Source organism: Chelonia mydas, chromosome 5, assembly GCF_015237465.2.
Source record: "Chelonia mydas isolate rCheMyd1 chromosome 5, rCheMyd1.pri.v2, whole genome shotgun sequence".
NCBI lineage: Eukaryota > Metazoa > Chordata > Testudines > Cheloniidae > Chelonia > Chelonia mydas.
In genome coordinates this window covers 82,709,299-82,781,387 of record NC_051245.2, presented here as the reverse complement: position 1 = coordinate 82,781,387, position 72,089 = coordinate 82,709,299, and the positions used below count along the sequence as shown (strand labels likewise).

Sequence of the window (72,089 nt, the reverse complement as noted above, 5' to 3'; positions counted from 1 at the left end):
GAGCCAAATGCCGCATTTGGCATTTAGCTCCAACTTTAACTTCTTCCCTCCTATCATGCCGATATTAGACATATACAATAACCCAAATCAAACATAAGACCTGATTGTGGCTAGCCCTTCCGTGAATGTGCAGGGATGATATAAGAAGATTTCTTCCTGTGTTTCTGGGGAATGCAAGCCCTGCTTCTTCATAGTGTGAGGCAAGGAGAAGATGATACTACATCTGTACCATTCTGCACTAGCAGCAGAGTTGAGGCATGCACAGGAGAACACCTGCTGCACATTTTCAATGGAGCTCCAGCCCTGGAGTGTGCTTCCCAGGAGTAATTCTGACTGAGTAAGCCAGGTGTCTACCTGCAGCTTGGTCTCTCTACATCCTGCCCAGTGTGCCTGCGCCTGGAAAAGCTGTTAGTTGCCAATGCACAGTCATGTTTTGAGTGTGCTAGCTTCTAAAATTGCATCCGACACTCCCGTTCTTTCAAGTAGAGACTTTACTAGGAAAAAAATGCTAGACACATGAAAAAAAAAAAGCCAGACTAGGGTAGTCCTAAATAGACTTTTGATGGTTCAGAAACAAAATTATTTGTGTTTGAAGGGTGCTGCCTTTTAATCTGGTTTATTTTCTTGGGGCACACAAATCCAAATTTTTGTTTTGATTTTAATTAGTTTTTCTTTATAACTGCATCTTCAAAGCACTTCACCAGCTATAGCCAGCTAACCCTCACACCCTGACAAGAAGTGGGATTAGCCCTGCTTTTATTTTACAGAGAGAGAGACTGTGACAAAGAGGTGAAGTGACTTGCCCAAGGCCAATGCCCAATCCTGCAATCACTTGATGCATGCATGCAACTTTGTTCACAAGGAAGTCCATGGGATGAATCAGCTGATGAAAGTACACACATGCAGGTGTGTTTGCAGGGCTGGGATCAGAAGGCTGTTGTTTCTGATTTTGAGTCCCATGCTTATTTTCTATACCATGCTGCCTATAACTACTTTTCCTTGCTAACATGACCGTCTTTGTTTATTGTGCATGACGCATCTCTTTTAAATGAAAGGGGGAAGATGAATGGGATCCGTCTTATGACATTAAGGAGCCTGTAGTGAAGTCTTTTAATCTTGGCAGAAAATGCCCTGTACATCACATCTGTAAATGCTAAAGCAATTTAATTTTGCAGCCATATCAAGAGATCAGAGCAGCTGTTGTCTCACAAGAAACTTAATTACAGTATTTCACTCTGGGACCTAACAAGTAACCTTAAACTACCTTTATCTTTTGTTTTTCTTTTTGAGTTTGGAAAAATCAGCACCTCACTTGGTGTAAATTGCCATCGCTTCAGTGAAGTTAATGGAGCTATATTAATTTCCACCTTTTGAGAATTTGGCCCGTTATTTGATGAGCTACAGAGAAGCCCATGTAGCTGCTCAAAGAACTATTTGTCCTACTTTGGTCAGGTCTCAACTAGAGAAGGTTTGCTGGTACAGCTATTCTAGCAAATCCTCCTAGTGAAGACGCAGCTTATACCGACAAAAACATGCATTTGGCAGTAAAGCTTATGTGAGGGGTACTCAATAGGCAGATTGTGGGCCGAATCCAGACTGTCAGATGCCTTCGAACAGACCCTGCTGAAATCCTTTAATTTACTTATTATCATTATCATTATTGGTTTTTTAAATTATTTTCTTCTCTGGAGTCTGGACCTTGACTATACCTTGACCAAGAAATTTGGACCTTAACAAAAAAGAATTGACTACCAATGGCTTAAACCGATTCCACAAGCAAAATAAACTATTTTGATAAAAAATGAACTTTTATGCTGGTGAAACTGCATTTACATTAGGGCTTTTACTATGTAGAAATGTCATAAAAATCACACTCCTAGCTAACAATGCTATACCAGCAAAAGTTTCTAGTGAAGACCTGGCCTTCATCTCTCTCTCCCTCTCTCTAGCTGTGTGAAGCAGATTATCACATATCACAGCAAAGCTGGTCAGTTCCTAGCTTCAGCGGCTGTCAGATTTCTTCACCGTTACTGGATCCAGTTGACACTAGATAGTCAATTAATTACACTTAACTGGTGTAATGACAACCATAGTCATTGTCCCACCTGCTGCAGAATAAATTTTATGTTTCAGATGTATCAGGTCAAAATGTTTTTTCATACAGTATATGTAAATGATGGTATATGGAGCATTGCTGTACTGCACATGCCTCAGCAATCCTGACTGAAGTAATAGAGTGGTGAGAGAGAAGATGTCACCTTAAAACAAAAAGGACATGCCAAGACAGGGCAACTTATTTGACATTTTCAGCACTGGCATACAAAATTATATATGAAACCTGCCTTAAGCAAGGGGAATTTAGTGTTCATGGAAAGTGCCACATTGGCTGCCCCAGAGACCAAATTCCTCTGCTTATACACAGGTACAGACTATGGCAGCATGGGCAGTGTAGGCTTCCCCCGTCCTCTGACGTAATTCAATCATATTCTGCAAAGTCTTCCTTAGAGCAGGGAAATGGCTAGAGTGGATATCATTTCTCTGAGACGAAACTCAGACACGCGTGTTGGAACAATGTGTATAGTGGGAGTGCTGAAAGCCATTGAACCAAACTGTAAACCCTGTATATGATGGAAACCACTTCAAGCCAAGGGGTGCGGCAGCACCCCCAGCACCCCTTGTTCCAGCACCTATTCAGTCAGATGAATTCATTTCTGAGGAACAACCAGTGGCCTGTTAAATTAATCCTTCCCCAGAAATGAAATTATATAGGGCACACTCAGTCTACTTCTGCTTGAACTTAACATTCATTTGGTATTGGCTATCTATTGTATTTGGTTTCTCTGTAACACAGTTGTAGGAGCATTTATGAAGAAACCTTTGCTTTAGACCAGGTCAGGGCCATTACTTTTACTAACATTTGGCTCATGCGGTCCAGCACATTTTCTTTTAGTGTTCAGTTGATTTTCAGTGGGCAAGAGTAGACCTGTTCATTATGAAGAGCCCTACAATAACTAAGGAATGGCTTCTTAAAAGGCACTGCCAGATATCATTTGCTCTGACCCTGCTTGGGGTATCAGGTTCAAGTATCTTCTTTCCATCTTCATTGCTCTCCTATCCTGAAGATAGAAGTTAATAAAGAATTCTACCCCTGTTATAAAATTATAGAGGTGGTTAATACACACCCATACACACATATAGAAAGGATCTCATTCTTTATTAAATTCAGTAGTTTTGTAGAGTAATCTTTGTGGAACTCTATTGTTTGTATCCCTGGTAAATTCAATAGGCCTGTTCCTTAAGAGTATTTGCATTCCCAGTGCAAAGGCTTCACTCAAATTTGCTGTATCTCTGTCCCTTTTGTCTCCTTTATTTCTTCTCAGCTGTGTGCTTTCTTGTATACTACCCCATATTCCTAGATTAGCCTCCTAAAACATCACCTCTTCCATGAAATATTCCAGCTCTAACTGCTATTTCCCACCCTGTGCATGTTCTGTCTTGTTTGTTCTCTCTGTTTTGTCATGTGCTTTTAGGCTTAATTCTGAAAGGTGCTGAGTTATCCTAAAGGTGCTCTCTCTCTATCCATCCTAGGGTTTTCTACTGGTGCCTTTCACCATAGTATCTGAGTGCCTTCTATGTAAAACTGATTGACTGGCAATTCCAAAGTGCCTAATGGCTTTCATGAAGTCTCTGGCTCTTCTCCCTTTTTGGATCATAGAAAGTTCTACTTGGGAGGTAGGCTTTTTTGGCAGGGGGAGTGGGGAGGAGAGGGAAGGGGATGGTTACTGTTAATGTTATGGTACAAAAATGTTACTGAACAGAAAGGTCTTCTGAAAGTTCATTTCGCAGCCAGCTTCCCTCAGCTGAGAATACTTTGTTCCCAGCTCTCACATACTTCTTCTGGGCTTTTTGATCTACTTTGTTCCAGAGAAGCACAACTGTCTTGGCAACTGTGTCCTTAATTCTCACTGAAGTTAGTGGAAACTGAAGAGCCTCAGCTCCTGGCAGGACTGAGCTCTTCATTTATAAATCTTTAGGGGAAGAAGCCAAGGCCTGTTATATTTCTGGCATTGGCCTGTGATAAATGTAACACTGTGGCTTAGATTGTGTCTGTGGGACCCAGCCTGTAGTAAAGGCCAATGTGTTGCTGCTGCACTCCAGGAGCGGCACAGGGAGGGAATGGTAGCACCTGCTGCCTCCTTGCTCCTAGGACCAGAGGAGGAAACACCTGGCATGGAGATGGAATTTGTCAGCAGTAAATCACAGCTTTCAATATGCTGACTTAGCTGCACTGGCCTGTGCATTATGGGGCAGAGCCAATGCTCTAACCATTTCTCCTCAGCCAACCTACTGGTGTGGGGAAGTCAACAGGCATGCAGTGTCCTTTACTCCTACATATCTGAACATAAGGTGTGGGTAGCCCACCCAGGGAGGTAAGATGGTGGTAGGGGAATGTTTTATACCCCCTAATCCCTTATGTGGGTACACAGTTCACTGCATAATGTAGCCCTTATGGTATATCTACACTGCAGCTAGGAGGGTGCTTCTCAGTTTGAGGAGACAGACATGTGCTAGCTCTGTGTGAGCTAGTGCACTAAAAATAGCTGTTTAGCTGGAGGTAGCATGTGTGGCAGCTTGGGATAGCCATCTGCATATAAACCTGCCCAGGCTCCCTGGATACGTACTTGGGAGGCTAGCCCAGAATGCTGTCTATGCTGCCCCTGGGTATATTGCTATGTTTAATATGCTAGCTGAGAAGCAGAGCTAGTTCCTGTCTGTCTGCCTGCATTGCAAAGCCGGCTCCCAGCTGCAGTGTGCATATGCCCTTAGAGAAAGAAATGTAACTTTCCAATATAATCTGAAACAAACTGTACACCTAAACAGCAGCTCAGAGTAGAACAGCACAGATGGTCTCTGCCCTATGGATCTGAGTTTACCTATTACATCTTCAACCATTACAACTTGCCCTTTGTCACAGAAACCTGCTATCTGACAGAAGGCATATGACATTGCACAGGAAACCCTGAGATAGAGGTAGGAAATGCTTTGCTGATAAGCAAACATGTTACTCCTACATGGTGTAACACACTGACTGGCTTGCTTCTGAGAATGGAATGTTCCACCTCTGGAGTTTGCCAGCGGAGTAGGAGTTTCTCATTTGTGTCAGTTAAATCAGAATGCAATGGCAATATTCAAGAATAGGAAGAAAATACAGAGGATAGGTACGTCATAAAGTGCTACTGAGATGATGAATATTCTTTTTATAACACAATAAGGTGAAATGTCAATCTCTGGGAGTTTTAACCACATCACCAGCATTATCAATATTTCCTATGACCATACTGCCATCCAACAAGGCTGACTTGTGAGGATGAACCTGCCATCCATGGTCTCTCTGACTTTGATAGTACCCTCAGCAATCTTTGTGGTATGTGCACCACACAATGAAATCATAGCAGTCCTATCTGCATTAATTAATATTGCTAGAGAACATTTTCCTTGTATCCTGGGCTGAATATATCAATCAAATCCATTTCCCACAGAAGATTACAGGGGTTTCTTTTGTTCAGTGGAATAGGGAGGATCCTTGCAGATATCTTTCTACCAGTTTTTAAATGTCACAAGTGTGAGGAATGTTGTGGAAATGCACAGCCTGGCAAAATTCACTTTATGTGGTTAAACAAAGTGCCTTTCTCAGGATTGAGGATTAGATTGTACAATCCTTCAGGTACAGACTGTGTCTCATATGGTACAGAGTGCATCGCTGGTGTAACAAAATAATAATCATAATAATCAATCAATCAATGGAGTTATATCAGCATAAAATTGGAGTCGTGTAGTATTGAATCAGGCCCCATGTGTTCAGGGTCTAACTCAGCCTTGAACTTTACAGTATTTGTGTTTCACTTAGGAGAGACTGTGAGGAAAGGATCAAAGGGGAGGTGGGGATTAAAACATCCAATTTAAAAAATAGGGAGAGAAAAGGAACAGAGAGCAGACAGGGTAAAATATCCTAATGAAAAAAACCAAACCTATATACAGTAAAGAGACCCTATACAGGATACAGACTTGTGCCAGTCAAGCTTTTCAGGAAGGTGGTTCTTTCATCCCTTATATAAAGCACAAGTTTCCCTGTAACTAGATTTTTTTTTTAAAATCACCCTTCAGCAAAATCATGGCAATGGGTGTAAATGACAGGAGGAAAATGTCTCCAATTTTGGTTTAGTTTTGTAAAACCTGCAAACCCAAACAATAGTTTGTGAGGCTTGCAAAAACTTCAAATTCTGTGAGGTTTGTCCTCCCTATTATAAATCCCTTTACAGAAAGATTATTAAAGGATTAATGATTATTTACTCTGTACTCTGCCACCTCATCCTTCTATTACCCTTAGAAATAAATGTGCTGTGTTTTAGGAGCACATCATTTAGTCATGATCAAGACGTATCTCTGCAATATTTTACCCAATGGTATATTGTGATATAATTTTGGCGTGACCTCATTTTGTTCCCATGATAATCCAAACTCCTTTTGACTGATTTTGTTTCAGAAAAAATTGAAGTCAAATGAAACAATTTAATAGATATGTTAAAATATATTTTGGAATGTATGCTTGTTTTTGCTGTGTCATTGTCATCCAGTCACCCCATCCATACAGTTAAAAGTAAATTCTACTTCCTCTGTGTTTCTTCTGTTAGAAATAAAGGAGGTGAACAAGTGTTCCTCTTTCAAGGGTAAAGCCAAGGAAGAAACTCCCAATAAAATGGATCATTATCTCCCATGCGGACTGAAATACGACAACTTCCTATTCCCGTATTGAATTAAATATTTCCACAAGGATTGAACTTCTTAAGAGTCCTTAATGGGCATAGAGTAATGCTTTTTTGATTTTTTTTTCATTTTGCAGACAGTTTTTTAAGAGACAGACCCCACTTCAGCACCCAATCAGCTCTATATGGTTTGGTTCTCAAAATATGTCACTGTGCAGACCACCCAATAAAGGTATTCTGGCTCACTGATGTTCCATGGGCAGAGGTTGAGAAACACTGACACAGAGCGTCCCAAAGTACCATCCAAGTGGTACTCAGTACACATCACTTGTTTGTTATTTAGTAAGAGATAGTTATTTCTGTATTAATAAGCCTGGGGGTCCAATCAACCTGATCTAGTGAAGAGGAAAAGTTAACTTATCTTTATCAGCAGTCAAAATAATACAGAGTCAAAGCTAGATATACATAGAAACTGAACAATTGTTTTCAGGTTTCAAACAGATAGGAGAAATCATGTTGCTCTATTTTTTAAAAAAAACCATGATTTAATTTGTTTGTCGGTAGCTACATAGTTAATTTTTTTAAAAAAATGTAATTAATGTGTTAGACCAGTCTCCGGTAGGGGGCCTTATTCATAACTGGTTAAAAGCTTTTGACTGAAACCATAATAAGCTACAAAACATTTTTCTGAATTCTATTGTAGCATTTTTCTTGGTATTTTTCCTATAATTTTTCCCCTGTGCAAAAAGTTATTCAAGGAAATCTCCTTCATGTTATTCACTATTAATATGAAGAGATGGCTTCTTGAGCAGAGACCAACTCTCACCATATTTCAGCCATGTGGGAATTCTACCTCTTTCAAGGAGGCTTTGATGATGGCGCCATCCAGAAGGATAATGCCTCTCCCCTAGGTTTTACACACCATGTTGGATATAGATTCTCCATATAGCACATTTTGCTAATGCACAGGACCTTTTAACCATTGAGCGAAGAGATATAGACAAGACCAACAAGGATCAAGACTGAGCTCATGCCTTTTAACTCTAAAATATCCTCCTAACAGAGATACATAATGGTCAATATTCATCATGGTAAAAGCTAATACTAGAGCATATAATCATCTATCTATCTATCTATCCACCATAGTATCAGACTTCCAGCCATGTAAATCCAATAGAAAAATCCCTGGTGGATTTCATGGAGTCTCTGGCACTTCTTGTTGTTTTTTGTTAGTGCTCACAAAAGGAGGTAAAAAGTGTAGTGGCAGATAAAATTCATTGTTGAGAAACACTAAGTAATGGACATTGAAAGGAATAATATGAAATACTCATACACATTGCAAATTAACTGTAACCACTCGGGAAAAAGACCTGGAGTTATTGAAAACAGCTCAGTGAAAATCTCTGCTCAATGTGCAGTTGTGGTAAAAAAAAAAACAAAAAACAAAATGTTAGCATGTGTATAAACAGGAGGAAAGGAAAAAAGCATGAGTTGGAGAAAAACTGAGGCCAAAAAGAAATTTTTAAAAGGTAGCAGTTCCTGTTGTAAGTGATTGCAGTGTACACAACCCACTTAAAGGAGAGGTTTTATAGACTGGAAAAGGCTTTGGAGGAAACATTTTTTAAAAAGTTTGTTTTCATTCTAGCTTCCAAGCAGTAACCACATCCTCTGTCTTTCTCCCCAGCTGCTTTACTTCAACTGACTGACCAGTGCAGTTCCTATGGATAACATTAATATGCAAGAGTGAGAAGCCTGTCACAGAGTGATGAGGAAGCACTTCCTACTGACCTTTCTCTTTGTGTGTTTTAGTAATTTATGGTTTTTGAAGTTTGTTCAGCTGTTAGCTTTGGGGCTGTGTGCCACCTTTTAGTTCAAAATATATCTAAAACAGGGCAGAACAAAACAGGGGAGCTGTATTTCACTGCCAACAGTCAACACTCTGTTTCTCCCTCACACATGTACACATCATTATTTGTGTAAATTTAAAAAATATCCCTTCTGAGCTGGATTGTATGCGTCCCTGGATTGGCAGTGGAGGAACATGCAAGAAGCTCCCCATCACCTCCCCTCAACCATATCCCTGTGCCCTGGCAACTGCTCACTTCTGCTCCCCCAGTGGGAGTAAGGTGATGAGGAGGAGGCGTGGCCATGACCTTGCTCCCTGTCTACAGAGCAGGTCCATTATGGGGAGCTAATGGCTGGTGCAAATTCCTTTGTGGACAGGGATCTGTGCTGGGAAAGAATGTGCCTGCCTGAGGCAGAATCTCCCTAGCTCTATTCCAGGGTGGTGCAGCTCCATAGCACCCCATATTCAGGGCCAGTAGCTAAGAACCCTATATAGATTTATGTTTTCTTCTAGAGCCAGAACTCCTAGGGCCAGTGCATACCTCCTGTAGTCCCCACAATGGTAATTTACCACAGAAACATGCCCCAATACCCCTGTGCAGGAAAAGCTGCTGCCCTTTCCCACCGCTGCAACCTGGCTCTCAGCATCCCAGCAGGGTTTAGGCTAACAGAAGCCAGCTTCATTACATTGCCTTCCTTTCTGTGTCCCAGATTTAGTCTGGAAATCATCAGGAGATGATAAGGCACTGTAGCTGGATGGATAACACCATCTTCCCCCACCTCTTGCTCCACCCACCAGGAACAGAATTATTCACCCAGTCATGGCAGACCTTTCACTAGCATTATGCAAAAAAAAAAAAAGTTCCTGATTTGTTTTCTGTAGACAGTGTTGGTTTTAGTGTTGCTGAAGCAAATTATGAGTGAAACAGCTTGTGGTTTTCATAACTTTTTTTTCTGTTTCCTTGATTGGTTTTTCTCTTTACTTCATTGTAAAAAGGTATTAATTCCCATCGCTCTTACCGCCCTCTTTGCATATGTCTGCACTACTGCTGAAAGTGAGTCTCCCAGCCTGGATTGACAGATTTATGTAGCCAAGGCTCCCACTAGCATGCTAAAAATAGCTGTGTAGACCTTGCTGCTTGGAATGGAGCTGAGGCTCTCAAGCCTGGGGGGTGGGTGAGTTGGAGAGCATGAGCTCCAGCATGAGTCTCAATCTCAAGGCAACATCTAGGCAGCAATTTTTATTACACTAGCGCGAGCCCTGCTAGCACAAGTCTGTGGACTCAGCCTGGGAGACTTGCTTCCAGATGCAGTGTAGACATACTCGTTGGCCCTGATACTCCTCTTATACCACTTTTATATTGAGGTAAATATACAGGAATTATTCATGAATTGAGCTAGTGTAAGTGAGAGAAGAACTAGGCTCTTAGGGTAGATTATAAAGCACATTTACGCTGCAAAGAAAAATGCATTGCACTGAGTCTCAGAGCCTGGGTTAATTGGGGCTCCTGGGGCTCATGCTGCAGGGCTAAAAATAACAGTGTAGATGATTGGGCTCAGGGTGGAGCCTGGGCTCTGAGACCCTTTCCCCTCACCAGGTTTCAAAGCCTGGGCTCCAGCCTTAGCCTGAATATCTATACTGCTATTTTTAGCCCCGCAGCCTGAGCCCTGAGAGCCTGAGTCAATTGACCCAGGCTCTGAGACTTGGTGCCAAGGGTCTTTTAGTGCAGTGTAGACACACCTGAATATTGCTGACACTGGTTCATCTCCTCTGGTGTTAGCAACCTTGGGGGCCCTTGTATAGACAGGCTACCAGTATTTTTAAAACTGTGTCAAGTGTACCTTCTCACAGCAGATCTATTGTATATCATGTCAAAAATACTAGCAGCCCATCTACACAAGGGCTTCCAACATTGCTAGCACCAGAGGGGCTATGTGGTTTGGAAATATTTAATTATTTGCCTTAATATAGGGCGTTGTTCAAAACGCACTGAAGTTGATGGAAGGATTCTGACAAAACTCTTATGAAACATTGTGACCATCTTGACCCCAAGGATCTAATACTGTGGTGCTATAGCAGTGGGTAGTCCCGAGAGTACTGTGTCTGATGTAAAAGGCAGTCTGATCACATGTGATACACGGGTATTTGCAAAACATAAATGCTTTTCAAACAAATGTGGTGTGAGAACTGACCCACCCCGATTTCAAGTTTTTGAAAAAAGAAAAAAAAGTTATTTCATTTTATGAAATTTTGGAAATTAATATAAACTCTCAAAGTTCTTTCATACAGAAAAACAGACTGTAAATACAAATCTACAGTGTGGCATTGTTTCCATTATAAAATCTTTGAATGCAAAGTGAAATCTTAGTTAAAAATGCAGATCTTAAGTGAGCTTTACCAATTGACAAGGCCCTACAAACTTTTGCTTCCCAGCTGAGTCACCTTCATCTCTTTTTTTTTATGCAGCAACTTCCTGCCCTCAAACTCTGCTAAAGTTATTTTGCAAAGCTGTCAAATCTTCTGAATAATCTCCCCACATGAGAGGGGAATTTATTCTTGTGGTTATTCAGTAGATATTCTGCCTGTTTTGGTTAAGCACCTCTGTAAGTTTTTTCTTTTAAGTTTGAGGCTTTTTCATGAGGTAGGTTAGAAAAATGTAACACTTTGCTTTTAACTTCATTTCTCTGGTCTGCGATAAAAGGAAATCTGAAATCTTTTCTAACTAGTTTTCTTGCAACTAAGAGGAGGGATTGTTTGAGGAAAAAAACCATCAAAGCCAAGAGGAAGTTAACTCAAGTGTATCATGGCAGATTTTCTTAAATGCTGTGCTACCAGTTGGAAATAATGTTCAGTTTCCCCATGGCTTCCTTAAAAATAAATAAAATGAAACTATTTAGTCGTGAAAAGGTTTGTCATGTAGTTAAACTGAGGTTTAAGTTAAAAGCTGAAGAAATCAGAATGGGTTCAGGAGTCAAATGAGCTGCAGATGCTCAGATTTGTTCGCTAATTATCCTCCAAAAAGCAACGGAGTGTGCAATACCTTGGAAAGAAAACCTGGAACAAATATACAAAATGTCATAGAGCCCCACAGAAATTGCTATGTTGCCATCTTGATTTGTTTACTGTGCTTGCAGTTTCTGCTAACGTATATTTGCATTTTTGTACACCGAAGAGATTTATTCCAGTTTCTTTAATACTGAGATGTGCTATTTAGTACACAGCATTATTTACAAAGCAAAGGCTTTAGCAAGGGCGCTCAAACTTTGATCGAGTTCAGGCCACATTTTCCCCTCTTAAACTGTTGTGCAACATTGCTGTGTGTTGATTAGAGATGGCTGAATTATTCCTTGCAAATTTAGCTTTTTTTTTTTTTCATTTCAAAATCACTCACAAGCTAGTGATCATTTCTGCAAGTATTTTATTTCTTTGTAAATTATATGAACACATGTAAACCTGTGGATTATTTGAGAAATGTTGTGTTTGAGTATTCCTGCTAGGTGTTTGGTTATACACATTTCTGCTCCTGGATGGAATGACTGACATTTTTTAAGCAGGAAGATAATGAATAGTGAGTAATGGATATCTATTGTGAATTATCACACAAATAATCATTCAACCTGAAATTAGTGACAATTTTAGATTTTCTCCTTCTAGAACTCTCAAACATCCACTAATATGTCCCCCCTCAGGTCAGAGTAAGCTAAACTTGCTGCATATTTGGGAATCACTTCCACAGTGTTAGTGACCTGTTTCCTTTTCCTGACTTGAAGTATAGTGCATTTAAGAGGTAGGAGATTAGTCCCTATACTCTATGGCCCCAATTCTTCATTCTGGCTGAGGAGCAGTTGGTGCAAATCTGGGGACAGTGAAGATGGCTTGAAGCCACCTATATGTCCCTTTCTGATCGCAGGGTTATCGTGACACTAGTCCTGTGCCTTGCAACAATTTAGAGCAACCTAAAAGCTGCACTAATTTATGCCATCTGACTATAGCCCCAATGGACTGTTATGGCAGCTGGGGATTAGCTGAGCACAAGGACAGCCTGGCTGTCCCCCTTTTCTCGGGTCTCCTGCCTCATGCCACATTCAGGAAAGGACAATATTGGAGCCAGAACAACAGCTCTACACTACTGGAGGATTCCTCTTTGCAGGGGGCTCCTGCAGAAGCAAGTTAAGCTAAATTCAGGGCCGCTTTGTGCCTATGGAACAGTACAAAAGGGCTTCGACTTACTGGCAAATCAGGCTCTCACTCTCTCTTCCTACCTTAATAGTGCATGTTTAGTCTTTAATTAATGTCCGTAAAGTGCTGTGAGATCCTAGTGAAAAGGTGCTAAACAAGTCTACAGTATGGTCAGATTGCACCTTTCCAACACAGGAGCATGGCGTGCTGGGTTCTGCAGTCTCCCAGACTGAACGTTTACATTTGTGATGCGGGCAGCCATAGGCCTCATTGTAGAAGTCCGCAGCCCATGTTTTCGTTACGCAGGATCTAGAGTGGCAAAGACAGTCTGCAACCACGGCTGAAATAGCCTGAGTTATTACAGGTGTAGAATGAAGCTCAATGGTACGATTGCATGAAGCATCTGCATGCAGTCTGTCTGGCTCCTAATAATGCTGTTAATCCCTTTCTTTTCATGAGCTCTATACTTAATTACATTCTTTAGAATAGTTTTACAGGGGTTTTAAACTGGAGAAAGATGTAGCTTTTCTTCACCTGCATAGTGCCATTCAGTTCAGGACTCAAACACTCACACTGAGCTTCAGAACAATGAATTATGCTTATAGATGGCAGATAGATAGCAGCAGCAGCTTTTAGTTGGGTCAGATCAGTAAGCAGCAGGGCAAATATGATAGATGCCTCTAAAGGAAAGCAGCTGCAAGAGAAAATGAACACGGGACATTTTTCAACTATTAGAAGAATGTCAGTGAGATGAAGCACTTGTTTTTCAGCTAATTTGTATAAAGGACATTTTTGGCATCCATCCAGTTCCAGCCGTTTGCTGCATAAGCTAGTGGCTCCATGCTGCTTGCTGGCAGCTAGCCCTGGTCGTGAAATTTGACTTGGCTACTTTGATTCTGTGTGCAGGGGCAAGTGAGGTGGGACTTCTTGATTTTATACATCAGTAAACATGGTTTAGCCAACAGAAAAAACCATTGCTTTGCACTGGAAAATGAAAGGAAGTCTGGTCTAGCCGCTGCTGCCCTGGGGAATTGTGTATTTGCAGATCAAAAGCAAAAAGGAATTTCCCTCCCCAACCTGTATACAGTAAGCAGAGTCATAATAAACTCCTTCTTGGTGACTTGTGTTACTAAACCACTCAAATGAGGTGTTTGTAAAAATGAATGGTGTTTCCCAACATTTTCAAAGGAAGGACATTTTAAGATTAGGACTGTGCTTAACTCACCAAACTACTGTTGAGAGCACAAAGCATAATATAATGTTATCTATCATATACTGTAGTTCTATACAGGGTCTGATTCAACCACCTTTACTTACAAGTCACACCTTACTCTTCCAGTAGATACACTTAAATCAATGGGGATAGTTTATATCTAGTCCAGGGGAGAATTGTGAGATTTAAATCATTAATTGATTGGGAGCACTTGGAGATCTTTGGGTGAAAGACTTTGGGGGCCTGATTCTGCCAGTCTTACTCATGTTGGTTTGTACCTTATTGACTCAGTCATTTCAGAGGATAAATTGTACCTCTTTCTTTTGTTCTTTTTTATGGTAGTTTATAAAACGGGTCACATTCTACTCTTGATAACATCTATGCAGCTCCATTTACTTAAGTGGTGTGCAAGTTAGAGCAGATGTTGACTTAGACCAAAACTCTCTCATGCAAATTTATAATAATTAGCATATTTTCTTCCACAGAACCACTGTCTATTGCAAAAATATGTATTTAAATATATTTTCTGCTAAAATGTATAGATCTGGGTTCTCTGTTCTCCTGAGTTCCTTCTTGGTGCAGCAAAGGATATGGAGGGGGGCTGGGGAGGGACTTCAAGGAGTGTGTTACTGATCCCTGATTCTCTGTCAGCTGTGGGCTGTATGCAGATTAGAGTGGTCTGCTCTAACATGCAGCAGCTGACAATGGTGCCCCGGGAAGATATCTGACTGCAGAATGCTCTGGCTATGCCTCCTCCCTGTTCCTAATATATACCCTGTGCCACAGGCTGTGAGGAGGGTGCATAGGAACCAGCTCTATGCCTGCAGGGATTTTCTCCCATGCTGGGAGAAATCCCCAGCAAGGGAGATGGGGAGGGATTCTGTCCCCTTTGTGCCACCAGAGCAAGGGGATGGAATGTGAGTGAATCTGTCCCATACAGTGTGTCCAGAGAGTCATAGGGCTTGATCCGTCAGTCCTTACTCATGTGAGTAAATGGTAGCACTGACATGGGTAGATCTGCAGGACCAGGCCCTTCAGCTGTGGACAATGACAACAGCATGATATAACTTCTCCTTTGGAGGATGCACAGATGCGCCTGTCAAATTTGCTTCTTTGTATGTGTTCTAAGGCTTTCGAGCCAAAATTTTCAAATTTGGATGCTTACACTGAAGCACCTAAATCCATATTTAGGCATCAAAATAAAAGTGGCCTGATTTTCAGAGGTGTTGAGGTTTAGTTGCTTCTATTATTTATGCAATGGGGTATAGTGGCTCTCTAAGAATAGAGGGGGCCAGAAGACTCCATTTCAGGGAGTTGGATTGAATGAAGGCCCAGGAAATGTCCTGGTAGCAGAAGACAGAAAGTGGCCCTGGGCAATTAGGAATTGGATGGGGGAAAACCCCAGGACACAGTTCCTTTAAGGGCCCAGGATCAGGAGCCCTAGAGTATAGAGTGGGGCAGGTCTCCCCTCTCTTCCAGTCAATCAGGAGGAGCGCTCTGAAAGAGGGCATTATAAAAACTGCCTTTTCTTTCATAACAGGGCAGGCCCTGAAGGAGAAGGCAGTCAAGGCCACAGTTCTGGCTATAAAGGGGCTTTAGATGGAGCACACTGGGAGAGAGGAAGTGCTCTATATCTGGAAGACCCAGGGCTGAGTATGAACTTCTGTTTTATGGTGATGGGCTTTATTTTGTGGACTGTGAGGATTGTTTGAACCTTTTGTTGTTAAGGATTCTGAGGTCTATCTGTATCTTATCTATTGTTAAACCAGCCCCAGGGAGGACACGGGGGGGGGGGGGGGTATGCTGTTAAGCATAAGAGAAACTGTGGTGTGCTTAAGGAGCCCTTAAGAAGGAGCTAACAGAGGTAGGGTGCCTGCAAAGCTACCCCTGTCCATGAGCATGTGCTCAGTAAGCAGCCACCTGGGTACAGGATACAGTAGGAATTGTTGGTGCTCAGCGCTACTGAAAGATATGAGAAGTGCTTTTAGCAATCCTTTGGGACATAGATGGAGGGAGAACTAGGCAAACAAAAAGATGAAACTTTGATTGGAAAAAGATTGGAACCCCTTAGTTCCACTGGTGAGTAGTTACTCACATAAGTACTGTCACTGAAATCAATGAGGCCTTCATTCAGAAAAACACTTTTAGGCCAGCTTAGTGCAACACTATTCAGAAAAATGCTTGAGGGCATGTTTAAGTGCTTTCCTGAATAGGGATGCATGTAACTGTAACTGCTCACTAATAGGAGTAACAAGGCACAATCTGGCCGTGTTATAGCTTGAAGTGTACTGAGGCCTAGTGGTTGCCTATAGACTCCTTGACTCCAAGGAGCATTTATGCCTATCCTACAACTTCATTAGCACAAGTGCAGAGCCACTGCTGCTCTTACAGAACCTTGCATATGTGGAAAGGAGGAGGAATCTTAAATTAGTTCACCACATTGGCTGGTCAGTGCTTCATACAACCTTACTGAGTGGGGAGAGGAACTGTAAAGTCAAAAGGAGGAAAAAAGACAAACATAAAGCCTATCAATCACAAGGTGGATGGTGAGACCATCAGGAAAAGAGGTTAGCTAGGGACTATAGGCATGAGTGTGTGCAAGTGTTGTTGGACAAAATTCAGAGAAGGTGTGAGTGATATAATTTACATTGGTTTGGTTATTTTGTGGGTGTGCAAGGGTAACTTTTGTGTTGAAAGGGTGGTAGTAGGAGGAAATAGAGATGTGGCTGTCCAAAAGAGGTGTGTTAAGGTAAAAATCCTGCAGAGATGCCAGTGACAGCACCTAGCCAAGGCCCAAATTCAAACCTGGAGGAAGTGACTGCAACTCAACTCCTCCTCAGTGAGTACACTGTGTGCCTTTGGCAAACTTTACTCAAGAGGTCAGATTAATTTTGTTAATCTCTCTTGTCATTCCAGTCTTTCTCCTCATGAGAATATTACCATGAAATAATGCTGGGGCTTTGCAGTGATACGTCTGATCTTCACAGTATTCTGAACTTTGATGACTTGCTCACTACTCCATGTTTTCAGGTTTACTAATCTGTGAGGAGACCTTGGAATAACTAATGTGTAGGTTTTCAGTATAGGAGTCAGGGACAAGTTTCAGGGGGTCACAACCCCTTCCCTTCTGTTTAAGGCTAGATGCAAGCAGATTCTGAAAATTCCAGATGGGGCCTCCCAAAACTCTTCTGGTATAACATGGAGTCACGGTGTGGAAAAGGCTGAGAATCACTGGCAGTAGGCACCGAAAATGTCAAATCATGAAAGGACCAAAAGAAGATAATATGCCACTATGACAAAATATAACTTTATGAAAAAATATAGCACTTCACTGTTTGCTATTCATTATGCCACTGTTATAATGAAATGGTACACAACCAGGTATTAATGGCATTGATACCATAATTATTTATAAAGTTAGAGCTATACTAAAGTGTATTTGGAATAAATTATATAATAACAATATCATTGCAGAGCCACAAATATTAATATTGTCATAAAATCTATCGGAAAACAAGAGGTTGCTTATATCTGAATACCTGTCAACACTTGTTTGAAGTCGGTATTAGAAGGTGTGAAGATCTGGATGGCAGCCATAAATCCTCCTGCAGAAGTTTGTTTGTATCAGTAAATGGTCTCCATCTCTCCCAAACCCTAGTGTTATTTACACAGTGATCTGAAAAGCTGAACTGATGGCTAATATGTTCAACTGCTTTCCCAGCATTGTGAGTCAAGGGTGAATTATTGTAGAAACAAAATGCATATTGATATTGCATCAATCTGGACAAATGTTAATGACCTAGTTTCTGTTCATTCCATCATAGTGACCTACAGCAATTCTTATGTTTATGCAAGAGAAGGGCCCATTGATCACTATCATTAAATATGTGTGTGTTTTTACTTTCATTTAAAAGATCTACAAAAATGGTTCCCTTACAAAGAAGATTTTCATCAGAAACATTAGCTTTGTGAATACATTCACAGCTCTTACAGTTTTTGTTTTAAATGAAAACTAGAACACCTTGGCTGAATAAACAAGGTTGGTGTTCAGATGAAAACAAGAGAGAGAATTGTTTGCAAACAGCCCTTTCAAGAATTCCAGGAAATGTTGAAGATCCCAAATAACTCTGCAGTTACCGAGAGTGGAAATGAAGCTTTAAGTGTGCTAATGTTGTTGGAGTTGATACTGTCTTCCTAGTCTCTAATTTCCTTTTGCTTTGCAAAACTTGTTACTCCTGTCACTAGGGTAGCTGGGACTCTGTGTTTTACTGAGATAGCGAAGTGCAGTTTAGTTTGTGTTCTACCAAGTGTTGCTTTTTAGGACTGAAACTAGTACACTTTAAATTAAAAAAGATGTAGCTAGAGGCATGGATAAAAGAAAAGGCAAAGTGGAAGGAGTATTGTCTAGTGATTAGAGCAGGGGACTGGAAGGATGATTTAGTGGTTAAAGAAAAGAACTGGACTGTGACTCAGAAGAGCTAGGTTTAGTTCCTAGTTCTGCTACTGACTCTCTGTGAAACTTCATGAAAATCACTTCAGGTATGTCTATGCTGCAATTAGACACCAGCAGCTCATGAGAGCCGTAGATCTCTCTCATCTTGAGGGGTCCCAAAGCTGAGGTTCCAGCCTGAGCCTGAATGTCTGCACTGCAGTTTTGCAGCCTGAGCCCTGTGAGCCCAAGTCAATTGATGTGGGCCAGCCATGGGTGTTTAATTGCAGTGTAGACCTACCCTGAGTGTAGGATTTTCAGAAAGTCTCCACGTTGGTCTAACTCTGCTTTCATTAAAATCTGAGGGGATTTTACCATTGACTTCAACAGGGAGTACAGTTAGGCCAATGCTGAATATTTTTGAAAATTCTACTTCAATTTCTCTGTGCTTCAGTTCCTTTGCAAAATGGGAATAATACTTCCTTTCTCCTACCCCTGGTCTCTCTTATCTCTCTAAACTATAAACTCTTTAGGGGCAGGGACTGTCTTTTGCTAAGGGTTTATACAGAGCCTAGCACAGTGGGGCCTCAATCCTGGATTGGGTCTCTGGGTATTACATAAATAATAATAATAATTAATACTACTAAGAATAAATAAACTACTAAGAGCTAGGTTTGTGGTTTGTGTTCCCAGGGTTCTAGTCCCACTTTACTACTGACTTACTCAATGACCTTTTGTAAATCACTTAATTTTAGTTCACCTATTTAAAAATTGGTAATAATATTTACATACTTCAAAGGAACATTGTGAAGGTTAATTAATAGGGAGGTAGTCTTCCTATTCACTTGATTCCCACCTCCCCATGAATACTTAGTAAACAATCTGGAAAAATAATGTCAAATTACCTTGAGGCACAATATTACAGTGACTCACTAAACACCAGTCTCAATAGGAATTCACTAGGCAGAATGATTTAGCAGTGACATAATTAGAGGAATTGTTTGGAAGATAATGTTGTACATACTGATGCAGAAGACACACAAATAAAGAGGGGGAAAACAGCAAGAAAAATAAAGAATAGTAGACTCTGGTCAATCTGTAAAAAAGAAATTTCACTAAATTACTTGAAATTGGTGCCCTAATTATCATTTGCCTCACATCCAACTTTTTCACTGTGACTTATCCATGTAGTTTAGCTGGGGTTTCAAATATAGTTTGAGATATCAAATCATGCAACTATCCAAGCGTACACAAATAATATGGTATGGAGAATGGGGGAAGAGACTTAACTGGAACCCTGATAAACAACTCAACTGCTTAATTGGGGACAATGTGAAGGAATCGATTCCATGCAATGTATTTTATTCTAAAAAATGAGTTGACAGGGCACTTAGTCTTGTCTGCATTTAATTCACTGTAATTTAACAGGTACAAATAGATGTTTGCAAGCACAACTTACCCTTAGTGTGGCTCTGTTCACTCTATGCGGCTTCCCTGCTCTTGGATGACAAATGTGTCAAACCTACTTTCTGATAATTTTCAGACTTGGCTACCTCAAGTTAGACCTCTAAATAGAACAGTCTACTTTTTGAGATATTGGGACTATATCCTGATCAGTGAAACTGGAGACAGAAGGCCCAGGGTCCGTGGAGGAACAGTGGGGAGTTAGGCTGGAAGCAGCTCAGCCACATGGTACCACTTGTTCAACTTAACCTGCCTTCAGCTTCCCTCTGCAAATGTAACATGGTGGCTGGGAGTTTTCTGCAACGTTTGAGCTGGGAGTTTTCTGCAACGCAGCAGTTGGTACCATGAGCCATGGAACTTGGTCTGGAGGCGGAGTCCCCAAGAGCCCTGGATTTTGCAGACACAAACATAGGCCAGCGATGGACCTGGTGGAAGGAGGAGTTCGAGCTGTACTCAGACCTGGCCATACAGGAGGACGGCAATAGCAGGAAAGTAAAACTGTTACTTTGCCTTATGGGGGAACAAGGCAGAAAGATCGGCACCACTCCATAACTCTCTGCTGCCCCAAGCCTAAGGGCAGTGGAGTGACACAGCTTAGCTACTACAGACCAATTCAGAGGGCAGGGGATAGACCCCTATGGTACTGTTCTAAGCACACTGGCTACTACATGCAACTTTGGGGTCTTGACAGATGCACTAATTTGGGACAGGACAGTCTGCGGCACTTGGGATCCTCATCTGCGGAGTGGCTACTTCGGGAACGCAATCTCACCTTAGACAGATGCTTAGAAAGGATGAAAGCTCTACGCAACACAATGTCCCCAGAAGTACATGGAGTGAGACAATAGCAAAGGACAGCAGGTGGCCACGGTTCAATACTCATAATGAGATATATTTATTTTGGGAGACAGCATGAGTGGGTGATGGGGAAATGCCCCCACACTAGGACAGCATTGCAAGGAGTGTGGCAAGTGGAAGCATTCTAGCAGTGTGTGCAAGAGCAGAGAAAGGCCCCAGAAAAATTAACTCAGACTTATACAGGAGGGGAAGGGCACATCAGACAGCCATGACTCTCTCCTTGAACTTATTACTTTCAAACTGTCAGGACAGGAAAGCAACAGGGGACAACACCAATCTCCATGCATGCAACAGTGTTAGTATGGAAATTCCTGTCAAATTTCAGCTGGATTGTGGGGCCTCCTGCAGCGTGATTTCTCAGGGTGAATTGGACTCAAATACACCCATTACAATAAGCAGGCCCAATCTAAACATGTACAGTAAGAGCATAATGCAACTGTAGGAAAATATGACCTCACTGTAACTAACCTGAAAAATTAACAGAAACTGAAGTTTGTGGTGGTGGATGGGAAGCACCACAGCCCCTTCTTGGGAATACAGCCATAAAAGCCACGGATCCGATCAAGGTGCAGCATCAGAAGTTTTTAGCTGAAGCTCAGGAAGCAAAATAGGCAGTCCTACAGACTATGGAGATGATTTTTAGAGCATATGGCAATATGTGGGGTTTTTAGTTTTTTTTGGCATTTTGTTTTCCCAAAGGCAGTGGGTGCTTTGAAGGAAAGCTGTGAATGGAAGTAGACCCCACAGTGGAACCTGTGTGCTTACCCAAAGGAAAATTCCAGTGGTACTATGTAACCGAGTACACAAGGAGCTCAAAAGTCCGCAGAACAGTGGTCCTGACAGAGCCAGACGAGTACCCAGAAGTCACCTACTACAGGACAGGCCCAACAAAGAAAATAACAGAACGCCACTAGCCATCACCTTCAGCCCCCAACTAAAACCTCTCCAATGCATCATCAAAGATTTACAACCTATCCTGAAAAATGGTCCCTCACTCTCACAGATCTTGGGAGACAGACCAGTCCTTGCTTACAGAAAGCCCTCCAACCTGAAGCAAATACTCACCAGCAACCACACAACAAAACCACTGACCCAGGAACCTATCCTTGCAACAAAGCCCGATGCCAACTCTGTCCACATATTTATTCAAGTGATACCATCATAGGACCTAATCACATTAGCCACGCCATCAGGGGCTCATTCACCTGCACAGCTACCAATGTGATATATGCCATCATGTGCCAGTAATGCCCCTCTGCCATGAACATTGGCCAAACTGGACAGTCTCTACACAAAAGAATAAATGGACACAAATCTGACATCAGGAGTCATAACATTCAAAAACCAGTAGGAGAACACTTCAACCTCTGTGGCTACTCAGTAAAAGATTTAAGGGTGGCAATTTTGCAACAGAAAAGCTTCAAAAACAGACTCCAATGAGAAACTGCTGAGCTTGAATTAATATGGAAACTAGATATCATTAACTTGGGTTTGAATAGAGACTGGGAGTGGCTGGGTCATTACACGTATTGAATCTATTTCCCTAAGTTAAGTATCCTCACACCTTCTTGTCAACTGTCTAAATGGGCCATCTTGATTATCACTACAAAAGTTTTTTTTTTTTTTTTCTTTCCTGCTGATAATAGCTCATCTTAATTAATTAGCCTCTCACAGTTTGTATGGTAACTTCCAGCTTATCTGTGTGTGTGTGTGTGTGTATATATACACACACACACAGATCACACACCTATCTTACTATATGTTCCATTCTATGCATCCGATGAAGTGAGTTGTAGCTCATGAAAGCTGATGCTCTAATAAATTTGTTAGTCTCTAAGGTGCCACAAGTACTCCTGTTCTTTTAGTGGTAGTGTAGTACCTATAGAGGCCAGAACAGCCTGGTAAGCAGTATAGTGGTGGAATAGAAGCCATCAGACATATTATGCAGCTGTATAGACCCAAAGCCATTGCAATGGGCATTGGAAAAAATGTCATTATCCACAGCTCACAATTCATGACCTCTTACCAGAACTTTCCAAAGCCAAAATCCTTACTGTCTGTGATGTGATGAACAGGTATGGGGATAAGCTGGGATAAAAAGGCTAGCATGCTGACAACCTTTGCAACACCAGTTGATCACTGTAGATGGCTACATGTGCCTATGGGCATAAGTCCAGAATCCGCACCACAGGTCTTTCAGAGAAGACTCACCCAAGTGCTGGAAGGACTGCCTGGACTGAAAATAATTGCAGATGACACCCTCACTGTAGGGGAAAGGAGCAATGATACAGAAGGTGAACGAGACCATGACAGAAAACTACAATCTTTTCTACTGTGGTATCGGGGCAAGAACATAAAACTCTACCCAGGAAAAAATGTGCTTCAAACATCATGAGGTGACCTACAGTGGACATCTGCTCACAGCAGAGGGACTGAAAGCAGATTCCCAACAAGGTCAAGGCAGTCATGCATGCCAGCTCCAGTGGATGGGAAAGGGGTACAGCGCTTCATAGGAATGATACATTTTCTGTCCACACCTGGCTGCAGTAGTGGAACCCACATGTCATTCACAAGGCAGGACACTGAGTGGGACTTGGTAGGTCCCCCCAGCAAGCATGTGACATGCTGAAACAAGAATATCCCCATTCTGAAGTATTACCAAGCAGGAAAGCCACTGATACTCCATTGTGACACATCAGAGAAAGGATTGGGTGCAGCTCTTTTGAAGGAGCAGCCTGTTGCTAATGCCAGCAGAGCCCTGTCAGAGACAGAAGAGGGGCATGCCCAAATAGAAAAAGAGCCTCTGACTGTGGTATTTGAAGTGCATTGTTTCCATCAGTACAGCTAGGGCTAGCCAGTAATAGCACAATCCGATCACAAACCCCTAGAGACAATCATGGTGAAGCCCCTGTGTAGTGCTCCAGAGATTACAGTGCATGTTGATGCACCCCCAGTGCCACCAGGTAGAGATCAGATGTTGTTCAGGACCATTACTGGTGTTAGCATATACACCCAGAATCGGCAAGCTGGGAGAAAGGAATCAGGATGCTGAATCCAGAAACATGTTGCAGCATCTCCAAGTTTCAACAGTGAAGCTGATAGACATCCAAGAGGCTATGGAAAAGGGCATCCAACTCCAGGCTGTCAAGACAGCAGTAGTAGCAGGGTGGCCAGAAGACAAAAGCCAAGAACTGATTGGACAGAAACATATTTTCAATTTAAAACTGAGGTGAGTATACAGGATGGAATCATAGTTTGGGGATAGAAAGCTGATATCCACACCACAGTACATAAGGAAAAAAAAATACATGCCTCATACCTGGGCATTGACAACTGTCTTAGTTAGGCTTGGGAGTGTGTTTGCTGGCTGAGAATGAATACTCAGCTCTGCTTCTTGATAGAAAGTTGAGACATCACCAGTCATATGATAAATGCCCGCAGAAAGAGACTCTGTTACCACATGAGCTGCCCTCTAGGCCATGGGAAAAGGTATGAGCAGACTTATCTACCTTTTAAGGCAATGTAGTAATACTTGCTTACATTGGACTCTACTCAAATCTGATTGGGAGGTTGTTGTCCTCAGCCCTGCTTGACACAAGAAGCAAGTTAGTGACTGGCAAATTATAGACCTACATTGTGAGAGATGGCATTCCAGACACCTTATTCTCTGACAACAGATCGCAATTTGCCTTGGAAAAATTCAAGGAATTTGCATGCAAATTAGAGTTTGACCACCACTCCACCTCCCCAGCATACTCCACAGCAATGGTAAAATGAAACTAGCTGTGAAAACAGCTAAGACTGTTATACCAAGGTTATTTCTTCTGTTTCAGACCCCTTGTTGGCATTTTTGGCACACAGGAATATACCCCATCGCAGGGATGCCAAAACAGCTCAGTGCAGGCACTGAGATGAAGGACCAAAACCCTGCTACGAACGAGGGGAGATCTGTTGCAGACAGAAGGATGGAGACATTGCTGAGACGAGATGGCCAACAACCAGCGGATGTAGGCACTAGAGTATGACAGTCCAGCCAAGGACCTACTGGCCATGGAGACATGCACTCCTTTGAAGATCCAGACATAGAGAAACTCCAGAAGGAATGGTCCAAAGGAGTCATGAGGAATGTGGTGGCACCCAGGTCATATGAGGTGGAAAAGACAGATAGGTGATCCACAGGAACAGAAGACACGAGCCAGCAGATACAACACATACAGTCTACACAGGTCATCAGAGAATGGAGAGAGAACCATCCACAAAGAGGGAGGAGACTCCAGAGAGAGAGAGTTTCCTAGACTCAGATTTGTGACAGAGTGGTCACTCCTGTTGTGATCACAGGTTGAGGAGACCAAACTATGTAACCAGCTGAGTATGTGGTAAAAACAAGTCTCCAACTCTGCTATGTGCTAGCAATATCTGTTCAAAGGGACATGGGATGGGAGTGTGCTGGGGCATCTGCCCCACATTGGCAGAGAAGGGGTTAATATTGCCCTAGGGAGGCTGTGTGGGAAGCAGTCAGTAGGAGAGGGGCTGTGAAGAACAGCCCATCAGAACCCAGCAGGCCCATATAAAAAGAGCCACCAGGCAGAGCAGAGTCAGTTGCTGCTGGGAGCCCAGAGAGTAAGGACTCTGTCCCTGGAGGACTGAGAGAACTATAAGCACCTTGGACAGAGCAGTGGCTGGCTCCTGAGACTGAGCAGCTGAGGCCCTAGATAAGGGTGAAGAAGTTCCTGGAGTCATGGGAAAGTGGCCCAGGGAAATAGAGCAGCATTGACTGAGGTTACAGAGGAGCGGCAGGAGGCTGCTATTTACAGGGTCCCTGGATTGGGGCCTGGAGTAGTGGGTGGGCCTGGCTTCCCCACACTTGTCACTGGGGAAGTGGCTGGACTGTTGGACAGAGTTACCTATCCCCAGAAGGGGGAAACACAGATGAAAACCTAGCCAGAGGGCTGAACTGGGAAGAGGACACTGCAGTTCTGGGAGCTGAGAGAGGAGCCATAGGCAGGAGCAAAGATAGTGATGGTTGCAAACTGTGGACTAGGGGGGGTATTGGTCTTGAGCTAATCCCCAGAGTAACAGGAGGAGGCACCAGTCTGGTGGTGAGTGCCGCCCGTGACAGGGATCTGGGTGTCAATTATTTATTTTTAATAAGGAAGATGTCTCATGATCAGTGGAACTAGAGTCAGAGGGCCTGTGTTCTCTGGAGGGACTGTTGTTGATGGGTCACTAGGAAAATGGAATGTGGGGAGTTAGGCTGGAAGCAACTCAGCCACATGGACAGAGCAGTGGACAGAGTTTAATAAAGTTCAGCTTCACTCTTTTTGCTAACAAAACAGGGAGCTTCAGGATTCTGCCCACTCTCTTGGGCTCTGTCTTTTTCTCAGTGGGTGATGAGTTGCCTAAGTAATGCTATGAGGACTAATCACTGGGAGTTGTGTGTGCTCAACACCTTTGAAAAACTGGCTACTTTTATTTTGGCACCTAAATATTGATGTAGGTGCTTAACTTTAGTAGCCTGTTTTGAAAATCTTGGCCTTAGTGTTTTGTGCAATGCCTATTTCTAAAGCAATCCATGAAATGAATATGAAAAATTCCCAGTACAGTGTCCCTTCCTTGAGCCTCTGTTAATCAGAAATATTGCATAATTTGACTCATTTGGTTTGCACCAGGCGGTGCAAATAAAGAGGTTCCAGCTGTAGAGTTTCTGTCTAACCTATATCCTCATGGTATGTTATGGTTTAATATGGTAGTACAGTAGAGTACACAAAATGATATACCATAACAAGCCAAGGTAGTGCATGGAAAAAGTAGAAATGGTCTTGATCTCATTTACACTAGTTATAAAGGGCTTTGACTTCAGTGGAATTGCTTCTTATTTACACTGGTATTACTGAGAGTAGAATGGGGGGCCAATGGATGTGGCCTGTAGCCAAGTCCAGTTCTGAACTTGGCACAAAGAACAATGTTCAATCTCAGTAACAAGCATCCAGACTGGAAAACTGGATCAGCGTGCCTTGGTAAAGCTTGTGTTCCTTTTCAAGTCTAGATCTGGATTCTAACCAATCTCTAAGGCACTGCTCTCTCCTCAGTGAGGACAAGAGCTGCCTATATGACGCCTATGAGTACCGAGAAGAGAACAGACTATCATTACATCTGTTCACTTTCAATGATAGAAAATAAATGAATTTCAAAGTGGTTGGAAGTTCCATCTGAAAGACACAAAGTCAGGAAAAGTGCCTTTTCTTCGTCAGATGTCATGCAAAAAGAACTTCAAGCGCTGGAGTGGATGCTGTTTGAATGCCCTGCAACGCTTTTTGTAAATATGAGTTTAGAATTTAGTAATTTATATCAAGAAACAGATTACTGGTCCTTCCTTATAGACTCCAGTCTATTATGACCATTTGTGTCATCAGCATGAGTGAAAGAGGTGAATATGCTGCTGGTACATGTTAAAAGAATGTTAATTTTGGGAAGGTACATCCTTTGCATACTCTTGATCTTTTAATTGTAATTAGTTTGACACCCCCAGATGATAACATAATAGCTTCTGCCATTACTGCACACAAAGCGAGATTTAACGGCTCTTTAAAGAATCTCGGAGCCCACATGTTTTTGCTGGCTCTCTGCATACTGGTGATTTTAAGGTAGTTTTGGGTTGAGCCATGTGTGTTGTGCTGTTGCTTCTCTTGCAAAGACATTTGCTCTGCTTTTCCAGAGGGTTCTGCAAATTAAGCCTCAGGGTTGTTATCCTTGCAGGCTACATCTTTTGCAGGTGGATAGGAATGTCTGAGGCTCTATTTATAGTCACGTCTCTTTACTAAAAATGGTTTCCCAAAGTTACATATTGGGACTGGCAGAGGGCCTCACCGGTTGAAATTTGTAACCTGTAGGTGAGGTTACAGTGGTGAAAAGTTGCCGCAACCTCCTTTTGTACCATAGCACGAGTACAGGCCCCAAAGTGGGCATGCTCATGGTAGCCAAGCATGACCATTCAGCTCCTCTTAGCAGTTCCTGCTGCAGATCCTCACTCAAGGGAGCTCCACAGAGGGTGGCAATGGAAAAACTGACCGCCATTTCTCAGGGTGTCTTCTCCCATGTAAGCAGGGGCCTCATAAGGGCAGGGAAGCATAACTTACGCATACCTGTACCAGTCTCAGTGGATTTTGCCCAGTGAATTCAGTATCGGATATCCTTGAAGTTTTTCTCTCTCATAGAAGGAGAGAGTATTCAATGTAATAATGCCATACGTCTTCTGCACATGTAATGTTTGTTTGTTTCCTGTCTCATTTGTCTTCATGAAACATTTTAATAAGTTATTACAAAAAATGCAAATGACCCAATCAGAGAGCAGCACTTTCTCAGCTAGCATTCCACCAGGCTTCTAATGAGGGACTGGTTGTTTAAAATTGGATTTCTGGAACATCTCACAGCAGTAGAGGGAGAGCAGGATGTCGGATGTAACGATTAACCACTTCAGAATAAATGAAAAAAAAATACTTGAAAATTACTGACATAAGATTTACATGAAACTGCAGTTGTTACAGCATTCAGGGTCTTATGTCAGAGCTGGGAATTTGATATCGTTGATATGAAGATGGGCTTATATATATGAAATGACTGCATATCTATCTCACGCTGGGAACGTGGCAGCAAGGAGACACGTGTTATATAACTGTGAGTCTAGCATCCTGCTGGGCTGTGTTGGACAGAGTGATCCTGTCGTCTTATGGCACAGGCTTATCGCAATTCTTTCCAGTCTGTTACACTAATTAGCAAAATGGCCAAAATATAGCTCATCTATTTTGTTGTGAATTTATTATGCACAGCCAAGGGTAAAGCTGCAAGTGCCTGTCAAGAGGGTTAATTGTGACAGAGAGGCAATTCCATGAAACCGGGACTACTGGAAGGATGAGCTGGGGACCTGGATTACATTCTCTTTGTAGTAATTTGAACTTCCAAAATATTGTGTAATAGGTACCAAACCTTAAACATCTGTTTTGATCAGCCTTCCCAAGCTGTCTGCTTCCTTCCTTTCCCCCATTCCCCAAACAGTATGCACTCGTGCAATATGATTCCATTTTACAATTAAAACTAGAGCTGGTCAGGATTTTTCCAACCAAATGGTGTTTTTTCTTTCCATTGAAAAATGCAAATTCATCAAACTGGAAACTTTGCAGACACATTTCAGTTTTGGAAAACTTCTGTGGAAACACAGGTTAGGTTCTGATGGAACCCTGTTTCACAAGAAGGATTATGTTAGAAAACTACCTGGTTTTCTGACAGGTCAGCTGGTGGGCAATTGGGAACCCCATGACTTTTTGGGCCCACAGCTATGGGGCACCTTTGCCATGGTGACTGTCTTGGAGTTGAGGACCTGGGAGCTACCAGGCTCCCAGCTGCAGAGCAGGGACCCTAGAAGTCTGGGGATCCCCAGTTCCAGTAGGGGTTCTCAGGGCCTAGGTTCCTTGGTACATGACAGAGCCTGGAAACTCCGAGATCTGATCTTGAGATGGTGCTCTGGGGCTCCCTGTTTCATGGTGAGGGACTCTCCTGTCTCTGGGGGACTCCCAGGGCTGCCCTGAACAAATTCTGCTCCCCCCGCCACCAAACAAAAACCTTTCAGAACTTCATTTTGGCAGGATAGCTATAAATTTCAAGTTTTCTTTCTGAATTGGAACAAACACTTTCAACATGCCTGAATTTCCCTGGGAACAGAAATTCTGAGTTTCAACCGGCTCCAAAGCCAGGAGTTGTTGATGTGGCTTCAGGTTTGATACATTTTAATTTTCTTCAGATATTTGCAAAACATGATCATTTACCAAAGGCCTCCCAGTCACCCCTGGCTTCTTAATGTAGGGGGTTTCTAATACCCTTACTCCTGTTGAGTAATACTTTACTCTATAGTAGTCCCATTGATTTCAAAGACTGTTTAGATGACACGACTCACTAAGTAGAGTACTACCCAAGGTAAGGATGGCACAGTTGAGCCCCATGACTGTATAAGGCATTTATGGGAATGATATAGGGCTAAATTGTGGCTGGCTGTGATGAAGTAGGGGGTGAAAAACCTCAATCTCCTCCTGCCCCTTTCTGGTGTCCTATATAAAGGCTACTCAGAATTACAGCCCCAGCAGGCCGAGCTATGGCTCTGATCCTCTCCATGCTAGCCAGAAGAGGGTGTGTGTGTGTGTTATACTGCACCCCTTTAAAGGGTAGTCTGAGGTTGTTTCCCCTGTCCCTAGACACTACAGGTACAACCAGATTGCTGTGGGAGGCATTGTGCTTCTCTGAGGCTTCCCCTGGGGTGGGGTGGCTCTGCAACATCCCCAACATAGTAATGTGGCTAAATGTTACAGTTTAGCCCATAAGTAGTAGTCCAACAGGATGAGACATAGTAGAGCACACCCTATAGTGTCAGAAAATATTACACTGAACAGAAGAAGGTGTTTCATATAGACACATGGTTCAGCTAAGCAGTTTTTTAAAAATAATATTGTGTATTTACTTGGCGCCTTCTTGTCCAAATAGTTAAGCACTTTAAAAATATTTCATTATCATGGTGCTCCTGTGAGGTATGTCAGTATTGTGTCTATTTCATAAGTGGCTAAACCTGAGGTATTTAGAGGTAAAGTAACTTTCCCAGAGTTACGCAGCAAATCGGTGTCATTAGCAGATATAGAATCTAGAAGTCTTGACTCAAAATCATATTGTCATACTTGTAAGTTAAGGAAGGCAATGTTGTCTGATGGGTAGAGGGGTAGATTTGAATACAAAGTCCACAAGCTGGCTTACAGAATACATTTATCATGGCCAGTCATCTACCTGAAGCTATTGTGACTGAACTCTTGACCCAGAATGCACTTGTTCTTATGTTAACACTTGGGATGGATTCTTCAGGGACTGGCTCTTTCACTTATTTCAAGGTCCTATTCTGTAACTGAGAGAGGATCACTATAAAAGGCAAAACTATTTGACTGATCCTATTCAAAAGGAGGGACCTTGAGGACGTCTCTTTATTGGAGATGATAGAGGATCAAGGCCCAGGCAGACAGCTGATGAAAGGGGAGAGACATGAGAAGTGGTGTCTAAAATCCAGAACATTATGGAGCGTATATGGATGAACCATTTCGGGTTAGTTTATTGCATACTAATATATACTTCTGGGGCATCTAACTTTTGCAGAAGCATTTAGCATGTCGGGGGTTTTTTTTGTTTTTTTTTTTTTTTAGTTTTTTAAAGTGTGGTGGTGGGGTCGGGGGAAGCAGGGAATTTAGATAATTTCAGAGTACAAAATATGTAAATGCATCAACTTATTTAAACAAAACATGGCAGTTAAGCTGAGGAAATTTTCTGGAGCTTGTCCTGTTTGCAATTTGTAAGTGATTGATTATAGTACACTATGTTGCAGTACGTCCCCACTTGTAACAGAAAATCAGAGGGAAGGATCTCACAAATCTGTCAAACTGTAATTCACACACATGTAATCTCCCCTCATCCCATCCTCCCCCCTTGTTTCACTGATTTTTTTTTTTTTTTTTCTTCTCCAAATGGTTTAGTTTGGTATAGCAAATAGTTTTTATTTATAGAAGGACAACTTTTACAGTTGACTGCTTTGCTCCACTTTGTGGGGAAAGGGAGTGATTCTTTTGATGAGACAGAGCTTGATTCTTATTTACACTAGTGCCTCTTTATATCTATCTGGCTGTATAAAGGGTCCTTAAAGTGGATGCACATTACATTACAGTTTACACCCACTCTGAGCTCCTTTATACTGTCAGAGTGGTGTAAAGGGACCTTTGTCAGGCCAATAGTGTTTGATCTCTTATAGTAGAAAATGTTCCATAGAACTTTATATAAGAATTAGTGAGACAAATCCCATATATGGGTAACTACATTCTATCTATATTTTTCAATTGTTTAAACAAGTTGTTGTTCACTTTCTTTGCTGAACTGCTGTTTTGCTATATACTTTTAAATAGCTGCTACAATCCACCCCAGACATAGCTGCACTTCACTGCAGTTTGTAAAGTGCTTTGAGACTCTTCTGGAGGAAACATGCTACGTAAATGAGAAAGATATTATTAATAATAGAACCAAAATGCAGATGTGATATTTAAAGAGGAAAAATACATTAAAATATCCCTAGAAATGGTACTGTAATTTGCACAACACGATAGCAGCCTCTTCTTCAGGAGCTCCAAGTTACTTGCTGAACCCTATTACCTCTTCCCAGAGTACGGTTGCTGTCTCATAGACACCTTTTTCTTAAGGTGGTCCTGAAACTTAGATTCTAATTACATGTATGCAGTTACCATATTTGCCCATGCACTTAGATAATGGCGGTTTTGGCATGTAATTGTTTGCTTCTAATGCCCCAAATTTGCACACGCAATTACAGAATTGAGTGTATATGCATGCAATTAGAGGCCCTGCAGAAGCAAGTCAAAAATGGAGCCTGTCTGAAGTTCAGACTGATTTTTGGTACACACAAATTGTGTGTAAAAGCATACACTTGCACATACTAATGAATGCACTTATCTATGTTGTGTGCTGACCTTAACCACAAATGCAGAAAATTGACCCTGAAAAACTAGACATTGACAGTTTTCTCTCCCACTACAATAATGCATTATGTAGCTTACACACTGTTGCTTTAGCAGTAGAAAAAGCAACACTTTTTTCATCCAGAAAACTTCTTCTTTATGTATTTAATTTACATGCCTTTACATGTGTTTAATTTACAGGCAGTGCTGATAAATTCACCCTTCTTCTGGCTTTATTACAAAATCTGTCCCAAACAGATATGGAGCTGGGGAATGCTTTTATTTGAAACACAAAACACTTTCTTGAATTTCCTCTGGTTAAAAAGGCTGAGTTCAAATCACAAACTTCAAATCTAGATTTCAAGCACACAAGTTTTGTGGTGGTCAGATCTGGAATTTTTGTTCAGTTCAGGATAAAGGCCATTTGGATCCAGCTTTGAATTTTCAACATTTCCCATGCTGGAGAGTTTTCACATTTGGGAATTTGATTTGGACCCATCCCTGCTCTAGACTGAATTTGACATTTGCATGTATTGGACTCACATTTCTGTAGCTTTCCAAAACATAAGCAGACTCTGAAATCTTTCCATTAATGTTTCAGCAGCCAAATGAAAGAAGGCCACTTTCTTATTTCATACCAATTTTACACTGGGTTAATTGAATGGACTTCAGTGGATTTAATTCTGATTTACCTAAGCAGAATCAGGCCCATTGTACTCAAACCAATGAGGAAGAAATTATGAAATTTGTTACAGTGCATCTCCAGCATAATCACCCCACAGATAATTACAGAAGAGCTACTTTTGTTTGTTCAGGCCAATTGCTTTGACTGGAAATGTTGCGAAGCCCCACGCAAAGTCATTTAAGAAAGAATGACAGTAGAGGGTGATTGGAACAGTCTCTTCTGCCATGGTTAACGAATATTTAGAATTCTGTGAAACTCCAGGAGTACAGACAAAACAGTCATGACTGAAAATGGGTTATAATTAGAAATCTGCAAGGTACACTGCCCAATTATCAACGGATTCTAGGTACTGGCAGTGAATGGGGAAAAATCAAAGGAATGGATTTCATTGAAATTGAAATAACTGAATAGGAACAAACCTGCTCCGCAAGATTTTTCTGTAACTTTCTCCTATGCAACAACACGGTACTGCATGACAAACTCTTTTTGCACCTCTTAAAAACTTGACAAAATGTAAGGTGACAGTATAAGGGTTCCCAAGGATTAATGTGACAGTCCTGAAACACCCTCTTCCCTGCAATATATATTTCTTTTGGATTTTGAATCCTGTCATCACTTTGCTCAGATATTTTATGGTCAAGAATTAGTTGGAGTGTTTCATATATGTGCAGTAATTTTATGTGTGAGTGATAACTTTCTCCTGCAGCATAAGCAGCTATTCCTTCCCTCACCATCCCTCCAGCTATAGCACAACCAATGCAGTACTGTTGTGCAGGTCTTGGTGGGAAGGGGCTGAGGGTGGTAGTGGTGCCAGCAGGACCCTGGGCTGTACTCCTGTAGGATGTCTACAGTCTCTGCTGGTGAGGAACTATCTTCCAGTCCTAGATGTAGGAAAGGGTTGGGGCAGAAAGAAGCTGACGTTGGCTGGTGGATCCATGTATTCACCTTGCCAAGGGAAAGTCCAGCCATGGAGTCTTTGGCAGCCCTGAGGTGGCTGAAGTGGTTCAGAGCACCTCGCTGCTGCTCTTCAGTCTATGCGGGAAGATTTGTTTTTTCCCTTGATCCCCATAGAACTCCCCGGTACACAGTTTGGACACTCAGGCTGGGAAGTGGGCATAAGATTTATCCCCACTTTGTTTAGGAGAGTTTTACCAATTTGTAACCACATAATGTAACTCTTAATTCCTAAATGGTCAGTAACATAAAGGAGGCAAAATTACAGGACTCAAAGGCACAGAATAATAATGCACTGAGTGGGTGATGCAGTTTGCAAACTGCAAATGTCCGTATGTGTGATACTTACATGTCACCTTGCATCTTTCCCAAGATGCTTTATTGATGGACTATAAAGGCATCAATTCACCCACCTTTGAAATCCACTGATCTTTGAAATGGAAATGCATTGTTGTTCTGCGCCAGCACCACTATGCAATGCTGGTATTTTGTGTAGCGGGAAGTGAACATGAAGAATACCAATCATCTGAGACTAAATGGGAATTTTGGTGGGCAGGATGTTACTGTCTGTACAGCAATATGCTCCACCCAACAGAACTAAAACTCCCACTCCTGTGGAGAATTGTTAAGGTCTCAATTTAACATGCCAACCAAAGAGCTCCTGTTTCTCCCTTTGGGTTTAGTGTATGTGTTTCCTTCAAAGTTTACTTTCTTTGCAATTAATCCTTTAATCCAGTGTTTCCCAAATTTGGGATGCTGCTTGTGCAGGGAAAGCCCCTGCTGGGCCTGGCAGGTTTGTTTACCTGCCGCGTCCGCAGGTTCGGCCGATCGCGGTTCCCAGTGGCTGCGGTTTGCTGTGCCTGGCCAATGGGGGCCACGGGGAAGCCCCCACTTCCGGGCACAGCGAACCGCAGCCAGTGGGAGCTGCAATCGGCCGAACCTGCGGACGCGGCAGGTAAACAAACCGGCCCGGCCCGCCAAGAGCTTTCCCCGCACAAGCAGCGGAACAAGTTTGGGAAACACTGCTTTAATCTATTATACACAACTGTTTTAGAACACACTGCTGTCAATTTCCTTGGTTCCTGATATCAGATGAAAGTGAGTCCAGCTTCCAGAATACATTTTTTTTTTCTTCTCCTTTGGCTAGAAATAAATTTGTTGATACTTACTTCTGCACAGGATTAAGAAAATATTGCAAATAATGATCATTCTGTGCTGTAGACAGTATACTCTTTCTGTACTTCCTTTAGGAAACTGGGACTGACTTGGTCCAAGAGTAAATTTCTTATAAAGAAGGATAAACCAGAACTGCAGAGCTGTATTCATAATTGAACATTTGTTTTCAGAAAGGGATACAAACAGTGCTTTCAACATTTCCTATCATCACTGTAACAAATCAGAAAGGTCAGACATGTTTTGTCTTTGATAATTGTACTGGATTATAGTGCCTTAGTAATGAAAATTCATTGCACTTAAATAACACCGTTCTCCCAAGGATCTGAATGTATTCTACAAACATGCATTAGTAGTAAGTTTCATGTCCTGGGTGTTAGGTAAGTATTATATCCTTTTGATAGCTGTGTGAAGTGAGGAGGTACAGTCATAAATTCTAAAACACCATTGTGATAATCTAAGCTGATGTTTTATATTACAAAGGCTAGAGAACTTCCCCAAAAGAAGTCCTTTTGAACTGGAGCATATCTCTTAGGAAAAAAAATTCAATCTTGGTTTTAAGAACTGTCAGCGATGGTGAATCCAATACAGTCCTTGGTAAATTGTTCCAATAATTAATTACCCTCACTGTTAAATTTACATCTTCTTTCCAGTCTGAATTTTCCTATCTTTAACTTCCAGTCATTGAATCATGTTATACCCTTGTCTACTAGACTGAAAAGACCATTGTTAAATACTTTGTTCCCCATGTAGGTACTTAGACTGTAATCAAGTCACCCCTTAATCTTCTGTTTCTTAAAATAAATAGATTAAACTACACAAGTCTATCACTACATAGGGTGACCAGATGTCCCAATTTTATAGGGACAGTCCCGATATTTGGGGCTTTTTCTCATATAGGCTCCTATTATCTCCTACCCCCATCCTGATTTTTCACACTTGCTGTCTGGTCACGCTATTGCAACAAGACATGTTTTCTAATCCTTTAACCATTCTTAGGGCTCTTTTCTGAACCCTCTACAATTTATCAGCATCTTTCTTGAATTGTGGGCACCAGAAGTGGACACAGTATTCCAGCACTGGCCACACCAGTGCCAAGTACAGAAGTTAAATAACATTTCTACTTTCACTTGAGATTCTCCAGTTTATGGGTCCAAAGATCACTTTAGCTCTTTTTTGCCCATAGCATCATATTAAAATTCATGTTCAGCTGATTATCCACCCTGACCCCCAGATCTTTTTCAGAATCATTGCTTCCCCGGATAGTCCCCTATACATAAATGTGGTCTACTTTCTTTGTTCCTAGGTTATAGATCTACATTTAGCTGTATGAAAATGGATGTTTGTTTGCTTGCACCCAGTTTACCAAGTGATCCAGATAGCTCAGTATCAGTGAGCTATCCTCTTTATTATTTACTACTCCCTTAATTTTTGTGTAGTCTGCACATTTTATCAGTGCTTTTGTTTTCTCCCAGCTCATTGATACAACTGTTAAAAAGTGTAAGGCCAAGAACAATCCCTGCAGGACCCCACTTGATGATTCCCCATTTACAGTTTGAGACCCATCAATTAACCAGTTTTAATCCATTTAATGTATGCCAGGTTAATTTTGTATTCTAATTTTTAATGCAGTACCAGGTCTGTCTGTCATTATTACCTTTATCAAACAAAGTATTTTATGTCAGTGCTACTACATTCATCAACCAAATTTGTAATCTCATCAGTTAGTCTGACAATCTATTTTCCATAAACCCATGTTGATATTACCCTCCCTTAATTGTTTTATTAATCAAGTCATGTATCAGCTGCTGGGCTGGATGTCAGACTGACCAGTCTATAAATTACCTGGGTCATCCCATTTGCCCTTTTTAAATATTGGCAGAACACTAGCTTTCTTCCAGTCTTCTGGAACTTCCCTAGTGTTCCAACCCAATTGTTTAAACCCGTGAGCTCTAAAGTTTAGATTTAGAAGAGAAAAGAGGTAGAGGTAAGGGCACAGATCTCAGGATTTGTGGTGCCCAGAAGTGAATGCTGAGGTTCACAGCCTTTATCCTTGCCCTGTGGGGTGGATTCTTTCCCCAGGCACTTCAGAATTGTGTCATGGCCCTGATTCAATAGTCCACCCCTATTTAGCCCAGTGCTTAAGCATGTGTTTACTTTAGGTAAAAGCTTAAGGTGAGTTGCTTTCAATTAAACATGTACTTAAGTGGTGGGCTGAATAGGGATGGACTTAAGCACATGTTTAAATACTTTGGTGAATTGAGACCATAGTGCCTGATCCAAGGCCCCATTACCCCTTTCCTACATTTTTATGATGTTAAAAGGTTTTTTTAATAGACATAACTGAGGCTGGAGTTTGTGCTTGGCTGAATTCAAGATATAAATCTCATATTTCGCTGAAAAAGACAGAGACACCTGTACTGATGATTCTTTATTAACCATACCACCTATGTCAGGTGCTCTTCGACTTTTGCTATGTTAATTGCACTGTTATGTAGCCAGACACGTAGCAGTTCCTTTGTTCCATCAACAGGTTCCACTGATCTAATATAAATGCATTTCTAGTTACCTGGTATAATGCAAGTAAGTGTTTAACTTTTAGACATGAGCAGAAAATAAAATTTAAAAAAAAGTTAGCACATCTCAAATTAATTTTTACAGTTAATTTCCTACTTTCAAAAATAACCCAATTTCATGAAGAATCTGTGACATTTCATGTTTGTTCTTCAAACATTTCTGAGTGGGGAAAAATAGGACCATTTTACAGTAAAATACATGACATTTTAAAATACAAAATTTCTTTCAGCTGAAAAGTAATCAAAAACATTTTTGTTTCTGATCGGACTGCAGCCCTTTTGTGGAAATTTTGATGAGAAAACATGGCTGAGTCTCAATAACAAAAGTTTTCAAAGCAATGTAATGAGCTGTTTTGCTTCCTTCTCAGAGCTCCTAGATGAATAATGGAATTCTCTGTGATCACAGCTGCATTACTGGGAGTTTCATGTTTTGTATAACTCAGAGGGCTAACCGTTATACAGTAAGCCAGTGAGGTGACCTGAGAATGGACCAAGTGCTTGCTGCAGTCTTTGTATTTCAGAATGATTTTCCCCCTCCCCCAAAAGCCTAAGTCCAGTTATCACAGGACTTCTGCCTGATTTGTCACATGCATTTCTACCTTTAATCCTGCCCAGGGAGACAGACATGTCAGAGTTTACCTTGTGTTTTCTAGTCCTAAGTGGAAGGTATCCTGTGTCAGTCTCCCTCCCTCTCTCTGCCTCAGTCACGTTACTTTGTATAACATTCCAGTAACCTTTCCATAGTAACACCATGACACTGTAACACCTCGAAACAACCTTGGCCTGAACCAGGCTATGTGGTATCACGCTTTAACAGCAATTGGCAGCCTCCCAGATGCCCAGTGAACCACAGTCATCACCTGATTGTCAGTCAGTTTTTGGTTCCCACACTTGCTGCTCCTCTCCCTTTCACTATTCATTCTAGGTCACTTATGCTATTAAACTGTAATTGATGCTTTCCTTGGTGTGGTTCCCAAATTTTGCTCCTGACCAGACAAGACACTACTCAAATCATCATAAGCAAGCAAGCAAGAAAAGTTTCTTAATATACCTGGCGGATATTCAATACATAGTTATAAATATTTTGAATTAATTAAAAAATACTCATAACTTGTTCTGTATTTTGGTTTTTCCTAAACTAATTATGGACTTGATTTTATTTTTCCAGCCCCTGCTTATCCTGAGTAGTATCTTACTCTGCAAGAAGTGCCACTGAATTCAAATGTGACTGAAAGTGGCAAAAATCTGGCCGTGTGTGTGTTTGTGATTTTTAAGTTGTTAGGAAAAGTAATTGGTGAATATATAAACAGTGCTTTAACAGGTATTGTTTACAATGGAGCTATAGTCATACCATCATAATTAAAGTCCTGATCCTACAAAGACTTATGTACCTGCTTAACTTTACTCACGTGAGTAGTCCTGTTGATTTCAGTGTGATACTCACATGAGTAAAGCTAAGCATAGAGGAGTTTGCAGGACTGGGGCCTAACATTACAGTCAAGCCCCAATACAAGCCCTGTGTGCGTGCGCTCATGTTATTTCTCTCTAACTTCAGATAAGAATATTGGTTTAGTCTGAAAATTGCCAGGCTTAGTCTGAATGCAAAAGGAAAATCTTTCTGCCGAGTTTAAAGAATGTTGGTCAGTTTGTTTTTAAACTTATAGAAAGATATTATGGAATTTTCAGGAGTTGAAGTGAAGCTTGATGCCGGGGATGCCCTCCCTCCCCCTCTTATCAGAATACTGGATGAGGTAACAGTGTTTCTGGGCTGTATATGGAAAATGTGATGTGTATAGTCTCTTGACCATAGTGGGAAGCTAAAAACAGGGGAAAATAGAGCTTTGTTCTGTATAGGGGGTAAAAGAAAAACATTGGTAGCTTTGGCCCATAATAGCTGCGTGAACTAGAATATGGTATGGGGAACGTATTGGGTTCACCGTCCATATTTGAAATGTATAAGATGTAGCTTGAGTTATAAGAAGGCTTCAGGTTTTTAGATAATGGCTGGGCAGGCGCTGCAGATGGAGTTAAGATTGTTGGTGTTAGAATGTGATAGGTGTGTGTTTAGAGTACTGTGATACTTGAATTCTTGTCTACCTTCCCTTACTATGGTGATTTGTAACCTTCTTCTAAATGCTCATGTTTTCTATTTCAACCTTAACATTCATCAGCATGTATAATTGAGAAGTAGCTAATATTCTTCTATTACTTTGTCACTTTCCAGACTGACACATTTTTTTTTATATGAGCATTTTTTTTTAAAGTGTACCCACTGTAACAGCAACAGTTACTACTGGTACATTGCTTTTATTTTGTGATGATAAAAAGCTGAACTAAAATCCACTAAATTCAGATGAGGGAGCACATGTCCATATCGGTCAGTTTCTATCCTCTGAACCATTTTAGTAGAATACTTAATTAGTGTTACAGCCTCTCAGGATGTGAGCCTAAATCCCTCTCCCACACCATTTTGTCTTCCTGATCTCCAGCTCTCAACAAAGACAAAACACCTATCTCTGCCACTGTCAGAACTGACATCAGAATGTGAAGCAGTAGCTTATCTCGCTACTTGTCTCATGGCCAGCATGTGACCCTGGCTGCAAAGCTCTCACTAGGGAACACTGGCAGGCATCAAGAGGCTTAGCTTTCACAGGCTCCAGAGATCTTGTTCTCCAGCCTTCAAATTTACAAGGAGCACTGCTGCACCTGTGTCATCCCATATGAGGGAAACACACCTAGTGAGGGTGATTTCAGCCACTGCTGTGTTTAAATTAGCCTCGTTGTTGATTGCTGTGCAGGCTTGATGTGAACTTTACAAGCAAAGCATGGCCTTTCATGGGAGTTTGGGTTTGTAAATAGATTATTGCATGTAACCAACAAAACAAAGCACTGCTGCCTGAACTGTGTATCTTGTTCTGATCTACTATGTTATGGAACATTTTACAGTGTTAAAAGGGGGAATGGCTCAGATATACAACATTGTTTTAACAAGCTGTCTGTTATGAGGACTAGTTCATTAGTTTTAAATATAGTGAGCCAAATGGGTCTTAACCTTTATTTTACATTTTCTAGCATATTTTGCCTGTACACAGCAATTCAGCAACTTCCCTGAAATTCAGGGTAAATTTCTGGCCTCAAAATAATTTTGTAGAAATGTTATGAAAATTAAAAGAACAGCTTTTAAGGAATAGTCATGTCTCTAATAGCGCCAACTCCCTCCCTGCTTTTCTACACTGCACTTGTGGTCTAGCTGTGATGAGACAGCTCTGTCAGCTGTTGCCGGTCCTCATAGTTGCCTAAACCTATAGTTAAGCCTATAGAGCTGCTCCCCAGGATTTTTATTCAAATAACATTTTTCCCTCCCATTCAAATGGGTTTTGAATCTTTTTTTTTTTTTTTGTTAGTGACACCAGCTGTCTCCAAAAGGATATTGCTACTCAGCAAAAAGTTTCAGTTTTCCACACGACTGTGGAAATGGATACAATGCCACCACCCACAATGGAGTGGTTAACTTAAGGCTACATGTAACTGTATATAATCTTCCCTGAGTAAAGGGGCTCCACATAGGTTTATTGCCCCAGGAGCAGACCAACATATTCCCCATCCACCAGCCCAGGAGAGGAAGTAGTGGCTGCTCACCCAGGTTGTGCCTTGTTCAGTGGAGTAGGGGGGGCGTCTTACGCACCTTACTCCTTTGCCTGAACGTAAAGGGCAGATTGTCACTTGCCCAATGACTGTGAGCTCCTTAAGGTAGGAGTAATAGTACTACCTCACACTTATCTAGCACTTTTTATCTGTAGATCTCAAAGCATCATGATGTCCATTTTACATATATCTGTATCTGATGGGATAGTTATTAGTCCAGTGGGGCCTTTGGGAGATACCCAAATCCATATAATAAATATCCACACCGAAATGCAGAGTAGACATTACAGGGATAATTAAAGGGATGCATGACATGCCAAGCATGTATATTAAATGTCCAAACTGTCTTCATTCCATACAACCTGCCTCAGAAAAATCCTCCACATCTTTTGGCCCAGAACAATCTCAAACAAGGTCTGTTGACACAGTGCAGCCAAGAGGATATGACCACATCATTGCCAAGAGGCGCTGGAGATGGACTGGCCATGTGCTTCGAATGGAAACTGACTCCATCACCAGAATAACAATAAGATGGACACCTGAAAGTAAGTGGGGGGGGAAAAAGAGGCCGCCCAAAAACAACATGGCAAAGAGCTATGGAAGCTGAGCTGAAAAACCTGGGGCACAGCTGGGGAACCATTGAAAGACTTGCCAGAAACAGACAGGAGTGGAGGAGCTTTGTTGCTGCCCTAAATGCCAGAGGCGTAATGAGAATATGATGATGATGAGACTTGGGGAAAAGGTAGAAAACTCTACAACACTGAAGGGAAAATGGACTCTGTGTGGGTGTGGCCATGTTTGAGGTAAACAACCAGAGAATTGCTCCTGGATTAAAGTATAAAGTGAGACTGTCTAATCTCACCTCACCTAGAGGCAAGTAGGTTGCTGTCACCAGTCTGAGTTGTGGTGGGATTAATGTCACAATGAACACAATAGAATGTTGTCTTTGTGTTTATAATGTTTCTTAGTAACAGTGTTCTCTTATCCTCCAATATCCACTCTTTTGTGGACAACTCCCCCACACCCTCATGTATTTAACTTCAATCATTCCAAGCTGTGGCTGTATTACTATGGTTGACCAATCAGATTCTTTCATTGGTGAATTTCAGAATAGGTTCATCACCATGCAAAAATGGAGAACCATTGGATATTGGGTTGAACATCTGAGGGGAAACAGTATACAACGTTGAACATTAAAATAGCAGTGCCTCAACCATGAGAAAAGCTGGTACTTAAGACTTTTTTTTTATTTTAAAAACTCTTAGAGCTGGTTGAAAACAGGGAAATCTTTCCACACAAATTTATCCCTTTTTTGGTTAAATACAATTATTTTCCAAAAAACTTTGCAAAAAAAATCGTCCATCTTTTTATTGAAAAATTTAAGTTTGATAATGTGATCAGCTCTAAATAATTTTTCTATCACTCTGAGATTCCAGCATTGTTTTAAGTGATTTTAACTATCCCTTACTTTTTAGGCTTTGCATCAAATCTACCAGTCTTGTGACATAGAAGGGCTTGGAAGGACAATTCTATACATGGTTGCTTTTCATGGAAATTGCTTAGATACTATGGTTTTGAATGACCTTATTAAAAACCTGGACAAGTAAAATGCATATGTAGACAACAGTTAAGATGATATGGAAAATATAACTGTCTAGGTTGTCTTTAAAGCATGCGCCACAGAAGTGATGGGGGGGGGGGGGCGATATATGCAGTGGGCAGATAGGAGACATAGCACATCAAGGGAGTTTCCAGCTGCAAACTACACAAAGGAGCCAGCTGCCAGAAAGACCACAATGTTTTTGTGGCCCTTCTGTGAGTGTCACCCTCAGCGTAGCATTAAGTGCCATATTGCACTGAAAAGAAGACTCTTTGTTTATACATGACAATGTGTACTGTAGATTAGATTTCCACATACATAAGGAGATATCCAGAAAGAGAAACTAAGATGCACATACAGGGCATACACATGCATATGGGATTTGAGTTCATCTTCCCATTTGAGAGCTATCACAGTGCCTCAGCTAGCCATGAAGACTTCCATCTACAAGCAGGGTGGAAGGAAATGGGGGGAGGGGGAAATGATTCTGAATCTCAGGGGAAGAGCTGAGGGAATTATGTCATGAGTAATTTGAGTGTTGTCTTTTCTGTCCATGCGTAGGTTGCTAAACTATTGAGTTTATTCAAAATGATTTGGAAATAATTTTCAAAAAATGCTCCCCTACATGAATAGTTTGTGGCAAGTATACATTCCTCAGAATTTTAAATTCATGCTGATTACTTCTGTAAGCCCTCCAACCATGAATTAGAAACAGAACCACATGTCATATACACTGGATCTCCTCTATGCAGTGTGAATTTTCACTGTCAAATATATCATTCCAAAATTACTCTTAGTAAGTTTTCTCTTTAACATTCCCTTTTTTAAAAAAAATTATTTTTCTAGTCAAGCTTGACTATTCAAATGATCTGGGAATGCAAGTATGCCAGGGTTGTGAAATACCATTTTTGAACTGGAATGAACATTAATTTTTTTTTTAGTGTTAGTTCTGAGATCCCCTGCAAGATATGGAGTAGGGTTGGAAATTGCCATTTATTTGTTTCACGTGCAGAATATGATTCACTGTCCTTTCCCTCTCTTATGAAGTCCTACTGATAAGTGTTGCTTCCTCAGTGAAGGAGGCATGACAAGCAGCCGGGGTGGCTTTTGGGAGCTCATTGTTCATGGTACCACATACAGGATATCAGCAATTCACTAATGCTTCTACAAACAATGTCCATTAGGGCATGCTGCCATTGCTGTTTCTATATGGGCTCCACAGCTTTGTTTGCTTCCTCTCTGTGTAAGAATGGAAAGGATCAGAGCCGTGTGTTTGTACAGCTTCAGGAAAGTACCTGAATTAAGTGCATAGAGATGCTTTTAAAATTGTTCTTTCCACCCAGGTTGATTGGCACCTTCCTCCATTCTGTGCATACATAGCGCCTTTCTCTAGTATTGTTTGACATTAATGGGGAAAAGCAAGTGGCAGCAGATGGTAGCCAAGGCCGGCTCTAGGTTTTTTGCTGTCCCAAGCTCCGAGAGCGCAATTGCCCAAGCCAAAAAAAAAAAAGGAGGCCGGAATGATGCCGCCCCCCTGGAATTGTGCTGCCCCAAGCATGTGCTTGCTTTGCTCGTGCCTAGAGCCGGTCCTGATGGTAGCAACTGGCCCAGTTCTGCTCTCATCGAAGCCCCTGACAATGCTTTCACTGATTTCAATGGGAACAGAGTTGAACATGTAGATTTCAGTGATTTTTGTAGCATTTAAAACTCTCACTTGTTAAGTAAAATCTTACATTTTATTTTTCCTTTGTTTCCTTTTCATGGTTTGTGTGCTTACACAAGAACAGGACTAGCTGGGTCACCAGGCAGAAAGCAAAATTGCTTGTGTGCGCACACATAAAAGGAACAGTCAAGGGGATACAGAGCCAGGGAACAAAGTCAGAAGAGAAAGCTATCAAAGTGAGTGGCTTGGGGAGACTCACCTGCAATGTTTGATGTGGCTTGTTGAACATCAGTTGTTCCCTTTTGAGGCAGCAGGAAGAAAGCAAAGGAGAGCTGTGACTGACACAGTCTGCAACCTGACACCTGTAGAATGCACAGGTACAGGCCTCAACAGCTGGCTTTTTAGCCCCAGTTCAGTTTCCCATCTGGTCAAAAGCTGCCACATGAAGCTCAACATGAAAGGCTGTTTGAAAACTTAAATTAACAGGTTTTATTTCTCACTCAAAGCAACGGAGGACCTGAAAAAAAATCTGAGCAGAGCAAGAGGTGAGATAATAGCACAAAGAGAACCTCAAAGCTGAAGAACTCCATCTCAGAATGTGTGCCATTAAGGAAGGTCAAGAAATCCCCGCAAACAAAACAGGGTATTTTGACATGATTGAGGTTATTACCATTAACTGGACTATGCACCAGGCAGAAAAGTCTACTCTAAAAAGAAACAACACAACTACCGAGTGACACCTGCTATCGAAAACAGTGGCCCCATTTTAACTGCGCATGGCCTATTTTCAAAACAAAACTAACCACACATAATGTTTGCTTCTTTGGCTCCTTATACTTTTTTGGCTCATGCCATAACTAATAAATGCTTAATGCCTATTTACTTACTCCATGGGGTTATAAGGTTTAAGGCCCTGATTCTGCAAATGTGTGTTTACTTACTAAGTGAGAATAAAGTGAAGCACATGTATAAGTGTTTGCAATGTGGCCTTTATTTTTAAATCTGTCAGCTTTATATCAACTGCCGATAGGCTAAAGCTACACAGATATCTTTCAGCAACTTTTTACAAAAAGCAATGGTAGTATTTTGAGTTTCTAAGCAACATTTAATGAAACATTCTTTTTTGGGAGAGGGGGGTCCATAATTGAAAGACCACGATGCTCTAGCTTAGTCACAAGTTCTTAGGCTTTGATAGTGCTCCCTTAGGCAGTAGTGAAGAATTCCCTCTGTTGCAGGAATCTATTGGTGAAATTCTGTGGCATGTATGATACAGGAGGTCAAATTAGATAATTTTCCCTTCTGGCTTTAAAATCAGTGAATCTATGACTCTTGCTATAGATATTCACATTCCATCAAATTTCAGAAATGTATTGAGTCCAGTTCCTCTGTGGTGAAATGAATTGAATAGTTAGACCAGCAATTAAATTTTGTCCAATAGATGCACATATATTACTAGCTGGGGCCAGTAAAAAATGAAAAGGTTTGTGGAACTGCAATGTACCCTTCTCCTTTTCCTTACTCAGTTAATCATTCCTTCCTCTTCCTTCTCTTCTCCCTCTGCTGCTGCCCTATGAACAACTCATTGTTAGGTAGTGGAATGTAGCACCAAAGACAAATCACTTCTCCCCCACCTTAGTTCCTTTCTACTTACCATCCTCTCATTTACCCAACTACCTTGTCTTCCTCTTCAAATAACTTGCATATAGTATTCCTATTGGTTGAAAAAGTAATGAGTCAGCAAATGTTACCTCACACAGACAGGACTTGCTCCTGGCAACATTTTACTCATACTATTGCAATAAAGCCAATAGGACAGTGACACAAAGAGGAGTAGGTCTGTCTTGCTGAAGCTTAGAATATTATGGAAATCTAATGAGAGCTTAGTGAATAATTAGTAATGAATAACTTACTTACCTTTGTTTTCTACTTGAAAAAGTCTTGACCATGAATATCAGAATTGAATCTTTTATTCTAACTATTGATAAAAATATTTCCTTAGTTATGATAGGGCAGAGAAGTCGCATGGTATTTCTGTCCCTTGACTGCAGTAGTTTGCATGCATTTCTGGCCCGTATGCTCGCATGTACAAACTTAAAATTCAGTTCATAGAATCATAGAATATCAGGGTTGGAAGGGACCTCGGGAGGTCATCTAGTCCAACCCCCTGCTCAAAGCAGGACCAATCCCCAACTAAATCATCCCAGCTAGGGCTTTGTCAAGCCTGACCTCAAAAACCTCAAAGGAAGGAGATTCCACCACCTCCCTAGATAACGCATTCCAGTGCTTCACCACCCTCCTAGTGAAAAAGTTTTTCCTAATATCCAACCTAAACCTCCCCCACTGCAACTTGAGACCATTACTCCTTGTCCTGTCATCTGCTACCACTGAGAACGGTCTAGATCCATCCTCTATGGAACCCCCTTTCAGGTAGTTGAAAGAAGCTATCAAATCCCCCCTAATTCTTCTCTTCCGCAGACTAAACAGTCCCAGTTCCCTCAGCCTCTCCTCATAAGTCATGTGGAGTTGCCTTTGCATACTCACATGCAGCTTTGAAATTTTTTATTTCCTTGAAAATTTGTGGCAGCAAAATTTGTTACCTTGAATGTTTGCAGAAAGCAAACACGAAGGGGCATAAATATATCAAGTAACTATTCAAATAATATTTGTGGGAAATAATTTACCCAGCTCTAGCTCTAATAATGCAGGTGTAGTTATTAATATGTTATAAATATCTGGTTTTAATCTTTATCTTTAAATATATACAAAAATTTACATTCCATTTTTTAAAATTACCAGAGCCTATTTATTCATCTTTCCAGTCCATTGGCCTCCTGTTTTTTAAAATCTTACATTGCCTTTCCTCTTGCTTTACCTCTCTGGCTTCATCTCTTCCTATTATCTCTTCTGCTTCCTCAGGTCTTTGAATACTAGACTACTTTCTGCATCCTCCCTGCACCTATCTCTCCATAGTGGGGATATGCCCTTCATCGGGACTAGCTGCCCTGCCTCTAATTGGTTTAGGTTCTTCAAATTCTATCTCAGGACAGAGCTCTCCTCCTACAGTATTTTAAAAATATCAGATCCTACCCTGGAACATTGTTAATCTGTGCTTCATAATTCTCTCTGTAATGGGACTGTTACATCCCTCTAGAGGCCTCTCTAATATACCTTCTACCTGACCATTGTAAGCTACAACTATGATGTATATTTGGCAGACACACACTGTAACCAACTGTAGAATGTATTGTGAAAGCTTGTACAAGAGACTAATTTGACTGCATTGCAGAAAATGATTGCTCTTTAAAGCTGATGCTTTGCATTAATAAATCATAGTCTTAACTAGATTTACAATTTACTTTGTGATGATGAAAAATAGCTACAAAATATTTGGAGCTTAAACTAAAAGAAGCTACTTTGAATACAGTAGCAAAATAATTCCTTAGGCATTAACTGAAATTAGTTACCAGATTGTTTGTCTGCTTTGCCACTGCAAGTCTTTTGGCTTTAATTCATGGCAGAGAAGCATAATAATCTGCGTCTTACTACTAATTTACTAACATTGGCCACTGTACATGGATCCTCGCTAGACTACTAATCTCCCCAGTCACCTGCCCACACCAAATGTATTAACCAAAGAACTCCATCCTATTGTAAAATGCTGGGTCAGGATATTAGTCCTAGGCTAAGACTCCTGTCAGGGTTTCTACATGATTAAGTGCTTCATTCCTTTTAATCATTTAACAAGAGCTATGGGTCTGTACAAAACATCTATAATAGCAAGGTGCTTTCAGTGTGTGATTTAGACATCTGTGTAACCTGCAGCTGTCAGAATCTCTTTTTTGAGAGGGGGCCCCCATTTGAGGAAAAGTTAAGCCATTTAGTATTCAGTCATTCTGCAAAGAATTTGGATGCTTGGTTTGAAGTGTAAGGACTTCTAGTCTGAGCTGCAGCAATATTTTCTCATTTAAATGAATCCATTAAAGATTAACCATTTCTGGGGAGAAGGTGGACAAAGGTATGATCACAGAAACTCTGAGATCTGCAGTCCCTCTGGACTTCTTTGTTACTTTGCTGGTAAATAAGCAGGGTAGAATGGAGTCAAGGGACACCCACAGCATCATTTTAAATATGTGCCTCAAAAACAGACACGTTACTTTCTTTTCCAATGAGGAATAAGGTTATGATGCAAACCCAGAAACGTATGGTCTCCCCCTGGGAGCTGTGGTTAGCATCATGGTATCTAAAGCCCCAATCATGTAAAATGGTTATGTTCAGGTATGACAGATTGCTGGGAACCAACACCTATTGAATTCCAGGGGCAGGTGGGTGAGTGCAAGCCTGCCGCAGCTAAAGGTCCCCCAGCCTAAGGGGACGAGCTACTGAACCTAGGGCTCAAGCAATTTCAGGGGACAACTAATGAAAAACAGGGACCGGCGTGAGGTCAAAGGGGGAACCAACAACAGAGACAGCACTCTAATCACTTAAACATCAATTAATTGCCCTGGGATGGATATGATTGTGCCTAATTAGCAGATTAGGCTGGGGAGGGCTAAATAGCTAATTATCCCATTAACACAGGGCACAGAAGAAGGCACTAGAGGCAAAAGGGATCGGGGGCGCTAGTGGATCCAGAACCAAGAAGGATCTCTGGGTGGACAGATCTCTTCCCTCTCCTTGGCAGAGAAGAAACTGATATTGTAAATTCTGTGGTATATGGGTCAGTAAAAGTGGTGGGAAGATCATGTAAATAAACACTACCATGTAGTTTAATAACTGAAGGTTTCTGAACAGTTTTGTGTAGACAGAGCAGAAGACAGGAGCAGGACATTGCCTGTCCTAGCAGGCATAGTTATTCCTTTTTTTTTTTTTTTGCGTCCTTTTTCTAGGTCAGGGCGCAGGTTGGCCTACTTTTACAGGATAAGGAAAAACAGTTCAAATTGATATCTTGATAAATTGTCTTAAATACTACAAAAATAGTTTTCTGTAAAACGTGGCACATAAGGAATGCATAATGATGTGGCATTGGGAAGTGTGTGTGCATGCATGTATGTGTATATACAAACTCTATAGTTATAGTGTTTTTATTTATATGTGTAAGAAAAAAATTAGGGGTACAAAGTCAAGCACCCAGAAGTTGGGAAATGTGAGAATTTTAAGTTGCCCTTTACAACCTTTCATTTGGGCCACTTATACAGCTTATTATCAAAACTGGTCAAACATTTTCAGTCAAAACTGATGCTGACCAAAATTGGCCCTTTTTCCCCTCTAATGGACATTTTTGGGGTCAAAATGGTCAGTTTTTTCAATGAAAAACTGAAACCCCCAACCAAACAAGTGTTGGTTTCCGAAAATGAAAATAATTCAGTTTTTATTGAAAAAACAAAATTCCTTAAATTAGGAACACTGGGGAAGGGAAGATGTTCATTTCTTCCAAACATTTTCACAGAAAATGTTGCCATTTTCAACGTACTTAACAAAATGGGTGCACAACATTTTTAACGTGGACAAAACTTTATTTTGTCACTTTAGAAATGGCTGAACCATTTTAATTGAAATGTCTCCAAACATTCAGACTCGCAAACACTGGGCATGGAAAACTTCAGCATTGACAGTTAACTTTTGGCAAAGTTATAAATCAACTGAAAATTGGGTCCAATAATGGAAGATGCTAGTCATCCTTGCCTATAGGTGCTGTTGCCAGCTCCACGTATAACTAATTGCATTTATGTATTTAAAGCAGGGCTCCCATTTGAGAGTCATTGTGCTAGATGCTATCAATACACATGGAAGACAGTTTACAATCTAAATAGTCGAGACAAACAAAAGTTTGTCTATTTTACAGGTGGGGAATGGAGGCACAAAGTGACTAAGTAACTTGCCAAAGATGACCTGGAAAGACTGTGACAGAGTAAGGAAATAAACCCAGTGCTCCAAAGTCCTAGTCAAATGCCTTTATTACAAGATGTCCTTGTCCCAAATCCTGATTATTCAAACTGATGCTCTACAAACTTTCTTTTCTAATGAATGTTTATTATAACTCCCTTTCTGACTCTGGGTTCAACATTTATTTGGTGAACCCCCCCCTGCCATTTACTTGGTTAACCAGCATTTCACTGTGTTGCCAGAGGACAACTTCCATGGATGGTTAGGCTGCTTTAGGGGAGCTTTGTGCCTGAAGAGCAGTATAAAACAGCATTAATATGGGGAGACTATTGAGCCCTGTAGGTCTCCATAAATTTTATAAAGGAAGATAAGATTTTCCACGTTGGAACAGATAATTAGTCCATCATATCTATTTTTGTGCCTCTCCTGGTGGCCACCATTAGCTGTTTCAGAGGAAAGCCGCTTCCTCACCTGCCCCCAATAAAATCTCCAGGCAAATGTGCATGCTAAATATGGGCAAAAATATTCCGTCCTGAATCTTGTCCTGAATACTTTTTGCCACTGAATGGCTTCTATTAACTGAATTCATTAGGAATTGCAGGTACCCAGCACCAATCAAAACGAGACCACTACTTTGCCCTTTTTTTTTTTTTTTTACGTTTTCAGCCATTCTTTGAAAACCTTGGTGGGTCTTGATAATACTGGCATTTAAATATATGTACAGGACTCTGAATGGATTTATTAAAATGAAATACATGTGTAGAACAAAAATTTAGGTTTTATTTAAAAAGAAAAATTCAAAGGTTTAAAGTTAAGCACATGCTTAATTATTTTGCTGGACTGGTGCCTGATTGAATAGTATCCTATTGTTTTTTTTGTAATGGTGGCTTTCTCTCTTTGCCATGGGGCAGTTGATGTGCAGACACCTTTAGCAACATCTAGAGACTTTGAAATACCTGTCTTCCTTTAATCTTCCGCATCAAACATAATGTCAGGCAAGCATATAACTGAAGCACAGAAAAAAAACAAGTATAGTGTCTGCATGGATAGAAAACCTGGATCATAAGACATCGGCCAGATATTTATTAAGATAGGCTACTGAACAAATTTCATATTTACGACTTGTTTGATCAGGAGGCCCTGCGTCTGATAAGCAGATGTAGCTGCAGCCAAATATCTGTTTTATTTGAATGTTTAGTTTAGTACCAAAACACCTAAACTTTTAGTATTTAATTGAGATTTGTCCCTGGTACATATTTCTGCACAAGCTGGCTTGATGGGCAACCTCTGTATAGGAGGAGCCCAAGAATGGGATAACTGTAGAATGTTGAAAGTCAGGATTGAGGCATGTGCACTGGCAGATCTTGCAGGCTAGCTCATACAGCACCTTCTGTACCTGGCTTGGTGCTGGCTTTCATGAGCATCCAATTCACACGCACAAATTTTAAAAAAGTAAAAACAAACTCCGATTAAATTCTGATTTGAACATCTATGAAACTGCAGTGACTCTCATAACCACGGTATTTTTTCTGCTTAAATGGCCAAATATTCGTAAAGGCAGCCTCTTATTTGTGGTATAGTTTACACCTGTAAACTTGTACACACATTTTATGTCCATGCAATTGAGTTGCAGGAGAAAATCTGGGTGCTAGTCCCATTGACTTCAGCAGAAAGTTCAGACTCATTACATAGGGATCAATTGACCTAACAATTAAATGTAACCACTTCCGAAGCTAGAAGATAGTGCACAGCTATATTACACAACAATCGAACACTCCAGTCCTGCAAAAAGATCACACAGATGCAAGGATGCATAAGGACAGAAGTCCCATTGACCTCATAAGAACTTCATGAAAATGTAGGCATCTCCATGAGCAGATCTTTTTGCAGGATCTAGGCCTTGAGCCAGAAGTGAAGATATTGACTGCATCCAGTTGAATCTGAAGGAAGAATAGGCAACTTTTGTTGTTCAAACTGGAATTTGGCAGGGCACTGGAGTTAACAATCTTATGATAGTAAAAGAGGTAAAACAAACATAGCTCTGGGATCTTTTTATAAAGTTTTTAGTCATTAATTGTTCTTAATGTCTCATGCTCCTGAAGGACACCAGATAGTAGCACTGAAGAAAGACACTTTCTGATTTACCTGCAGAACAGGTCCTGCATGGGCAGTGTGACCTCAGACAGAGCATGTTTATACAGCAAAAGCTGTGTGTGATGCTGGTAATCAAGCGCCAGCTCTTGTCAAGGCTGTAGGCGGTAACTAAGAACTGACAAACTTCTAGCTGGAAACCAAACCAGCTTGCCTATATGCTAGTTTTGTTCAAAATAGGTGTTACATTCTTATAAGACTATTTGGTGTTTAGACTCTATGAAATGCTTGTAAGTCGCTGTATGCATTACTCACTAGTAATGTCTGTATTCCATTCTATAGGGTAAAATGTTTTTGTTTTATAACTGTAAAAATGCTTGCTCTGAACTTGTGAACTCAGACAGGAAGAGTGGCTCTCTCCCCCACCCCAGCCCAGCCAGGAGGACTATCAAAAATTAAGTGGGCCATCCTAGGACAAAAGCTTTAATTGCCCCATCCCCTATGGAGAAGTACATTCAGAAGGCCTTGTCCCATCAGTTTGGATGTTAGAAGAGGGAAGTAAAAATAGCTGACATGAAGATTTTTCATCTCTTTGCTGTTTAGACTCTCTCAAAGGGCTGGAGCTAAGAAACATAAAAAAGCAAAGATTCCTGAGGGTCAACCTGGGATTAGCCCTAAAAAGCCATTCAGTGTTGACAGATTACATCTCACTTTTTAAATCACAGATTGAAATTCATCGTAGATACATGCTTGCTTTAACCTGTAAATAACTTAGATTTTTTTCCTAGTTAATAAGCCTTCAGTTTAGTTAGTTTTTATTACAGGATTGGCTACAGGTGTTGTCTGTGGTGTGAGATCTGGGTTAAGGTACAAATTGATCTGGGTTAAGTGACTGGTCTCTGGGACTGGAATCAACCTGAATATTTTTTGTGTGTGTAAGTGACCACTTATCACTAAGTCCAGCATGCGGCGCGTGGCAAGATAGACAGTCCCCTTGGGCACTCCAGTCTGTGAGTCCATGGTAACACTGTTACAGTGATCTAGGATTTCACATTTGATGCTGGGTTAGTGAAATCTAATTATAGAACATGCCACCAGTTTGGGGTGTCTGCCCTGCTTTTGACAGTCTGCCCTGAGGTTGCACGCTTGGTGGTGAGCCACTCCGGACAGTGTGACACTGTGCATGAACTAGCCTATCCAATTGAAATGGGTAATAGTAGTAGTGAAGAAGTGTAGCACAGGCTTCAGTGCAGATAGTACAGCCCAACACAGACCCTGGGTATGTGCTTGGCTCACTAGCCTGTGCTGAATCCCATGCGGCATTGTCTTAATTATGATTGTTACCCACACTAGCTGGATTGAAGCTAGCTCACGTAGGCTAGCCCATACCCAGCTTTTAGTGTGTAGACAAACCCCCAGAATGCCCCAGGTACAGTATGGGCAGTGTATCCCAGGTACACAGTGCACCCCAGATCTGAATTACAAGAGGATGTGCCCATCTAACTCTTCTTTCTGCTGATGGAGCTACAAAGGGTGCTAAATGATGCCGTGTGTGGTGGAAGTTTCTGCAACCTGGGCACCTAATTGGAGTAAGACTGTTAGACTCATTTTAGAGGGACAACAGCTAATATGGGACCTTTAATGACCATGCATCTCATCTCAAAGGTAGTGCTCCCTAAAGACTCTGCTGAGCCATTGGTTCAGTACCAATGTAGAAAAGTGTCCCTTACGGAATCAACCTCACATTTTGCAGAACTTGGATCTCTCTCACCTGAATAATCAATCTCTACTCTGCTTAACTTGTAAAATAATAGTTCCAGGTGGAATGGCTGCAAGCCGAAGTGCCCTTATTTATTTAAGTATTTGGAATTTAGTAACCGTTCTGTTTACAATTAATCTGAAACAGAATGAAAATATTAATGCATCAGAATGACTATTAAGGCTAAAAATATGATTTCATAAAAGTAGTATCCTCAGTCTCACAAAATTCAATTAGAAGTGCAAGAGTGATTCATTACATAAACGGATGTCCATATATATTTGAAGTAAAGTGGCTAAATAAATGAATTCACTTTAGTTGGAGTCTGAACTAAATATGACAAGTTTCACCTGTTGTTGGAAACTGATTTTTCTCTGGGAGATCCACATTAACATTTTTATTATAACTGGCCTGCACATGTCCTAAAATTTATCATCTAGATCAATTATCAATCAGTTTTTTTTTTTTTAACATGACCTCTCCTTCTTTCCCCGTTTCCACCCTCCCCCCTGAAAACTGGAGTAATTCAATGTTTTCTCATCACTGACCAAAAAATGACCACCTTTTAAACCTAAGAAAAATGCCTAATCATGAATACTTTCACTTGAAGTCTTACCACAGCATTTGTAATTTGCAATTTCTGTTGCCACAGCTTTTTTTTTACGGTTTGCTGGGAGGTAAGAGCTCTCAATTTGCTTTTTTTCAGAAGGGCACTAGGGCTGTTCCTAAACTCTGTTTGATGTCTGTTTATCCCAAGAAAGCATAATCCGCTTCAATTGGACTGAGATTTGCAAATGAAAACTCACTTTGCAATGCCAGGCCTGTTTCCAATTGAGTAATGCTTTAAAGACCTAGTTAGTCACAAGGCACAACTTTAAAGCCCTTAACCACATCAAAAGGAAAGACAAGTACACAGGCTCACAGTTACAGCAGATACGTAGGTTTTAATACTGCAGATTACCTTGAATTTTACACTTCAGTGTACCAGCCTATCCCACAGTTATGTAGAAAAATGACCAAGTACTGCAAGTTCATATATCTGAAGCTTCTAATCACATATGATGTGCCAAATTCTGCTTTCCTTATGACTGTTCCTCCCCTACTGGTCCATTATTGCTGGCATTATTCCCATTTTGATTTGACTTACACCAGTGTAAAGACATTAACCCCAATATTGGTGTAAAACAGTAAACTTTGGTCACTGGAATTGACAGGTGATAATGGCTGGAAAAAAAGATTGTGGGCCAAATTTGGCCCACATACATTGTGCTTTTTCTAGGGTGACCATATGTCCTGTTTTGGCCGGGACAGTCTCTTCTTTAAGCCCTGTCCCAGTTGTTCCGACTTTTTTTGGAAAAATTGGGCATTTGTCCAGTTTGCTCTTGCCAGTTGCAAATGCCCACTTTTGCCAAAAAAGTGGGGTGTGGAGGAACGTGTGGGTGGGTGGGGGATATGGAGGAGCAGTGATCCCAGCCCTGTGCAGGGGGGATGCAGGGCTCATGTGGGGGCAGGCAGGGCTCAGAAAAGCAGCGACTCCAGCCCCAGCCTTGTGTGGGGTGGCAGGGGCTCGAGGTAGCCCTATGCAGTGTCCCGTTTCCCCTTTGGGAAATATGGTCACCCTAGCTTCTTTGGAACGGCCCTGTGACTGGGAGGAGAGTTTTGCACTACAAATCTTTTTTTTTTTTTTTTTTTTTTTTTTTTAAAACAAATCACTTTGTATGAAATAAAACAGCATAAAAACTGACAGTTTAAAACAAGGTACAATCTAAAGCCATCTTCAGCATGCCATGAACTACTATTTTGTATTCGTTCACTGCTTCGGTTCTGATCCTGCATGTTACCTAATTAAAATAAAAAGGAATACAGTGAAGGATGAGCGGTGATTTTAGGTGCTAATTTGTCCCACTCCCCAGGACAGATTCTGTGCTGTGCCTCACAGGAAATGCAGCATGGAAGATGCCATCTTGGGGATTGAAGAAGAAAGGTGGTTTAAAACCTTTCCACGGCCTGGATTCTGGGGTAGCTAGCCTGGGGGCTGATGTGGCCACAAGAATAAATTAGAGTAGCTGGGTTGTTGCTGTAATTCGCAGCAGCCTTACCTAGGCTGCTTGTGAGCTAGTCCACAGCCCAAAGCCTGTCAGAATCCCCACTCGTAAACTGAGCCTTCACTCAGCTTGTCCCCTACCCTGGGATCTGCAAAGTGGGCAATGTAGGCCCACATATAAAGTTCCTTTCCTGTTCCTACATTGGGGGAATTCTCCCTCAACCCATTGCAGATCTTTAATAGTCCCTATTCACTGCTTGAGTAATGTTGGGGGCCAGGCAGGGGCAAGAATTGGTACCCGTCAATCTTGTCATCCCTTTGCTTGAGAACCCACAGGTAGATTTAGAGTATCCTCCCCTGGAACTCATGATAGCAATAATGGAGATGAGCAGAAAGGGATTAGATACTACAATGTCTGGGTGCTTCCTAGATAGGTAGGTAATTGGTTTTGAGTGTATTGTTTGGTATTGCTATTGTGTGAGCTGTAAACTGTCTCATACAATTTGTAATCTGATGTATAAAAAGAACCCAGAGATTTCACAACACTTTTTTTATAAGCTTTATGAAAATCAGAAGTTAAATAGAAACAGGTTGAAGTCTGAGCAAAAGTCATAAGTGACAGTGAGTGGTGCAGGTATAAAAGACAGCAGAAGTTGGCCCATTGACTTTCTAAAATTTATTTTTTAAAACAATTAAAAAAAACATGATTCTCATTTCTTCAGCCAGCAGTGCCACCAAAATCAGCATCTGAAAAATACATGGTTGAAACCATGATGGTTGGAAATCCTAGGATGAAATGACCGCTTCTCTTTCACAGGTCGGAGAACACTGCTTCTGGAACTAGTCAGGTTGCTTAACTTATTTAATTTGTATAGCTTTTGGCTGCAATACTGTTGAAGATTTGCTATAGAGGAGGCAGCTGGTTAAATTTATTTTGATTTGTAACAGGACAAAATGCTGAGACTGAATTCAGTCACTGTGCCAAGAGATACTGCACCTCCAATGCCTTCTTTTTTTCTCTTTGGCTCTTGTATTATCAGATGTATCTACTGGACCTGGGACAGCTATTTATATTGGCTTTAAACACTCACTTGCTTCCACGTGCAAAGACCTACTAACAAGTTCCTGCCTGTCCTATGATGGCTGTATTTGCTGCTTTTCTCTCTCTTCTTAAGAGGTAGCCAGGGCTTTATTGTCAAGTAACTGCATGAAGATGCATTCCTCCTGACTTTTACCCTAGGCAAGTAAGTCTCCATAAGCAACGATGAATGTGATTTCTCCTGAGTTGCGTCATATGCATCCTGAGTTCAACTGACAACTTGGCTAAGGTCACTGCCAAAGTCCCAGTGGGGTTGCTCAGAGGAAATCTCTGCTGTGATAATACTTTTATGAGCAGCTACAGATTTAATTAGACAGTGTGGAAGAGAATTAGTACTTCCAGACCAAAGTGCAGCTAATTAGCCCTAGACAGACTATTGTCAAGGAAAATCTTGCTGAAGGTAGTTTACCTGTCAGCCAGTCACAAGAAAGGATGACTCAGAATCATTTAATCTTCTTGAACTGACTATAGGATCATTGACAAACTGTCACATGACATAAAATATAGATACAGAGTTTGGAATATTGCCATTACTATGATTCCATTTAAACAACAGTTGAACTGAGTTACAATTCCAAAATAAGGATATTATATAAGTGAGGCAATATTTAGTTAGAGCCAACTTTTACCCTGAGGCACAAGTATAATTTAGGGTAGAATTCAATCCTAATTCAGGTGTTACTCACTGGATTGCCCCATTGGACAAACCCTCCTTATTTTGTTCCTGGGTAATCCCATTGATTTCAATGGACCTAATCACATGTGACTAGATTATAAAGCCAGAAGGGGACACACTGTGATCATCAGTTCTGACCCTCTGCATAACACAGGCCATAGGATTTCCCCAAATTAATTTCTGCTTGAACCACAGCATATATTAGAAAAAATGTCCAATCTTGATTTTAAAAATTGCCAATGATGGATAATCCAACACAGTCCTTTGTAAATTTCTTCCAACAGTTAATTACTCTCACTGTTAAAACATTATGCCTTATTTCCAGTATGAATTTGTCTAGCTTCAACTTTCTGTCTGCTAAATTGAAGAGCTCTTTTCAAATGTTTGTTCCCCATGTATATACTTGGACTCCTATTTATGTCAGTGGGCTTTGGATCAGATCCATAGAAAGCAAGGACAAGGGGTTTGAGCACTAGTGAAGGGAATACATTTTTAACTGGAGCAAATATGAGTAGAAATTCTTTTGCAGTATTTGCTCTGTTCTATTGATTTTTGGGAAGATCCTAAAGGGATAGTCACTATCCATTCAACTACAATTCAGTACTGTGAAAACAACTAGTACAGAATGTGCTATGTAAAAAATAGCACACAATAACATTAAACAATTACATAGCAGCCCATTTTACATCAACAAGTTAAAAAAATTAACATTTAACTTCTTCTTAAAACCAAACCTTAGTATCTATGAAATCATATAGCCTACCATGCACAATACTACTGTCCAGTTAAAATTATAGTTCCCCCAGAAATGCATAGATGGTGAGCTGAAAAACTGCTGCTCTGCCTTGGATCTGTGTATTGTTTTTCTCTGTTACTTCACCTAGGTGCCAGATGTTGCAAGATATCACCGTGATATAATATATGATGTAATGCCGATTGCATCAGAATCATCTGGTTCAGCATCTGACTCTTAACAAATGTTTGCAGTTGTAACCATACCATCTTAAAAGTCATAGAATTTCTGCTCAGTTATTCTATTCAATATTTGGGGCATCCATATGAGAGTGGGGAGGAATTGCCACTTCAGAGTCCACATATAAAAGTTAATCTCCAATTTAGTCGCCCCAAACTTGTGTAGTTGGGATGCCAGTCACCTCTACAGCTTCCATCTCACTGCCCGCACCCAACTCTTCCCAGAATCCAGTGGGTCTGGGCTAGAAGTGTGTGTGTGTGTACACTTCATTTCACTCCACCACCAGAGATAAATCTACACAAAAGTTCATGCAGACTAACTGAGGACTGCGGGCTTGTTAAAAGGGTTGGATGTGATGGAAACAAACTTGACTCCCTGAGATATTTTGTTCTTTTTTATTCTTAGGTTGTCTTCCATATTCTCGGCAAGATTTAAGATGGTCATCAGAAAGAAATGTGAATTAGAGTGAAACTGCGGAAGGAATAGACTGACTGCAAACCGAAGGGAGCAATAGTGAACCTGTGCCTGAGAGAGAGTTTAAAAAGGGAAATAAAAGGAAGTTTGAAATCTTCAGTTGAAATGGAAATCATAATTCTATAAGAACTTAGGGAAACATCCAGTTTAAAAGAATAATCCAGAAATCTATTTCTAATTTGTTATTAATTCATTATTAAATGTACTACTTTGTAGTGCTCAGCACTGTACAGATGACACAGACATGAACGTCACCCCAAAGAGCTTAAAATCTGAAGTTTTTAGCTGCCGTTTACCAAGTGGAGGTGGCAAATAATTGAGAAGAGAGGAAAGCTGTTAGTTGTAGCAAAATGCTCAGACAGTTACTTAGTTTAGGCATGTGTACGTGCTGGCGGCTCATTCTTCTTCTGGATTTCAAAGATGTAGCCGTAATTTTTCAAGAGGGATTTAAACGAGGAGAGGGTCATAGCTTGCCAGACCAGAATAGGGTGTCCTGAAAAATGGGCATGGTGATGTTTATGAAAGAAATAGATGAAGGGGACTTCAAGATTGGCATCACTGTTGGGTAAGAGACAAGGTTGGATAAGGATGATGTTATGCAGAGCCTTAAAAGTAAGCGCTAGAATTTAAATTTAATGCAATGAATGGGGGAGCCAGTGGAGAGGTTCAAAGAGGAGAGTCACACATTTAATTTAACAAGAAGAAAGCATATTTCAGCAGATGCATTTTGGATGGACTGGAGAGACAAATTAGGTGGCAGGAGGCCAAAGCTAGGGGATTTGCAGTAATCAAGCTGGGCCATAACCATGGCATTCAGGGATGAGGTTTTTGGAAAGATAAAGAAGACTCAGATTGTCAAAATGTCGTAGAGGAGGAAGCAGCAAGATTTGTGTATAGTTTAGGTGTCTGAGGAAAATGATGTGTGTCAAAAATGACTCCTGGAGTATGAGCCTGAAAGCCAGGGAAGTTGGTGACTTTACCTATGGTACTAGAGAAAGGAAGAGGAGAGGCCTCAAATGGAAAAATAAGGAGCTAACTTTTAGCTATGGTGAACTATACACAAAATCTATGAGAAATGTAGGCAAAAAGACTGGTAACAATCCTAATACTTCAGGGAATAAGCCAATCGCTAGTTGACTGGGGAAAACTATCCCTAAGGGTAGCGTGTTCCAGATGTGTCAGTTATGGGAATTCTTGCACCTTCTTCTGAAGCAACTGGTATGGGGCCACCAACAGACACAGGACACTGGAACAGATTGACAGCTGCTATGGTCTGGGGTAGGGCAATTTTTATGTTCCCAGCACTCAGTGAAAAGCCACATAGGAGATCAAGAGAGGAGATATATCGAGTGAAACCCACCCTCTACACACACCTCAAATGTAATAATTAGAAGAAGCACGGAATCAAGTGAAGTATTGGGATAACTTGGCCTCCCACATGAACGTTGACTCTCTTGAGTCCTTGTGTGGTCTTTGGCGATTTGCTGCCTGACTATGTACATTTTTCATGATTAACTTGGAAATCATCTCATATAATATAGTACATTAACATCAGCCCGAGGAAAAGTACTATTTCAAGGAGAAGCCTTGGAAATGGTTCATATTTCACATACAGTACACTGGTGCCAATATGCTCTGTGCATGGAATGACATCAAACAAACAAGGGATTTCCTTGGAGTGTGTCCTGGAAACTTGAGGAGTCCTTGGTGGCATCTGACATCCCATTTGCCTTGAAGTTAACGTTTTCCTGACATCTTGCCTGTCTGTACCTTTATATAGTTATAAGCCATGGATTTTAAGCTGCCTGAAAGAGATTAAACTGTTCTTCAACCAGCTGCTGCAGACTGGTGCTTGGCATATGGATATTGGATAGAGTTACCAACTTGGAAACGTGCTGGAAAATTAGCAAATATCTTTTGAGAATATGAGTACAGGGAGAGTGGCTCAATGACTAGGTCATGCATTAAGAAGGGATATTAGGAAGACTATAAGCAAAAATTCCCTGTGTTCTGGCATCCATGGAAAATTCACAAGAGGAAGATCTGCCTGTATTTTGTTTTCAGTTTCATCCATATGCACATATCATCTGGCATACTCACCATTTGTAATGGAAATGAGAAATTGCTTCTCCTCAGCTGGTATAAACTGACATTTCTTTTTAAGTCAATGGAGCTACACCAGTTTACACTAGCTGAGGATCTGGGACATAGTGAAGAATTGTCGCTAATCTCAGAACAGGTTCATAGTTGAAGAATGTGTGTTAAAGATATTTTAAATATTAATGTGTATCTGTTTGTAGATAAAAACACTAGACAGTGAAAATATTCTAATGGATGTCAGACCTTATTATCTACTGTTTTGCATCTTCTGTACCTATTTACATCTGTGCAAAATGTATGCAATGTAGATGTAAAGTGCTAGCCCATTTTACACGCAAGTTGTACTAATTTTGCACAGGTAAATGATGGCACAAGGTGCAAATCAGTGGAGGATCAGGTCTAGTAGCTATTAATGGAGAGTAAAAACTATAACCCATGACCAGCAAAGATATATATGGGAATTGGTATATAGTAGCAGCTAATACTCCAGCCTAAACCTAAATGGTCAAAACCAGGAATTAGCTTGGTCTACTGCACTTAATACAACAAATTATTCTGGAAGCTTATTCCACAGCCTGCCAAATGAGAACCATGAAAGTGGTGCTGTATATGAGTCAGAGCCAAATTAATCCTTGGTGTACCAACAATTACTTTAGTGTACTAGTGTAAATTTCAGTAGACTTCTTTAGTCTCCATAAGTTTCTACTGGAGGAATAGTGCCCATAGAAATCAGTAGTCAATGGATCATTGCTCTGTTCCAAAATCCAGCAACCAACCAGAAGTACCATTTGAAAATGTTGGGAATTTTCACAAGGATGGAGTTATAGCAGGGATATATTTGGTCCATTATGAAAAGATTTAGGTGAATGATCTGAGCTGGGCTTTGGTATGTGTCTAGGCTTTGTAGGTGACCAGTACAATTATACAGAATGCATTATTTAAGTTGGTACACCACTCTCAATGGTACTTGCCTCTAGCCAGGGTAACTATTTATGTACGTAAACACTGGCAACACTTATTTCCTCCAGCTAAAAATGAGATCATGATAACCAGCAATTCAGTGGCTCTATACAGCTTCAAACTAAAATATAAATATCAACTAGTTAATAACATCTCGGGAAGTAACTAAGTATTATTATCCCTCCCTCACAAAGAGGTGAAATGACTTGGCCATGGCCACATAGGAAGTCAGGGCTTCATTTCTTGTTTCTTTCTCCAAGGAGAATACCAGGCTTTGGCTATGTATACACTACAAGCCAGGGCTGTGAGGCCCTTGCTTATGAATTTGCACTCATTGAGGTAGTCTGAGTATAAATAGCAATGTAACTGTGATAGCATTGGTACCAGCAGCGAAGGCATGGATGAGCCATAGTGAGAACAAACCCACCTGAAACTGGTGGGTACCATGAGCTACCATATCTACGCTACTATTTATACTCATAGTAGCTTAATGAGAGCTAGCATATGTGTAGATGAGCAGGGGAATCACTCCCCTAGTTCATAGTGCAGATGTAGCCTGTGACTGATATTCTCTCTCTCTCTCTCTCTCTTTTTTTTTTTTTTTTTTTTTTTTTTTTTTTACACTGTTGTGACCATTCATAGTAGAGGTGGGTCTAAATCATAACCCTAGATTTGAGCACACCTGAGATTTAGGAAAATCCAAACAATATCATAGGTGGAAGGGGACATCTCCTAATCAGTGTTTCCTTTTTCTTCAAAGGCCCTGGAAGGATTAACAAAAAAGTGTATAAAATAAAGAGTATAATATGCTCCAGCTCTCTTATCTGAGGAGTATGGGGGGATAGTTCTGAAGAAGTTTTTAGCCTAGTGCTCCCCACTGTATCAATGAATTGGTATGTCTGCCCAATGAGCCCTGAAGATCCCACCCAAGGTGCATGGCTCATGCAAACGGAAAGGATATTAATATTAGAAATTTAGGAGTTGCCTCAGCAGTTACAAATGTTGTATCTGAGACACTGAATATAAATGTACTCTGTGTAGGTTGAAATAATGACACCCACACTGTACTGGGGGATGGGAAGTAATGGGATTTATTTTCAACAGACATTGTTGAAAGGGATCAAGAATGAATAGAGATAATGTTTTCCTTTTTAACAGTTTCAAAGCTATAATAAGCTAAACTTAGACAACCAGGATATTGTTTTTGTTCTGAGGGTGTTCAAAATCCTCCATCATTAAGGTTAACAATAAGAAAGTGATATCAGAAAATTTCTTAGGGTCCAATTCTGCTTCCCTGGGTGTTTTGCTATTGACTTCAGTGGGAACAGGAACAGACCCTTAAAAACGATGTGATGTCAAGTCTTTTGAAATCAGTTTTTAAAATTCCTATTGTCAAGATGGTGGATGACAAAGTGAAAGAAATACCAACAGGGTGAAGAAGTGGGGAAAGACTCATTAGGGAAACCTGAAGTAAAGTGAGAGGGACAGAGAAAGAGGAGAAGATTATTTGAATCGTTCATTCATTACATGAAACCATTTTAAAGGTATATACTGCTCATCTTACCAGTGGATAGGATCTTACTGAAATCCACAAGACTAATGTTTGTGAGCAAGAACCCTAACGTTAAAATTCCATCCCAGTGAGGGTTCTACTGAGTAATGCTTTGGTTTCATGGGGCCTGATTCTAATTTTCCTTATACTGATGTACTGTAAATCAAGAGTAACTCCAGTGACTTCAGTTATTTTAACTTGTGTAAAACTGGTATGATAGCAGAATCAGGCCTATGATTTCAGCTGTTACCAGAATCTCTTGATGGAATTACTGCTTTATTGTATTTAATCGGGGTCTGATTCACCACTGTTACTGTAGTTTTATGCCATGGTGAATCAGACCCTTATGAGTGTGTGTGTCTGTACTTACGTACTTCTATTCAGCTTCTTATCCCACTCTTATCACTATAGTACTGTAGGCATGGCACGGCTGCGTCTGGCCCAGGTCAGCTGATTTGGGCTTGGGCTGTGGGCTTCTAAAATTGCAGTGTAGACATTTGGGCTCTGGCAGGAGCCTTCCCCCTTGCAAGCCCTAGTAAACTGACCCAGGCTGTGAGATTCAGGGCCAAGAGTTTTTTTTTTTTTTTTTTTTATGGCAGTGTAAACATACCTGAGCATTTTCTAGTAGTACTATTAAGCAATGTGACTAACAGCTGTCACATGGGTTAAGGGGAAAATGGAATTACACATAATTTATGTATTGGTTAGTCGGTGCATTATCTGTAGTTATTTGAATCAGACTTACAGCAGCTTTCTTAGAAAATTAGCTGCAGATTATACCCCTTTGGACATACTACTAGACAGGGCGGACACTGTTTCCTCTGCAACCTTCCCTTGGGGTTTCAAGGAGGGAAGGCTTTAGTTTCTGCTGGTTGTTCCATAGAAGCTGTGGAGGTGGAGGCTGCAATAAAGTTGTGCATATTCAGTGCATCATCCGGCCATATCTTCCACCTGGCCAGTACTGCCCACTTTTGGGGCTGTGTGCTCATCCTGAAAGAGGAGAGAATGCAGCCACAGTTTGCTGTCAGAATTTCCCCCTCTACTCAATGTTCCCCAGTCTGGGAGTCACCCCAATATATGCTGACAGAGCCCATCATAAATCAGAGGTGAATCTAGCCCAGGATATTACACTATATAAACATATTTAGGAGAAAGCTGTATTCATGACATCTGGCAACTCTGCTAACCTCTCTATTTTGTGCATATAAGGGTCCACCTTTCCAAAGCTGGCAGCTGCATAAATTATTCCATAACATTTTGAATTGCTGTATACCTGCAGAAATTGTGGATTATCAGACTTTTTATCTGGATTTTTTTCTTTGCACTTTAAAATCATCATTATCACTATTATTATTTGAATTGACATTTTATTAAATATGCAAATACAAAACAGCTAACTTGAGAGAATCTCAAGGCACAAAATGACTTAGAAAAAATGGAGCATAATTAGCCTGCATTCTTAGTATAAATCTGCATAGCTCCATTGACTTCAATGGAGCTATGTTGATTTACAGCATTCTTAGAGAATATACTAAGCTGTATGAATCGGTCAAAGATGAACAAAAATGGAATATGAATCCCTACTGTGTTACAAACTCCAGGCTATAAAAACATGACAGAACTTCTAGGGCAGGTCATGTTTGTTTGGTTTTCTGGCATCTGGTGACTCCAGAGGTTGTGATTTAAATCTCTTTACTTCTGCCACCAGTGCAAAAATCTCCTTGCAGATGAACAGAGTGTTATTCAGCATTGAGCCTATGCTCTCCCTACTGTATATCTGCAGCCTTGAGAGGAGAACTTTGTCATGAGACAGTATTCTTGATATCTAGATAAAGTGGATTGAGGCTACAGTCCTACTACAATGTCATATTTTAGAAAGAAATATACAATGTGTATTAAAGAAGTGAAATCTAAGTAGATATAAGCTGGTAAAAAACCTGAGAGTGCAGTGTTATTTTAAGCTTTGAAAATGTTTAGAAAATCCTAAAATGAAATATTTAAGTGACCTGCTATGTCAAAAAGTCTCAAGATTATGATCTAAATTATGCATAAGAAAGATACACTTGAGTCTTTGTGTGTGTTTTTTTATTTTTATCTAGCAGCAGGTGATTCTGAAACAGTATGATGCTGATGGAATATGTTGACTGGATGGACAGAAGGGATTACAAACACACACATTATCTGTTTTACTGAATTAAATTATTGTGGGTTACAAAACAGATATATATGGCTGAGAAACGAGCATGCAAAGATTTGAGTAGCTGTTAGTGTGTTGTCTGACTGTTCCCAAGATAATCTAATTAACACATTTGATTTCATACTTAGGTGTTTGCCTTCTTAAGCATGGTGATGGAAAGAGTCTGGGGTCCTTGCTTTGGGAGGTCATTCTGATAAATTATTTCAGTATTGATTTTTTTCTGACCCCAGGTGATTATGTAACATTTTCAAAACTTGCCTGATTTTAACAATGTTTTTGTTAGCTAATATTTTGGAATTAAAAAAAAAAGTTGGAAAATTGTTATTTTAGGCCAAAATTCTGCAGTCAGTTCCACTAATATAGATCTGGAATGACCCTAGTTAAGTCAATTAAGTTATATTAGAGTAAAACCACTGCAAGTGAGAGGAGAATCAAGACCAACGAATGAAATCAAAGAACCGAATTGCCCTTAATGATTTTTAGTTCCCCAGATCAGAATTCTGTTCTTTGAGTTCCATTTTATTCTTTCTGGGGCCTACAAAAAGCCAAAATGTGGTGTCTTTGCAGTATTGTCAATGGCACACATTCAAAAATGATGAGTCAGAGTCTCAAATATCATAAGATTGGCTTAAAAATCATGAGATTTTCTAAAATAATGTGTGTTTTTTCTATTTGTCTTCTGATTTTTGAAGCTTTAGGGGGAAGCCACTTCCCCCCAATGTGTATGAGCTTCTTAGGGCCAAACTCCAGCCTTTAATACGTATGCAAATATGTGTCCTCCTCTCTGGCGGCTTGGAGGGGGAGTCCCCTTACTCTCTCTTAACTCCAGTGTAGGAGAGCCACCATTCTATCCTTTCTATCTCCCACCCCCATCACTATCCTCTTTTACAGTATCTACACTCCTTCTCACAGTCCTTGTGTCTTAACAGTATCCTTTCTGCCCCCCAATCCATAGTGGTAGCCATTTTGCCCATTGAGTCTGGCTTCAGTCTAACTGAAAACAGTGGGAGGTGGCAAACATCTTCATTAAGAATAGCCACACTTCCGTATGCAGATAGACTGTGGGCAAATGGTGGCCATCTTGCTGTCTTCAGCTCCATTGACAGTAATGGAATATTGTGGCCATTTTTAATATGATAAAATTCTTGAGTGGGCAGCCTCTCATTGTGTTTTCATGAGACAGGTTAAAAAAAAAGTTAGACTAGCAATAAAATTGTGAAAGTCGGCAACACTGTATTTGGTTAGATGTGAGCATTATGTACACTGTCATACTCTGGCCACATTTTTCACTTGTGTTCTTAAAAGCCTCATCCAAAGCCTAATAAAGTAAATGGAAGATTCCCACTGACTTCCGTGGGCTTTGGAGCCAGCTCTTAGATAGCTGGGACATTAGGGACTGCTCCATCTTCCACTACGGTCATTGGGAGGCTTTCCATTGACTTTAAAAAGAGTTGGACTGGGCCCTTTAGGCATTGAAAAAGTGCTGTTCTGTCCCATCCTCTATTGTCTTGTGTCTCCCTTCCTTCAGTGCTAGAAATGTGCAATATGGAGAATTTTCTCTAATTTTAGGTTCAAGCACTATGCGAGACAGACACTGAAAATATGATATCTTGCATCTCATATCAGGTCATTACAATGAGCCCAATCCAATGTTCCTTCCACAAGAAAATCTCCAATTGAAGACAATGGGAGATTGTGCAATGACTACCAAACTGGTCCCTATTGCATTCTGGATCTTTGTTTACTAATAAAATAAATTATGATGAGGCAATACAATGATTCCCTAGTAATAATAGTTTATTTCCTAGGTTGAAGATAGGCAGTTCACATTCTTCAGTAGAATTGTTAAACTAAAAGGTGCTGTGGCTTAGTGGTTAGAGCATCATTGGGACTGGGTTCTTTTCTCAACTTTTTCACTGACTCATTGCATGCCCATGTCAGACAATGTCACTTAACTTCTGTGTCCCACTTTGTCCCTCTCTAAAATGGGGATAATAATCCTTACCTCTATGGTATTTCACCGGAGAAGCATGAAGCTTAATTTTTATGAAGTAACCTCAAATTAAAGGTACTGTACCAATGTTACAGCATTTTCATTTCATCTGTACTTAACCCTTTTGTTTCTGCTGCAGCATATCATATTGTACGGTCAATTTGATATGACAAATGGCTGTAAGTAGTTTCTTTTCCAAGAGGAAATGTGTTCAGCTTTTACTATCCTCTTTTACTCATCAAAAGTTTTCCCTTAAATTTCTAGAAACCTTAATAGTTCCTAACATTTACAGAGCCTTGCTAGGGGTAGTTTAAGAGAAATAGATATTTTTATGTAGAGAGTAAATAGTGGCTCCTGGAAACATAGGGCAGTCCCTTTAATGTCTGCTCTGATTCAATAATCACGGCATGCAAGCCTTGCCTTGGTCTCAGTAATTCTTCATGAATCCGTTGTATAAGTGTTAGTGCTTGCCTCAACAGCTTATCTAGTTACATGTGCAAAAGCAAGATAATGAAGTTCAAGTTTTAAGGAAATATGACCAGGGTACAATTTTAATTTCATGTTATCCAAAGGCCTTGCTGTTTCATGTGACATCCAGTGTCAAGTAACATTATTTAGCTGTTTGCATGGAGGGTGATTGTGTCTTGCAATGTGAATGGCATCTATATGTAACTGAAGTGTAATCAAAACACTAGTTATATCATCCACTACTTGACAAGATCTTGTAAATTTGCCTAAAATGTTCTCCCTAACTTATTGTGATTAGCTTATACTTTTTGCAAGATTTAAATGAAACTTATAAGAACAGAAGCTAAAATTCCCTAACTACATTTCCACATGTATATTCCTCACTGTTTGTTGTGGTTGCCTATATCTGGAAAGTACTTTTTGTATACACTGGCACAAGAACATATCGATTAACAGAAAATCAATGACAGCTGCATATAGCTGCTCCCTTATTTTATTTTTAAACTTTGTAATGAATTGAAAACGCTCATTTTAAATGGTCATTGGGACAGAAATCCATCATTTATCCATGTAGCGTGTACAGTAGAGGCTACACAAACTTCCCCCATCCTTGCTGCCAAAGCTCATCAATCCAGACCTGGAAGGACCTTCTGTAGCAGGAGTGACCAACCTGCACCTGAGAAGGAGCCAGAATTTACCTATGTACATTGCCAAAGAGCCACAGTAATACATCAGCAGCCCCTCATCAGCTCCCCGTCGCCTGGCAGCAGCCCTGCTGATCAGCACCTCCCCATCCTTCCCCACGCCTCGTGCAGCATGCAGGAGGCTCTGCGGGGAGGAGGAGGAGCAAGGGTGTGGCAGGCTCAGGGAAGGAGGCAGGAAGGAGAGGGGCCTTGGACGAAGGGGTGAAGTAGGGGCAGGGCCTGTGGCAGAGTCAGGGTCCCTCCCCACCCCCACCCCCCAGGCACATTGGAAAGCTGGTGCATGTAGCTCCAGCCCTGAAGTTGGTGCCTATGCAAGGAGCTGTATATTAACTTCTGAAGAGCCGCATGTGGCTCTGGAGCCACAGTTTGGCCACCCCTGTTCTACAGGATGAGATGTGGGAGGCCTTGCCTGGTGTCTGCCTTTAAAAATTGAATCCTTAGGTCAAATTCACAAATAAGCTTGGCTGCTTTGTGTCACTCCTACAGTGCAAATCAGGTGTAACCTTGGTTAATCCGGCTGCATTGCCAAGCAGACTTCAGTGAATCGGCAATGGCAAGGGCCTATATGAAGGGCAATGTGTGTGCCGATATGAAGATTGCATGTGCTGTCTGTTCCGCCCACGCATCATCATCATCATGTTCCCATTACGCCTCTGGCGTTTAGGGCAGCAACGAAGCTCCTCCACTCCTGTCTGTTTCTGGCAAGTCTTTCAGTGGTTCCCCAGCTTTTCCCCAGGTTTTTCAGCTCATGCAGGAGAGGCTAATTCTGAGGAGCTATTTTTTATCATCTTTCAGCCAAATTTTTACATTATGTTGGTATTATAGCAAGAAGTACTCTGCCTCCTTCAGTGGGGTTAATGACTTTGCTCAGAAGTCTGAAAGCTTCATTTCAAAAATACTGTAAGGTCATTCATAGAAGTGCATCAGTGATGCCAGGATCTACACACTGGTAACACCATTCAAGATGACAAATGGCTACCCATTAATCTGTAAATATAACCATGTAGTCACTTATGCGATACCCATTACCTCCAGAGACAGCATACACCTTTAGTGCTGACAAATTCACAAAATGTGGCCTACACAAACAACTCTCTTGTCTTAGGGCTGTTGATTAATCACAGTTAACTCATTTGATTAACTAAAAAAATTAATTGTGATTAAAAAATGTAATCGCAGATTTAATCATAGTGTTAAACAATAAAGTGCCAATTGAAATGTATTAAATATTTGTGGATGTTTTTCTACATTTTCAAATATATTAATTTCAAATACTAACACAAAATACAAAGTGTACAGTGCTCCCTTTATATTATCATTTTTATTACAAATATTTGCACGGTAAAAATGATAAATAAAAGAAATAGTATTTTTCAGTTCAGCTCATATAACTACTGTAGTGCAATCTCTATTGTGAAAATGCAACTTACAAATGTAGATTTTTTTGCTACATAACTGTTTTGTTTTTGAGTGCAACGTAAAACTTGAACGCCTACAAGTCCACTCAGTCCTATTTCTTGTTCAGCCAATCGCTAAGACAAACAAGTTTGTTTACATTTATGGGAAATAATGCTGCCCATTTTTTATTTACAATGTCACGTGACAGTGAGAACAGGTGTTCACATGGCACTTTTGTAGCCAGCATTGCAAGGTATTTGCATGCCAGATATGCTAAACATTCATATGCCCCTTTATGCTTCGGCTACCACTCCAGAGGACATGCTTCTATGCTGATGATGCTCGTTAAAAAAATAATGCATTAATTAAATTTGTGACTGAACTCCTCAGGGGGGAGGGGGCATTGTATGTCTCCTGCTCTGTTGCATGTCCTCTGGAATGGTGCTCAAAGCATGAAGGGACATATGAATTTTTACCACATCTGGCACCTACATATCTTGCAACACCGGCTACAACAGTGCCATGCGAATGCCTGTTCTCACTTTCAGGTGACATTGTAAACTAGAAGTGGGCAACATTATCTCCTGCAAATGTAAACAAACTTGTTTGTGTGAGCGATTGGCTGAACAAGAAGTAGGACTGATTGGACTTATAGGCTCTAAAGTTTCACATTGTTTAATTTTTGAATGCAGGTTTTTCTGGTACATAATTCTACATGTGTAAGTTCAACTTTCTTGATAAAGAGATTACACTACAGTACTTGTATTAGGTGAATTGAAAAATACTATTTCTTTTAGCTTTTACAGTGCAAGTATTTGCAATAAAAAATAAATATAAAGTGAGCTCTGTACACTTTGTATTCTGTGTTGTAATCAATAAATTTGAAAATGTAGAAAACATCAAAAATATTTAAATAAATGGTATTCTATTATTGTTTAACAGTGCGATTAATCGCATGATTAATCACAATTAATTTTTTTAATTGCACGATAAAGTTTTTTAATTGCTTGACAGCCCTATTTAGGTATCTTTTCAATCTCTAAGCATGTGGTACTACATAATGTTGGCTAAAGCCTACAAATCCTGAGATGAGACCAAGTGTTTAACAGAGTGCATCCTTCATCAC

General features: G+C 40.7%; 1 long non-coding RNA gene across 4 annotated transcripts; it reads left to right on the top strand.

Annotated features, from left to right (window-relative positions):
* Positions 1–15,468: 15,468 nt before the first annotated feature.
* LOC122466019 lies at positions 15,469–61,922 on the top strand. Of its 4 annotated transcripts, none has more exons than XR_006291216.1 (4): positions 25,373–25,852; positions 50,435–50,500; positions 57,410–57,613; positions 59,523–61,922. It is a non-coding gene; the product is annotated as an uncharacterized LOC122466019 (long non-coding RNA). The 4 variants fall into 4 exon arrangements; XR_006291213.1 differs by lacking the exon at positions 25,373–25,852 and adding an exon at positions 48,785–49,289; XR_006291215.1 differs by lacking the exons at positions 25,373–25,852; positions 50,435–50,500 and adding an exon at positions 15,469–15,655.
* Positions 61,923–72,089: the final 10,167 nt, after the last annotated feature.